The 72089-nt window shown below is 35.4% G+C and overlaps 2 protein-coding genes across 2 annotated transcripts; both read left to right on the top strand.

The window, feature by feature from the left end:
• The first annotated feature begins 9195 nt into the window (after positions 1-9195).
• On the top strand, positions 9196-27740 carry LOC143403772 (hyaluronidase-1-like). Its single transcript, XM_077109942.1, has 4 exons — positions 9196-10116; positions 12185-12274; positions 18477-18839; positions 27687-27740. The coding sequence occupies exons 1-4, from the start codon at positions 9196-9198 to the stop codon at positions 27738-27740; spliced, it is 1428 nt and encodes a 475-aa protein (XP_076966057.1).
• Positions 27741-36863: 9123 nt separating this feature from the next.
• Positions 36864-44505, top strand: LOC143403781 (hyaluronidase-4). The gene is made up of 3 exons (XM_076861970.2): positions 36864-37817; positions 42498-42587; positions 44104-44505. Exons 1-3 carry the CDS (start codon positions 36864-36866, stop codon positions 44503-44505), a joined length of 1446 nt encoding a protein of 481 aa, XP_076718085.2.
• The last annotated feature ends 27584 nt before the right edge of the window (positions 44506-72089 follow it).

The raw sequence follows: 72089 nt of genomic DNA on the forward strand, positions 1-72089 counted from the left end.
TCAGTTCTGGGCCCAATGTGAGGCAGAACGTCATGGCAGAAAGGCGTGCTGGAGGAAAGCAGCACAGGACGTGACAACCAGGAAACAGAGACACAGATTTTTCAATTTCATTACGATGGAGCAATAGTGCATGCACTCAGTAGAAGCCATACTTAGAATTTTGAATTTTGGGCTTTTCCCAGGCTAGCTGTAGGCCATATGAGTCTCTCTTGTCATATTGGGCCGGGGCAGCTAGCCTTTATGCCTGGTCAGCCACACAATCAAAATAGTTAGCAACTGACACTCTGTAAGTGCTTTGGGTTGCTGATCTATGATGTGCGGTGGGTTAGATCTATGGAAATATGGTCAGTGCATTTTCAAATTGGGATATTTCCAATTTACTATGGGTTCACAAGGATGTCAATCTTGAAGAAAGTGTAAAAATAGTCCAGCAGACACTTGAGGGGAGAGCCCTCTGAGCTGAAGTGGACTTGCTAGAGCAGTGATTCTCAATGTTTTGGTCTCTGGAAACTTTTACACTCTTAAAATTTGTTAAAGAACCCAGAGTTGGTTTTAAAACCTTATAAATCTTCTAAAGAGTCCTGGGCCACCTTTGACAATCTCTGAGCTGGAGCAAAGGCTCTGAGGGCAGCACATGCTTAATCATTTGTAGGAACATTAAGGGCAATAATACAACTGGCAGGTGATTCAGGGAGGAGAAATAGGAAGGAAGTCAGAAAGGTAACCATGTCCCATTATGTGAGACCTTGAGAGAAATGGGAAGCCATATGTGAGCTTTGAGCAGAGAAGTCTCATTTTCTGGCTTAAGTTTTCAAGAAGACACAGTACTAGAAACTAGACTAAAGGGAGCTGGAAACACAAACAGGGAGAACCGTAAAAGGTTATACAAAAACTCAGGGGAAGGACTCCATACCTCAGTGTTAACCCTAAATATATCAGTAGACTAATACAGAGTTTGTTAGTATTCAAGCAATGCCATTTCCCTCTGACTGATTCCCATTCAATATAGTTTCCTCTCTTTCTTTTCCTCATTGCTTTACACAAAGACACTATTATTTCTTCATTTAATTTGCTTTTAGTTTTCTTGTTAAAAAGCAATATAGAAAAATATTATTTTCATAGATCCCATTTAGTCAAAATTTTCCAATTCTCTATTTTAGTCTCCCTTTTAATAGAAATTTAAAAAATATAACAATTTGAAGGGCAACCAAAAATCTTTTTGCTAACTTTTTTGTTAAGAGTGTTTCATTTAACCATTTTGACTCCACATTTTTTTTGTTGTTATTTTTGTTCATTTTACCAGATAAATTTTCTACCAAAGGAATGTCTTGCGTTTTAATGTGGATCTATCTTTAACTTCAATACCAAGATAGTTTTTTTTTTCTGAATACATTTTTTTTGGTACACAAATTCATTATAAAATAAAAATAGATGTTGCCTTTCTTTTGGTATTTGAAAAATCAAATAAGTACATCATATGCTATGATTTAATTAGAATACAATCACTCCCTTTCTCTGCATGATTAACAATCCCTCCTGGCATCAGATCCACTTGAAATCTCAATGTTATTTTGAGATAAAATGTTTTGTGCAATATCATCCTTTATGTCTGTTTCATCCAATAGGTTATAAATTCCTAGAGAGTAGATTTCATGAATCTTCCTTTAACCACACCCATTTCCTTGTCCCTCATTGACTGATGGGTATATGATTAATTTAGGCATTTCTCATGTTATTTCTCATTCATTTCTGGTTTCTTTGCTGAAGCACCTAAAGAAATCTTACTAAATATACTAAAAATGTAAAACCTATTATTATTTTTTTAAATTTAAGTGGAAAATTTTGTGAGTCAGAGTGGAATTAGGAATTATTATTATTATTATTATTATTTGGAATTAGGAATTATTAATCTCAAAAAGGAATTTTGGTCTATTTGGTATCCATGTAGTTTACCATCCTCTCAAAAAGAGATTAAGTATTTCAGTGTACTCATTAGCTTGAATCAAAGGTTATCTGAAGCTTTTTCTCTCATGAAGAGAGGAAATGAAAAGGGACACATTGATTGAAGATGATTAACAATTGTACAATTAAATTTATAACTATAAAAACCTATTCTTGTTTCTAAGTGGTTTAAATTAACTCTCATATATGAAGAATGAAGTTAATGAATCAATGTATCATATCTATATGATGTCACTACTTTTAATCATATCTTTTTGATGTCCCCACTTTTATTTGATGTTTGATTTTATAATCTTTGTTCCCCCTCAATATCCCGTTTCTCCATTTTGTAAGCAAAGAAGAAAGTATTGAGATACTTGTATTTTTGGTATCATACTTCTCCTGAGTCTATATAGAGCAATTGGTACCCATATAATTTATTGTCTAAATTGGACAGATTTGAGGGTTTTAAGATGCACTATAAAATATCACAGTAGAGCAATGGATTTAAGTTCTAACTGTCCCTGGTAAGCCAGAATGTCTGGCCACTCTATAGACAGGTGTGATGGGAACACATTTTTTTTTTTTAATCTCATAGTTAAAGGGGAAGGAATTTCCAGGATAGAAAGGAAGGAGCACTTTCATCTGCTATTTATCTCTTCTCTGATTCTTTCTCAGTGGAGAGGAAGTGACTTTGCTGATCAATGAATCTGAGAAGAAACTGAACATAATCTCCAAGTTTGGCACTGCCAAAGCAGCCAATGCGATGCTCGATACTTCTGAAAAGAAAACCTTCCCCAGATGCTTGTTGTAAAAGTTTCCGATATTGTATGTAAAACAGCTTTTGTTGACTTCAGAATTCTAATTTTATATGTCCATATGGACTTTTAGAAAATTAAATTTAAATATATCCTTTCCCTCACCACATTCTCCTTTACTGTATATCTTGCAATAATCTTGGAATAAAATGTTCTTTTTAAAAGAGAGCTTTCTTCTCATTTTTACATATAAAAGAATGCCTTAGTAGTTCTTGAGAATCTTCTGTTTACTTGTTAATAAGTAATCAGATTTAAATTGAACTCATGACTTTTGGAATGTATTAGCAATGTATTTATTAGAAAATAAATCAAGTTCCACCTTCTTTATTTTGTTTATTCTTTACCAATGTTTATTATCAATATAAAATTTAAAAATACAACCAACTTGTATATCCTAAATTGGGAAATATTTTTTTAAATAATTCTTTTAATGACTTCCCTACAAAAGAGTACAGCTTTAAATATATGTTATTTTTGAACACTTTCCTATTATTAAATTTTCATTATAAGGCAGAAACAAAAGATACTAAAGGCAAAACCAAATATTAACAAATATCTATTTTCAATTGCTTGAAAAAAATAAGATAGCTTAATAAATAACTGAAAAATATAGCACCATTCTGAATAAGATATACCTTTTAGATTATGAAACATATGCAATTGTATATCACTGCGTTATTCGGGGTTACCTTACATCTGGCCTTGTTGTTATTTCCAGACTGAAAGACACTAAGCTCCAGGTACCTGGTTATTTACTGTGACTAAATCTGGTGTTGCTCTATTCTGTTAGTACTTCAGGAGTAAATTCAATTGAGCACCTGAAGTTGAGAGGCCTGTCCCATTCTGGCCTGCATTCTTTGGAAGTATTCCTCCCTTTTCTCTAGCTAAAGGATCTCCAGGGAGAGGGATGGAGAGGCTACAGAGCTGCTCTTGAGTGTGAGGAAGAATGCTGCCTTCCTTGGATGGACTTACACTAACTCCCTTTCCTGTTGTAACACTGCTACATTGGAGGTCCTCTTTCTACATCTGCTCACCTTGGCTAAGCTGCCTGTCCTGGTCCTCATCTCCACAGCTTACCTTTCTTAAATGCCCCTTATCTTTAGATTCACTGTACTGTTCTTCACTTTTTTTTTGTACCATTGAATATTTTCCCTTCTTCTTCAACAAAATGTAGGTAATTACTCAAAATCCTATCTATTGGTCTCATTTTTTCTCTGCAAGTATTTTCCTTTATGCCAACCATTACCTCAACCCAAAACTCCATGCTTTAGAAAAATTCCTGAAGACCTACTCCCCATGTCCAGTTGAAGATACATCCACTTCAGAAATCCATGTCTGTTACCACTTGTACATGCACTTTGTCTCTCTTTTTCTACCTCTTTTCTCTTGTTATCCCCTCCTGCTAGAGTACCTTTGAAACATCAACCTGTTCTGATTTCTGCTTATTTATCAAGCCTTAGGTACCACCTCTGGTGAAGCTAGTCTAGATCTTAACTACATCTGATAGCTTCATGATTTGAACTCATTCAGCATCTTAGGGAACTGATTTTATTCCATAGAATATGTAGGTTATTTTTACGATTGTCTTATCTTTGGACTGCATCTTGTAGTTGTCTACCACTATACCACATTTTTATACTAATAAAATGAAGCTTGTTTTCCCTGCCTAACCAAGCTGATTATTCTCACAAACTATCAGCCACCTGATGTGAATAAACACAGTAGCAAATTGCATTTTATAGTGTGACACTGTTGTTTTTGCAAAGAAGTGTATGCCAAGTACGGTTATGCACATATATTTCCTGACTTACCATCTAGGATAAATGATTCTTATATGTAGCAATACTACCAATTCCAGTTTTCACAGACCTAAATTTTTGCCCTGGGAACATCTCCAAGATTTACCTAGAGGAGTATTAAAGGAAGGGAGAGAGAAGTTTCTCATTTAATTAGCAACTTTGCCTCCCTTATGCCCACTGGTTTTACTTTATGTCCTATGATCATAGTTTGCCAAACAATTTTGTCCCAGCCCTTTCCGTGTGACTGCCAACCTACTCCAGTCCATTGAATACTGATCCCCTTTTATCTTCCCAGGTAGCTGGGAAGCTTGAGATTTTTATTAGTTCCATGGGGGAATTGTTGGCTCTCTTTTATCCAGAATATTCAGGCTCTTGAAAGGAGTAGTCAGGGTGGGTCAGGAGATGATCAAGCTCAGTTTCTCACTGTATCTGTACCTGTTCCTTCTGATCTTTGGATACTGGGACCCAACCTACCTATTCTTTGAGTGTACTGCATACCATTTGTATTATCTTCACTACTCTCAGAAGCCTAAATTTCATGTAATAGGTCCTATAAATTTGGAAGCCTATCCACAGGCCAGATTCAGTTTTTCTCTCATCATTCTGGCTCCATGCAGATCAGAAGATGCATCTGTACTTCTGATGATGTTAAGGGGCTGCTCCTCTGGGAGCTCATAGAAAGCCTAGGTGTCTGGACTGATGGACACTACATTTTAACCCAGTAGAGATGCTGATATAACCTAGGAGAATGTGGATTTGTAGGAAGAGAAGTGCCTGTAAGGGTGCCCAGAAAAATTTGTTTTGAGTAATGAGAATATCATTAATCCTGATTTTGTCCTTTTATGTTCTCTATTTAATGCAATGATTATATAATTTACCAACTAGTTTTTGAAAAGAGAAAAATCATCATTCATCCTATTCTTCCAGGTATCCTAAACACAAATCCCTTGCCTCCCTGTTCCTATCTCATGCATGTGCATGTATACAATGTGCATATACATCCCCACATTCCCTCCACATAATAGACTGAATTTCTTAGAGGTAAATGGTTTTGTGTTCATCTTTAGCATTAGACACGGTGTCATCAACTCTCAAATGTTCACCAAGTCAAATCCATGTGTTAGGATCTCTAAGAATCTTGGCTATGAATGAGAAATTATGGATCTCTTTTTTTATCAGTGGACTCTTACTGGGAATTTAAAATATTTTGTCTTAGACATAATCATTTCAATTTATAATTGTAATCACTTCTCATTTTCCATGGTGGAGGTGGGGTCTCCTAAGCAGGATCTCAGACAAGCCCCTCTTAATCTCCAGACTCCTTTCCCTAAGTGTTTAGGAGATGTGGGAACCACGTAGATCAATGCAGGCAGTGCTGCTTGGGAATAGCAAGGGTGGAGAAGGCAGAAGTCCAGCTATTGTGGTCTCCCAAAGTGTATCTTGATACACATTTTGAATCTTCTCTTTCATTTTTCCCTCTTTAATCCTGTTGGTGACTAGAAACATATATGACTTTTATACGTAATTGTATATCTATCTCTCTGTTAGGTTTGCCTATTATTTGAAATTATTTGTTGATACTTTGATTTTCTGTGTAACTAGATCTGAGTTTTCTATATAAGTGGTAATGCTGTTCACAGTGGCACAGTGGCAGCACATCCTTAATCCCGGCAATTTGGGAGGCTGAGGAAGGAGGATAACCAGTTCAAGGCCAGTCTCAGCAATTTAGCAAAACTCTGTCTCAAAAAAAAAAAAAAAAAGGTAATAAAACTAATAATGTTTTAAATCACTGGGGAAATGCTAAGATCTATGATTGGTGTATCCCATGGTAAGAGTATATTTAGTTTCAATGAGAAACTGCCAAACTGTCTTACAAAGTGGTTGTCCCATTTTGTATTCCCATCAGCAATGAATTAGTTTTCTGTTGTTCAATATCTTTGTCAGCATTTGGAGTTGGAATTGTTTTAAAATTTGGTCATTCTAATAGGTTCATAGTGGTATTTCATTGTTTTTTTTTTAGCTTGAAATTCCCTAATGGCCTATGATGTTGAACACTTTTCATCTGCTTATGTATCATTAGTACATTCTCTGGTGAGATGTCTATTCAAGTATTCTTCGCATTTTAAAATCTTATTCTTTGTTTTCTTGTTGAATTTTACATTTTTGATAACAACTCTTTGTTGGATGTGCCTTTTGTAAATGTCTTTTCCCAGTCTGTGGCTTGTCTTGTCATATTTTTAAGGAGCAGACATTTTTAATTTTAATGAAGACCAGTTTATCAACTGTTTCTTCCATGGATCATCCCTTTGATGTTATGTCAGAGAAGTCATTGCCATGCCAAAGGTAATTTAGATTTTTTTTTCTATTTTAACTTACAGTAAGTAGTTTTATAATTTTGTGTTTTACAATCTATAATGTTTTAAGATGTGTAGAATTATGTTGGTTTTACCATGGCATACCTTTACCTACCTGAGTCACTGCCTGAAACGTATCAAATAATCAATAAATTCAAATGTTATGAGTGTGTCTATGTGTTATAAATTGGATTACTTAGATCAGTTTTATACTTTGAATTTCAAAAATGGCTATAAAAGGAATAAAATATCAGTAAATATCAAATATCATATGGAAAGAATTCATTACATTGAAAGACTCATGAAATTCATAACTCATAATTTTATTACTGTAGTAGACATTTGTTATAAAAGGCATAATGGGGACCAAGATAGTACTAAAATAATGTTTAATAAGTTCTCCATGAACTAGTGACAAAGATAGATTGTGTATATTTATATATTCAAATATGAAAAATTAAAAATAAAAAATATAACAGAAGGAAAAAACATGATTAAAATCTGAAAGGAAAATTAAAAATAGATTTTATTAAAGTACATACATTAAACTTTTGTCTACTTGTCTATGAAAAGTTCAATGTGATCTGACATCTAACAAAACTTTCTTTCCAACGTGTCACAGTATATTAGGCATCTATACCAAACATGTGCAGTCATGACAAAAAGGAAGTAATGAATAATATTCATGGAGAGTAGGCACTGTTGCATTCATTCCCCTGAACAACAAAGATAAAGATGAATGTTTACTCTTATTTTTCAGGGAGTCACATTCAGGTCCCATATTTAGAGAAGAATGCAGGCTCTGAAGACATTTCTAGTGAGAGATTCATTTGGTGCCATCATACAAATTCCACACAAAGTCACTGTCTCAATAAAATCCAACCAATTTAAGAGTAAATTATCATTTACATTTGTTGATTTAAAAAAAATCAATATATGGCTGGGAAGAGTGGCAAATACCTGTAATCCCAGTGGCTTGGGAGGCTGAGGCAGGAGGATCACAAGTTCAAAGCCAGCCTTAGCAACTTAGGGAGGCCCTAAGCAACTTGGAAAGACCCTGTCTCAAAATTAAAAATAAAAAGTACTGGGAATATGGCTTAGTAGTGAAGATCCTCTGGGTTCAATCTCCAGTAACTAACTAAATAAAATAAAAAGTCAACATACAGAGATCCTTGAATTTCTTTACAAACTCGGGGTGCTAGGTTTTGTGATTTTGGTTGGTGTCTTTTCCTACACTTAATACATTAAATAATGACAGTAGGAACTACACGAGAAGTAATATTTGACTCTTTCGCTAGAGACGCTGATTTTAATTATTTCAGAAAAAATTCTGTGGTTCCTGTATTTAAAAACTGTATAGTACATTATAAAATAACTTGGAAACATAACCTCAACCATATGCTTTTCAGGTGAGATCTTACTGACAGGAATGTGTCAACTATGAGATAGTCCTTGTATTCTGGGAAGGTTCTTTGGCAGTTTTTGTCCCAACTGACTTGTTAGAGGGGACTAAAGAGCCAAGTTTCATTTGGAATTTAACTGCTGAAAATAGTCCAGTTTCTTCATGGAAAAACAATGGAGTTAAAGAACTGACAGGTTTTTAGACTTATTTGTGTGTTCCAGAGAAGATGCTGGCACCAAAATCCATAATCAACAACAAATAACTAGCATCACTGTTTTCTGTTTTGCCTACGCTGGTTCTAAGGATAACTGCTCTCTGTCTTAAAAACAATTAAAAAAACCTTTGAGGCCAGTTCATTTCAAATTGCATAAAAGATATTCTTTACTTACTGCTTAGAACAGTTTGCTATTTCTTTCTCTTTCATTTAAAATCTGCTAACATGCAATAGTTGTTAATTTTCAACTGGGCATGTCTCTGGAGTCACTTTTCCAGTAATTCGTAAGAAAGTTATGTCAAACCATCCAACTTCCTTTTTCGATTCCTTAACAGCCAAAGTCTTGTCAGTACAGAATGGTCTGGGTTAAATACTCGGTTATAGGAAGTTCAATTCAGAACAAAAAGCAGGTAGAACTTCCTTAGTTGAGGGTTTGTAGGAAGGTTTTTAGAGTTTTTATTCACTGGATCTTTCCCCTTCACATTTCAAGAAAAAAAAAAGTTTCCTTTTTCTTCCCTTATTCAGATGAAAGTATAAATGCAGCCTACATATCACTGAACCTCATCTTTTAAAATATTCAGTTTATTGTGTACCATTTGACTCCATCGTGTATAATTTTCTTCTTCTCATTTTTAAGGGACTGCTGTAATGCTGAGAAGTACGAGCCATGTGTAACCTGGGGGTGACCCGCTCAGGGGTGCTGCTGCTTTTCATCACAGTCACTCAGTCAGCTCTCAAACCAGCAATGCCTCCCGTGATCAAAGACCAACCTTTCAACATTTTCTGGGCAGCTTCGACAGTTTATTGTAAGGATTTCTTCAAGGTGAATATGAACCTTCAATCATTTAACATTATATCAAATCCTTTAGAGACTCACAGTGGATCAACAATTGCCATATTCTATCCAAATGAATTGGGATATTATCCTTTTTTCTCCCAAGATGGAAAATCCTTTAATGGAGGAATACCGCAGAATATGAGCCTTTCTAAACACGTTAAGAAAACGGCCGAAGATATTGCCAAAGCTGTTTCTTGGTGGCAGTCGGAAGGACTTGTTATTATTGACTGGGAAGGTTGGAAGCCCCAGTGGGAGAGGAACTGGGGCAGCAGAATAATATATAAAAAGCACTCCTTAGCCTTCACGAGACAGCATCACCCTGAGTGGCCAGAAGCCAAAGTGAAAACAGTCGCCCAACAGGAATTCGAAAAGGCTGGAAGGAGTTTTATGAATGTCACTCTCACACTGGCTTTAGAAATGAGACCAAAACATTTATGGGGCTTTTATCTCTATCCAGATTGCTACAATTATGATTACAGGATAAACCCAGAGTTCTATACAGGTAATTGCCCAAATGATGAGATTTTCCGCAATGACCAGCTCCTTTGGCTGTGGAACAAAAGCACAGCACTTTTTCCTTCAATATATTTGGATAAAATACTAAAGTCAAGTTTAAATGCATTGAAATTTGTTCATTATCGAATTAGAGAAGCCATGAGAATTGCTGAAATGGCTGGACAAGATTATGCTTTGCCAGTTTTTATTTTTTCCAGACCATTTTATTTGAAAAGTATTGAAGTTCTGTCAGAGGTAAGAAAAGGTACATTTATTCACATTAAAAAAATATAAATTTAGTAGAATGTTTTAAAGTCTAGAAAGAAACATTGTGGGATATTTTCCCCTTGATAATGGAATGCAGTTCTATTATTAGAAGCATGTATTTCTTCAAATGTCAACCCACTGAAACAGAATGATGGCAACTAAAAGCATGCTAGAGATTTTGGATAATGATTCTTATCTGCTTAGGATTCACAATGGTTTCTTGCAGAACAATTTTAAATTTAAAGTTAAATAATGTAACAGATTAATATTAACCAGGGATACATTTCAGAATCAGCTTAATATGAGAGCATACACAGCCGTTCTCCAAGTCAGATTCATACTCAATGGAGCTCTGGGTAAATTCTGAACCAGTTACATTTTTCATCTTATTATATTTTTCTGTTTTAATTTATTAGGTTAACTGAAAAATTAGCATGGATCATGTTGATTATTTCTTTAAGAGTCTACAATGTGAGCTAGTAGTGTCATGGGATTAAAAGTGATTTATACAAATAGATATTGTCTTTAGGCTTAAGCCAAAGCAGGATGCAGAGATGAGGGGATGAACTTGTTTGGAAGATAATGAGTTTGTGGACATTGCAAGTGTTCAAGTGTTCACTGGATCATCACTTTAGGACATTAATGTAAGGTTGCAGTCATTAGATAGGTGGCTACGTAACAAAAACTATTAAATATCCATTCATACCTGAGAACCAACCATTCTATAATTTTAGTACTCTATATAGAACTGTTGAAAATAACACACAGCTCACTTTCTTAGACCATTTATGTTTGAAACAGTAGTAATTCTTCCTAAAAAATATCAAACTTAAAACCATTGACTGAAATATTATTGACTAGGTGTTTTATCATTGTAGGATTTCCAAGTGTTATGCAAATGGAGGGTTGATTTAATAAATTTAGGAGAGAGAGAATCCTAGCATCACGGTGGCATTGTATCTAATCTACCTCCTACTTACACACAGAATCCTTTTTTTTTTTTTTTTGGCCTGGCTTCTGTCTTTGCACTTTTTGGTGGGGTGGTTGCTGTATCAGAAGGAGAACTGCTGTTTGGGGACAATACTAATGCCTAGAAATTTCTTGAGTATGTTGAATTTACTTTGCCTCTAAGTTCAGATCACTGGTTCCCATTTCACCTTCTGGTACAGCATAGGATAAATTAAATCTTTCTTTCAAAAGCCACTCTAAATATTTTAAGACACTTATTAGGCTTACCAAAGTGTTTTCACTAAGGTATTACTCAAGAGGCAGATTTCTCAAATCATGCCACTTTTACAAATCCTTTTGGGAAAAAAGAATAGGTTTATATTTATTCATTTAAAAAAATTTATTGAGTGTCTATAATATATTGGGAATAATGTTACAAACAAGAACAGTAGAATAGAACAGTAATCCATGAAGTCTAATTTGCATTTGGATTCTGCTTATCTACAAGGATTCATACGCTTTCACTTCTCCCCTCAAACACTGTGGTTGACCACAAGGAGTTCCTGGGAGTTCTCTCTGTAGACAGTGCTCTTCTTTGCATATGACCCTCTGTGTCTTCCTTCTGGGCATAAAACTCTTTCTCTCTTTTTTGCCTTGTGAATTCATTCTCATTCTCAAAGACCTACCTGAAATTTCACCTGTTCAAGGAAACCCTCCCAGACTCTTCTATGCAGAATCAAGAATTTATTCTCATTTATATATGCTTTCTGGGTGCTATTAATATAGCTATTAATTTATTACATTTGCAACTACTTGTGTACATGTCTGTCTCAAACATCACTCTAAAGAATTTACTCAAGAATGGGAACTGGAATCTGGTTTACTGCCTAGAATGTTGCCTGGAACATCATAACTATTTGTGGAATAAACTAAGAATACAAGGCAGAATCCTTCTTTCTAGTTCTGCTGTAGTCTTTTGCTTTGGAAACAGAGATGACATTATTAATGTGTTCTTTACCACAGTTGATGGGTTTAGTCTTCTATTATTAAATTATCAATGACTAAATGTGATTTGGCAGAAAATGCTTCTGGTACTTCTCTTTTCCAGGAAGACTTAGTGCACACCATTGGTGAAAGTGCTGCATTGGGGGCAGCAGGAATAATATTGTGGGGAGGAAATGAATATTCTGGTTCAAAGGTAAGCAATTATTTCTGTCAGCCTCTTGAATACACTCTAGAGAGTGGCTTGAAAATATTTCACATCAGGTCCATTGGTGACTGTCTGCTCACCTGACTTAGATGAAGTTCAAAGAGTATAGGATTGACATTGTTTGAGCACCTACTTTATACCAACCACCATAGTTAGCATAGGTGTAGAAAGAGCACCCTCCTCATCAGGCTGCCCAAAGTGAGTGACTGATTATTTCATTCTGCAGGTCTAATTTGGGGCACATTAATTAACCTCTTGGAGTCTCAGCTTCTGCATATAAAAATAGAACTAGAATTGAGCTGAGTATGCAGGAATTTTAGTAAACGAAGTGGCATTATATATTATAATACACTATATATTACGTATGATGCCATTATATATGACATATGACAAAGAAAATATTTGTACAGAGGACAAAGGAAATGATCTAATATTTAAAAAATAAATTTCATCTACACTGAAGGTGGATGCTCCATAAATGATTCTTTATTTTTCTGATTACTGTGACAGAAATATGCATGGGAAGTAAACTATTTTTATGTAAAGGTTTATGGACAGTTTTCTTTTCTCATTTCACAGTAAGAACACTTAACATGAGATCTATCTTAACAAATTTTAGCAAAGTTCAAACACAATACTGTTAACTATCGATATTGTGTCATACAGTACATCTCCAGCACTCGTAACTAAGATGAATGAATCTTTGAATAACAACTCTCCATTTTCTATCCTCTAACCCTTGACCCCTACTATTGTATTCTCTTCTTCCATAAGTTTGACTTTTTAGAACCCTTGTATAAATCATGCAGTATTTGTCCTCCTCTGATTGTCTTATTTAAGTTAGCGTAATGTTTTCTGGATTCACTCTTGTGTTGTCACAAATGGCAAGATTTCCTTCTTATTTTATTTTATTTGGTACCAGGGATTGAACCTAGAGGCATTTAACCACTGGGCCACATCCCCAGGCCTTTTAAATATTTTATTTAGAGACAGGGTCTCACTAAATTGCTTAGGGCCTCACTAAGTTGCTGAGGCTGGCTTTGAACTTTGAACTTTCGAGAGTCCTCCTGAGATGCTGGGATTACAGGCCTGTGCCACCACGCCTGGCAAGATTTCCTTCTTTTTAAGGGTGAATAACATTCCATTGTACATATGTATCACAGTATCTTTCTCCACTCATCTGTTGATAGATACTTGGATTGTTTTCATACTTGGCTATTATGAGTTCTGTAGTGAATATGGTCGTATAGATCTCTTCAAATTCATGACTTCAAGTGTTTTGGATCTGTACCCATAAGTATGTGCAGATATATATTCACAAGAATGTATGTATGTATGCATGCATGTATGTATGAATCATATGGTAGTTCTATTTTTAATCTTTTGAGGAATGCCATAACTCTTCCCATGGCTCCTATACCATTTTACATTCATACCAACAGGGTGAAAGTGTTCCAATTTCTCTACAACCTCAATAACATTTGTTGTTATTATTATTATTATTATTACTAAATTTTGGCTACCCAAACAGGTATGAACTGTTATCTCACTGTCATTTTGATTTACATTTTCCTGATAATTAACAATGCCAAGCATGTTTTTATGTCTGTTGGATATTTGTATGTCTTTTATTTGGGGAAATGTTTGTTAAAGTTCTTTGCCTATTTTTAAAAATTGGGTTATTTGAATATGTGTATGTTTTTGTTTTTCTTTTGCTATTGAGTCATGGTAGGAGTTCCTTACATGTTTTGAAAATTAGCCTCTCATCAGAGATAAGAGTTGGCTTATATTTTCTATCATTGCATGGGCTCTTTTCATTTTGTTAAGTGCTTTGCTCTCTCCCTTTGCTGTGCAGAAGCATTTTAGTTCAATGTTGTCCCACTTGTACATTGCTGCTTTTGTTGCTTGTGCTTGTGCTGTTCTACCCAAGGAATAATTGCGAAAATCTATACCAAAGAGTTTTTACCCTATATTTATTTTTGGGAGTTTTAAATGTCCAATTTTTAATCCATTTTGAACTGATTTGTTTGTATGGTGTGATGCAGAAGTCCAGCTTCATTTAGACCAGTTTTCCCAACTCTATTTGTTGATCTGGTTGTCTTTTCCCTATTGTTTGTTTTTGGCACCCTTTTCAAAGATCAGTTGGCCATGTATATGTGGGCTTATTTCTGGACACTATTCTGTTCCTTTGATCTATATATTCTTTTTAAAATTCCAGTACCATAGTGTTTTAGTTACAGTAGCTTTGTGACATACTTTGCATGGGAAGTGTGAGGCTTCCAGCTTTGTTCTTTCTGAAGAACACTTTGGCTTTTCTGGGTCTTTTGTGGTTCTATAAGGATTTTAGAAAAAAAATTTTGAATTCTAGAAAAAAAATACCATTGATATTTTTATGGGAATAGCATTGAATCTGTAAATCACTTTGAGTAGTATGGGCATTTTAACGACATTATGTCTTCCAATCCATGAACATGGGATGTCTATTTATTTTTGTGTCCTTTAATTTCTTTAATTAATGCATTGTGTTTTTTCAGTGTAAAAATCTTTAACTTCCCTGGTTTATTCCTATTTTATTATTATTTTTTAAAATATTTATTTTTTAGTTGTAGTTGGACACAATTCCCTTATTTGTTTTTATGTGGTGCTGAGGATTGAACCCAAGGCCTTGAGCTTGTTAGGTGAGCACACTACCACTGAGCCACAACGCCAGCCCCCCTATTTTATTCTTTTTGAAGCTATTTCATTTTTAATTGGTTCTTCTCAGTTATACATGTCAGTAGATTCAATTCTGATGAAATTATACAAGCATGGAATATGTCTTATTTTAATTATAATCCTAATCTTATGACTATGCATGATGATGGGATTCACTTAGGTATTTTCATATGTGTATATAGGAAATTATATTAGATTTATTTTACTGTCTTTCCTATTCCTATTTCCTCTAAAATGGATTGATTTCTCAATTTCCTCTTTAGATGATTCATTATGAGTATATAGAAATTGAACTGATTTTTGTATGTTGATTTTGTATGCTGCAACTTTACTGACTTTGTTTATTTCTATCACTACATTTATGTGTGTGTGTGTGTGTGTGTGTGTGTGTGTGTGTGTGGTCTTTTGGGTTTTATACATATAGGATCTTATTATCTACAAACAGGATAATTTTACTTATTCTCTTCCAATTTGGACTCATTTTATTTTATTTTTCTTGCCTAATTATTCTATCTATGACTTCTAGTACTATATTGTCAGAGTAAACATCATTGTCCTTTTCCTTATCTTAGAAGAAAGTCTCCAACCTCCCACAGTTGACTATAATGTTAGTTAAGTTCATTTTTTTCTATAGTTTTCTATTGTTCTTTTTTCCCTTAGTTTGTTGAGAGTTTGTAAATCATAAAAAAGAGTTGAATTAATGGAAACAAATGAATAAGTCAGGCATATTTATTTGGATAAAGATTTAAATTAGAAGTTAAGAACAGATACCCTGAAGTTCAGCAGTGTTTGACATAATGGTGAAATGCCATTTGTTGAGTCCTAGGAAACTGGTGACCAGCTACTGGTAATGAGATGGAGACAGGAAATCCACTCATCCAATGAAACAAGTAGCAAATGCAATGGAGCTTCCAAGAATAGAAAGGTGACTGAGGATGTAGAGAACTGGAGTAACAGGAAGCATGGAGGAAAGCATAGGTAGAAAGAGCACCTCTTAGTGCTCCATCAGTTAGCACTTAACAGGGCTGCACAGCTGAATGGTCTAAGTGAACGGCAGTGCCACAGTGCCTTGTTTCTGAATTGATGACTGAATTGCCTGTTGGCAAAAACATGTATGATTAGGCTTATAATGCAGAAAATTGCTGTGGCTGTATTAGTAAATCTTCAGACATAGTGTTCTAATTGCTATTTTATAATTTGTTTGAAAATATATTTAAAATTTTTTTCTTTGACCAAGGTATTACTTGGGAGAGCATTTTTAATCTGCGCAAAACTAGGAAATTTTGGCTTACCTCATTTATTATTAACTTATATATACTGTGTTTTGAATGGATTGGGAGTGACTAGTTAGGAAGCTATTTCAATAGGTGAGATTCGGTAGTGACCTGAACCAGGGTGGTAGCAATAGTTGAATTCTGGATATGTTTTGAAGGTATACTGAAAAGGATTTGCTGATGGACTAAATGTGAATAGAAAAGCAGTTAAGAATGACTCCAAGGTTTTGCTCCTGAGGCATTGAAAAGAGGAATTTGGCACGTGCAGAGAAAATAAGGCTGCCAGAGTTGTAGGGCGGAAAGTGGGTCAGTGGATTAGATTGAAATACATTAAGTTTGAAATGCTTGTGAGACATCCAGATAAAGATATAAAATAATTTGGTGAGTAAGCAATCAGTTCAGGGATAAGGTCAGGGAGATTATACATTTGGGAATTATACTTAAAGCAATGAATTGGGATGAGTTTATCCAGAGAAAGTGTATAGCTATAGAAGACAAAATGTCCAAGACTTGAGCCTAAGACACTTCAATCAAAACAGAAAAAATGAGCAGAAGCTGCTAAAGAAAGCTAAGAAGAAGCCTTTAGTGGGTTGGCAAAAGAAAAACAGGAGAATGTAATATTCTGGAAGTTAAGTGAGCAAGGTGTTTCCTGGTGTGGGATTGAGAAAGACCAGGGGACACCCAAGTTGTATTTGATTGTACTTGTTTGTGTTTTATGCTCTCTTAATTATAGTTCCCCCAATTCCTTTCTCTCTTTCCCCTCCTTTCCTTCTTTCTTTCTTTACTCTTTCTCTATTTCGCCTCCTCTTCCTTCTTTAGTTTGTTTTCTTGTTTTATTTTATTCCATCATTCTTAGAAACCTCGTCAGATGGCTCAGACAGGGAGCCTTTTCCTAATTAAAAATAACATTTTTTTCCTAAATAAAGTATGAGACTGGATCAGATCAATTGTTTGGAACAAATAATATTACTCACTGTATTTTCAGAACCTGCTATTTTCCCAAATGTTACCTTGTTCAACTACCTGTCATTAAGAGCTTTATTCTGTTTTATGATTCTTCATTTGAATCTCCCAAGCCCTTTATAGATGGATTCATAGTTCTGAGGCCTCCTTTCACTATTCTAAATTACTTGACCTTTAATTATGCATTAGTGTTAATATTGATAGGATGACTAAAATGCTAATGAAAAATTCAATTTATGTTATTAATAAATCTACTAAGTTTTCCCCACAGTTCTTTTTATACATATCAAGGCAGGTGTTTATCAAGATTCTGGAGAGACTCTCTGGGTTAGCTGATGATATCATTTCAAATAGGCTTGGCCATCCAAGCAGCATAGTGACCATCAATAGGTAGAAATGTGCCCTAGCGCTAGAACCTGATGTGCATATATCAATGAAACACCCAGTGGCAGAATTTTGAAATGATAGACTTACTGTCATTTGACCCTGTATCCTAGTAAAAGTGACTTATGCATTTGATTTTAAATAATGATCTTTTGTATTCTACCAGAATGACTGGTACATAAAGTGTAGTATATTTATGCTATGAAATACTGAATAATGGCTACGATGAAAGAAAAATCTGAATTAAATACATCATATTAAAAATTTTTCTTGATTGTTATGTTTTAAAAGTTGCAGAAAAATATACACCACGTAAGGCAAATGTTTAGAAGCAAAAATGTTATGAATTGTTCATAATTACACATATAGGTATACATAAAAATTGTAAAATGTGGATATAAAGACTACCCATCAGGAGAATTATTATCTCTGCAGGGAACAGGACAATTTGGTCGTCTTAGAAAAATCCAACCTAATGTAAATGTATTGAATACCAGCATTGAAAGTGTTTTACAATTGAAGTTAAAATTAAAAAAAAAATTCCATATGAACGATTATTTAAAGAGTTACTGCCAATATCCGTTTACCTCAGGGAATTGTCTCCAGATGGATCTTCATGTTCATCTCCCCCTAGAAATGATACAAAACTTGTTTGGATAAGACTCTTCCCAATCAAAGGCGTGGCTCATCGTTTCTGTGAACATATAAAGCTTATCCTTATTTAAATGATTAATCAATGAAAATACTCTTCTTCTTTCACTTTACCAACTGCAAAACTTCAGGCATTAATTCCACCTGGATTATAGAACCACATTTTGAGAGTGCTTTAAGCAGATTTCTATTTTTTCCTATAGGAGACCTGCTTATCTGTGCAACAATCTATTCAAGGGCCACTGGGACACTATGCTGTTAATGTGACATCTGCAGCCACGCTCTGCAGTCAAAGTCTATGCAACAGTCATGGAAGGTGTGTTCGAAAAACACCTGAATCCTCCTCTTATCTGCATATGCCTGAAAGTAGCAGAAAGAAATATGTCCCACAAAAGAGCTTCAGATTTGTCATTTCTGAAAAGAGCAAACTGCAGACAATAATGGACATGAAGAATAGATTTGTGTGTCACTGCTATTATAGCTGGGGTGGAGAGTCTTGCCATCTTCCCTCCTCAGATTTCTTGAGTTGGAAGAACAAGGCTCCAGATGCTAACTTTAACTTCCCAGTTTTTCTTGGCATAAACTTATCTGTGATTCTGATGAAATTTCTTTCCTCCCAACTACAATGTCAAACTTTTTTCTTTCAATAGTAAAGAGTAGAAAATGTTGACTGACTTTCTTCAACCTCAGACCTCTTCTACAATATTTATTGAATTTAAAATAAAAAATATGTAAAAAGGAATCATTGACTGCATTTATTGATATAGCAAGGACTTCCTGGATGCTTTCTCGGTTCATGATAGTGACAGGGCTAAGGAAATGACTATGCCTGTTCTTTGGGGAGCTTAAATCATTGTGAGAAAATGAATAACAATAAGTAAACATATTTGCCAAATTAGACATTAACATTATTTTAATGAGATTTATTTATTCATTAATTATATGTGTTATATACTCTATGAAATATAAATATTTTCCAAAGTAAAATACAATTAAAAAGAAAATAAATAAATAAATATTTGAAATTTCTTCCAAAAAAAATAATAAGTAAACAATGAATACACTAACACACATAATCCTGATGGTAATAAGTGCTGTGGAGAAAGTAAAGGAAGGTAAAGGAATCAGGAAAATGAGAAAGCACTGGGAATTTATACAGGGTAGTCAAAAAAAGTCTCTCTAAGATGATGCTCAGAAGGTTGGAGGAGCAGGTCAAGAGTATATCTGGGGAAAGCTTTCTTAGAATAGTGAACAGCAAATCAAAAGAAAACAGCTGCTTGCACTTCAGCAATTAGGAATTATTAAGTAATAGAAGTGACCCCAGAATATCAATTGTAAGTGTGAGGGACTCTATGAGTGAATGCTGTAGGATCTAACTTTATTTAAAGTGTCTTAGATATTCATCAGGTAATCATCAATATCAGAAGATAAGCCCTATCAGACTCCCATATTGTGGAATTGATGTGGAAAATTCTTTTATTTGATACTTGGTCTATTAAAGTCTATTGTTCATTACCAATTTATCAATTCTCAATGGATGGTAATTCAATTCACTTGAAAAATTTACCTGGTCTCTTGATTTGATCAAATTGTTATCTGAATAATTTTCTCTCACTAAGACTCCAAAGAGATTATAATAGTCCAAATGTTATTTCCCTCCTCAGGTTAGGAAAGCTATTTTCCTGTCTGGCATTTTCCAAATATCACACTTGTAAAACTGACACAGAGTTTTGACAGGCAAATCACATTTGAATTCTTATTTTATTAGTTCACTCATTAGTTATTCTTTCATTCATTTTGGGGAGAAGTAAAAGTTAAAAGAGGCAGTGAAATATACTAAGCTAAATTTGGAGCTATTTGATAAATTCTCATGTCTTGTTGATATCCTATTGCAACAAGGCTGCAATTCTAAGAATTAGATTCCTATACGCAAGCATGACATATGTAAGTTGGTACGAAGCCATTATAAGTAAAAAAGAATTGGTTTTTCTATCCTTCCAGTGAAAATTTTTTGACAACTATTAGATAAGGGTTTGTATAGTAAACATATTCCAATGAAGCAGGATAAGGCAAATATTATTAAATATTATCACTATTTTGAAGATGAAACAAATACTATTTTCCACTCACATGGAACCTGTGGCATAGTCAATTTTGTCCAACCATCAGTGAATATATCAAAGGTAGAATACACATCAGTCCATTGTTTTATCTTACAGTGCAGCCACAATAATCAGGGTATTGGAAGGGTCGAGGTAGGGAATGAAAAGGGTAAATAATAAATACATAAAAGAAAATAGGAAATATCCCAGTTCTACCACCTACATATAATCATTTAACTTTTTTTCTAAGAAAATAATATTAGATTTTATTTTACTCAGATTAATAGGCAGTAAAAGAAACTAAAGTGGAAAGAACTGCTGCCACATTCCAGCTGCAGCAAAATAACCAGGGGGTGATGAGCAACTTGTGTACATTGATACAGCAGGAGTGGGAGCCGTTTATTGTAGGACAGGAGGGGTATATATACATTCCATACAGCTTATCTTAATTAACATAAACTAGATACAGCAGTCAACCAATAAGGAATCTCCACACTTAATGGCTTGCTGGCGTTACTTCACAAACCACTTACTCTGGCATTTTGCCAGGCGCTATCCTGACTTGTTTACAGACTCTAACATTTCCCCCTTTTGTTTAATTTAAATAACGACTATAGTGGTTTTTACACAAACACCATAAATAATCTGCTACAAGCAGAAGGGGAGGATACAAAATGCCACAATACCAAGCCAATTGATGGCTCCATGCAAGAAGCCCTTGGAAAAATTATACCAGCAATGACACCGTTAGCAAAGATACTGAGTTACAATTTGTTGTAGATTACAGTTTGTTGTCTCAGTCCAGGTAAAGCAGTGTCTCAATAGATTAACTCACAGTCCAGGTAAATCACAGTCCAGGTGGGTTCTGTAGGCAGCTAGCTTAAATCACAGTCCAGGTAAGGTCTGCAAGCAGCTAGCTTAAATCACAGTCCAGGTAAATTCTGTAGGCAGCTAGCTTGATCTGAAGTCTCGTCCGGTTCTCAGGAACACTGGAAATTCTTCCACCCTCGTTTTCACTGGCACTGGGATGAAGGCAGGAACTCCAGCAATGATGCTAAAGAAAATCCTGTAGTATTCCACTAAGAAAACAACCTTCTGAACAATTTAGAATAATGAAAAACATTCAGTTTTGTTGTGATTTATTTTGACTTGCATAAGTTTAGTAAATGAAGCATCTCTTCTAAGATGTTAAGTAAAATCTGTTAGAAACCTGAAGAGGGCTTGTCTCAGTCTTGAATTACCTAAAGACAATTTGCCTGAATCCAGGGCAGCATTGTTTTTTTACCTTTTCATTAATTGTTAAAACATCATAGTACCTTTTGTTCAAACACAAAACTTTTTGATCAGATACCCATTTTTCCCAATTGTGAAAATGTGATTGGTCCACATGAGTCATTGCTTTAATTAAAAGGAATGTATATCTTCATCTCACAAGCAGAATGTGATAATCATACAGTTTCTTCCTTTTTACAATTTGTGTCATGTTGATTTTTATATTGAAGACATTCTTTACAAAGCTTTTTGGTGTTCTAATTTAAATTCTCATCCTTAACTGAGGATAATTTTCTTTCAGTATTTTTCAGAGAATTTTATTTCTTCAATTTTTCTGTTCATTTATGAAATTACTTGGTCCTTCTACATGAGCACTCTGTGTTCCTTTCCTCTCAACTATTCTGCCTTTGTCTGTTTTTTTTTTATTTTGAATTTGTTAATTTTACTTTTAGAATACAAGTCTAGTCTCCACTATATTTTGATACTCATTATTAATTATAAGGAACTCTTTTTCCAGGGACTACTGTAATTACTCTTTTCTTGCAGTAACCTTGTTTTGGCTTATAGATTCAACAGCTTATTAAATTTCTTTGAAAATACAAATTAGATTTTTTTAAAAAAAATTGTTGCTATGACATACATTTTAGCCTGTCTCATTTTCTTTGGAATAGCTGTTCTTTTGTTAATTTATTTTCTTTCACATTGTTGGTCAGTGTTAAATGTCTGGAAATCTTTCATCATCATTTTACTGAAAGACTAGAGAGATTGACAAATCTACCATGGGGATTCCTCCCTTCCCACATGTGTTTGAGAATAGTTACTTATCAGATTTCTTGTGTGGCATGGAGGAGGCCCTCTGAGAAAGGGGTTCGGGCACATTGATGAGTAAGATCCCTTCTGGGGCACGTGAGTGGAAAATAGGCAGGTTGCTAGGAACCGCCATAATTATCAAAGCAAAGAGAAAATTATCATGGGAAAGGAGTATAATTCCCTTATGAGTTGAACTGCCTTTTTCACTTTTATCTCATATGCTCAGCAGAGACTCAGCTATATCCATTTTAGCTCTGCTTTTGGATTTGGTCCAATGTACAAACTGAACTCCGTATAGGAAGGGATATTTAAAATATCCTGAGGTCAAATGTCTTTGCTACTTGCCATTGTATGTACTCCTGAGAGGTTGCATGCTCTGACTTGTTCTGCCATATTAGAAACAATATTTTAATTGATTGCTCCAATAAATTGTCTCTCCATCCACTTTCATTATTGGTGTCTAAAGATTTATCTTTCAATGGAACATGTCATACCTCTAAAATAACTTTCTACTATGGTCTTTTTCCCCCTCAACTTAAAAAATTTTTTAGCTTTTCCAATTTCATCTGTTTTATTGTTTGAGTCATGTCACCCCCTTCTTGTTTTCAGCTTTTTATTGTATTTTGTCTAATGACATGTGCTGAAAACGACTCAGTAAACAAACACATGTGGTTGGCTCACCATCTTGAGCCATTAGTTCTAGTAAATTCACATTGTATTTTCTCAGAATGACAACACCCCACTAAGTCAATATTCTGTTCCCATTAAGACTAGTACATTAGAATCTATTCTTAATACATATTGTAATACATAAAGCACTTGACTCCTTTTTTTCTCTTAAATCTGCAAATCTTAAATATATGGTTTTCTTTGCTTTCCTATCATCCAACTAAAGTTTCAATCAGTGTTTAGTTTTTCTTCTTATGCCAGTGAATTTAAATTGGGTATTTTCAGAAAGCAATGGTCACTTATATCAAGACACTTCTAAGAGAGTCTGATTTCAGTTATAAAGAGATTTAATGCAGGCCTACAGTTTAACTTGGAGGACTGAGTCACCCCTGTAATGACATGTTTCTCTGAACCGGCCAGGCATCTTTTGCACTCAACCTCTGCTGTGCCCCAGGTGACTAGAGGAACAGCAGCAAACAAAAGCAAAGGTAAAAACATACTTTTTTTTTCTGTTCAAAAACCTTTAAAGATTGTTTTAGAAATATTTTGTCCTAAAGCAGTTAGAAAAAAAAAATCATTTTCTTGGGCTATTTCTATTTCTCTTTAAGTCTAACTTTATTTACTATGCAAATGTATCACCTTTCAAAATGAGAGTTTGATTTTATGAACCCAGAACTCTAAAACACACACACACACACACACACACACACACACACACACACAATTTGTTTAAATTAAATTTTAGTTAATTTTAAAATCTATTATAAATTTATATTTATAAATGTTCTCACTTTAATGATTATTCTAGGCTTGTTTTCTCTTCTACATGTGCAGTCTAACCTGAAATATAGATTTTTGTAGTATGTTGGGTTATCCTAGCCTAATACTTAACTGGTGATAGTGTCACAATGTATAAGCAAAGCAGGTTAATAAACTAACTGCAAATAAGTCACAGGGACACAGGGCTTTATGATACAGCCAAACTTTAATGTTTTTATTATGACTGTTATCTGTGAAGAATTCCTTAAGCTAACATTATAGACACAATTGTGTTCTATTAGACTAGAATGCATTTATCTGATAAAGATTGTATGCTTTTGAACAATTTTTAATTAAGTACGGTTTTCACAATTCATTCCATAATTCTTATACTCATCATGAGTATAAGAGGACTCTTATTTAGAACAAATATTGTAGTTTTAAGGAAATATGCAATATCTAAAAGGGTTTAGAAAATAGATATATTTTGGTCAGAAAAATGTTTTAAATTTTCTTTCCAAATATTAATAAGGTGACTCAATATTTAGAGATGATAGTCAATATGCACTTTTCAGAAGAAAAATCACTTTGTAATTGGTAGGAGGATAAATACATATACATACATATAAATAGATAGGTTTTTCCTGAAAAGAAAAACTGAACATTTTCTCATACTGAAACAGTATGAGAAAGATAAATCTTAAATTCATTTAATCCACTGGAGAGAGAAAAATCTTAATAAGAAACTAATGATGGGGGAAAAGCTGTTTATTTCAATGACTACATATATCAAAAATAACAATTTGAAAAAATATTAACTGAACAAGATAGTTTAACAATAAAACTTGGAATCTCTAACTCCTTCATTCCCACATCGTTAGTAACTACTCTGCAGACTTTCCTTTCCCCAGACACCTCACATTAAAACAAAACAAAGCAGAAACCTTCTAAGAGAAAACCATTGTGTCTGCATAGGGGCTTATATTGACTCGAATTACCTTATGATCATTTTATTCTTCATTTCTCCCTTACATACAACCTTCCTTTCTATATCTCTCTCCTGGGTTTTCTCTTTCTGAGTAGCCTGCAACTAACTCTCTTACATAATCAGGTAGCAGAGTGACATTGGGTTGATCTCTTTGTCTCAAGGCTTTGGAATTCCTCCATTAGATGTGACAGGTGTTAGAGTCATTGTTACTTAAGAAAGTCGTTGATGAATATGGTGCTCCTAAAAATCTGAGCCACATGATTTATTTCAGTCTTACTCGTAAATTAGAATTCAGCTGGAGGATGGGAAGAAGATTTCTTACTGATATACTCATATTCTTTTTTTTAATTTGTTCTTTCTAGATATACATGGCAGTAGAGTGTTTTGACATATAATACATACCCTGAATAAGTATAACTTGTTCCAGTTAGAATCCCATTAATGTGGTTGTATATTTTATGGAGTTACATTGGTGGTGTATTCATATAGAAGGATAGGAAAGATATTTCCGTTTCATTTTACTGTCTTTTCTATTTCCATCCCCCTTCCCTTCCCTTTATTCTCCTTTGTCTAGATCAATGAACTTCTAATCTTCCCCTCCCTTGTTGTGGATTAGCATCTGCAACTCAGAGAGAACATTCTTACCTTTGGTTTTTGGGACTGGCTTATTTCACTTAGCATGATAGTCTCCAGTTCCATCCATTTACCTGCAAATACCATAATTTCATTTTTCTTTATGGCCGAGTAATATTCCATTATGTATATATACCACATTTTCTTTATCTAGTCATCTGTTGTAGGGCACTTAGATTAGTTCCAAGGCTTGGCTATTGTGAGTTGAACTGCTATAAATATTGAAGTGGCTTTGTCACTGTAATATGCTAATTTTAAGTCCTTTGGGTATAAACTGAGGAGTGGGATAACTGGCAATATGGTTGTTCCATTCCAAGTTTTCTAAGGAATCTCCATACTGTTTTCCATAGTGGTAGCACCAATTTGCAGTCCCACCAGCAATGTATAAGTTAACCTTTTCCTTCACATAGTTTTTACTTGTATTTTTGATAATTGCCATTCTGACTGGGGTGAGATGGACTCTATGTAGTTTTGATTTGCATTTTTCTAATTGCTAAAGATGTTGAACATTTTTTTTCATATATTTTTTGACAATTCATATTTCTTCTTCTGTGAAATTCCTGTCCAGTTCTTAGTCTAATTTGTTGATTGGGTTTTTGTTGTTTGTTTGTTTTTTTCTGTGTTAAGTTTTTTGAGTTCTTAATATATCCTGGACATTAATGCTCTATTTGAGATGCTGGTGGTAAAGATTTTCTCCCATTCTGTAGGCTTTCCGTTCACATTCTTGGTTGTTTCCTTTGCAGTTAAGAAACTTTTTTTGGTTGATACTGTCCCATTTGTTGACTCTTGATTTTACTTCTTGAACTTTAGGAGTCTTATTGAGGAAGTCGGTTCCTAAGCCGACATGGTAGAGATTGGGGCCTACTTTTTCTCTTAGTAGGCACAGAGTTTCTCCTACTCAGATTCTTAATGGCAAATAGTCATGAGAAAAGAGTTAAAAAATTGAGAATTGGAGAAAGTTAAGAAAACTTAAAAAATAAGTTATAAAAATTATGTGTAGGGATTCAGGGATCATTCTTTCTGTCTTTTTTTTTTTTTTTTAATCAATACCTAGCATTTTCTTAAATAATAAACTGAGTCTGTATTTTCTTAGGAAATCCTTTAACATATCCAGTAAAGTTATATTTATACTTATATCATCATTTATGGTTACTCTATTTAAGTCTTAGTCTCCTTAGTTTACCACATTCTTTGAAATTTTCTACATTTAATTGAATTGCAGATGCTGTGAATTTCTTACGGGAATCACCTCTAGTTGTCTTTTTCAGAGAATAAAACCTCTTACTTAAGCACTAAGCACAGGTCTAATGCTCATCATAGATCCAAATGAATGAATCCCATGTTTCCTCTTATCTCATATATTTGAAAAACAATAACAAAAACGCATCCCATTCTTTAGACAGCAGTATTTCTTTAACATGATTTATTGGGTGTTCATGAACTGGCTGTTATTCTAAGCTGAAACTGTTTCCTCCTTTGACATAGCCATCTCAAAGAGCAAACTTATTCCATCTGTAATCCAACCCAGAATTTGAGTTTTGAACATCTTTTGAATTTCTTAACTGTATTAGGAGGCTCTCTCAATATTATAGTTAGAAATTAAAATCTATAAGTGTTTTCAAGTGTTTCATAGAGATTTTGTAATTAGACTGCATCAATTAGCAGTCATGGACAAATAAAAGTATTTTTTAAAAATTAGATATCATTTTTATGAAAAAAGTATTTTTGCTTTGTATTTTTGGTTAGTACATGTTGCTATAACTAAAGCAGAAGTCCAACTCTATTTACTAATATCTAAGGGCAGACCTCAAATGCTATGAGTGGGCAACCAAAGTGGAGACCAATTTCTCTAAAAATGTATACAAATCAATGGTTGGTTAACTACTATATATGACATTTCAACAAAGTTTATTTTTTTATAGAAACAAAGCAAAATTCACTTGATTATAATATAAAGTACTTGTTCCCGAAACTTGGTGATAACCAGGCTGACCAGCACCTTCAATGGCAACATTAAGAACTTCACATTCCACACAGAGGGCATACCTGAAGTGAAAGCCCAGGGCTATAGGTAGAGCGATGAAGTATCTGTGTAGTAATCATACAAGATCTAACCTAAAAAGTGAATAAATATACATTATTTCATCATCTCTTTTCTAATGTGCTGAAATCTTTTTCAGATTGCTGAATTTGAAAGGGTTCAGCAGCTTATAGACAAGTTTACTGAAGGCTGACAGGGATATCTCAAGAAGGAAACGTTAATAACAATGTCAAAGGGCATTGCAGACTCAGGCCTAAATTAAATACACGAGTCACAGAATGGTTGTAAAATGTCCATAGAGCAATCTAATTCAGGGGATTGCCATCTATTCTGTGTGAGAATGTCCAACCAAAGATTGCAGAGTTTCAGGAGCACAGAGGGAAGAGTGGTAGAAAGACCATCCCATATTCACAAGTTTAGAAGTTAATACTTAAGTTCCAGTTCATAAGTATCATTTTTAAAAGTTGAGATTTCATTTGATAAGCAGGGAATAGATGTCAGTATATGTTCGGATATATAAAAGGCTATCAATTTTTATAATTGCAACCCACCCTTCTCTGCAAAACCCAGTATTTTGTGATATGCTGAAAAGGTAAATTAAAACAATAGAAAAACTTGAATGGATAAGATAATGAAACTTCTTCTAGTGTGTTAATAGTGGCAACTGGATCCAGAGTACAAAATTTTAATCTCTATTCTCTGCTGGCTTTCTGTATACTGCAGAGATTTTTCTCATTTTGTGTGATAAACACACCAGCATAGTTGGATAGAATTAAAAACCTGCCATCAGAGTTGAGACAGGATTTATAAGAGGAAAGTGTGAAAAAGAATACAAATTTTAAAATAATTTCATGCACATTGAAAAATAAAGAATGAGGTCAGAAGTTAAACTTCATCAAAAAATATAATTAGATGATATAATGGAATTGAGGTACTTTAGGAAATCTAAGAAAAATGATCTGAAATTGAAAAGATGGTAATATAGCTTCTCAAGACATTTAAAATTATTTTAAGTAAATCACAAAAAGTTTTATACAATCCAAGAAATGAGAAGAAAGTAGAAAATCTTTTTTTCCATATTTAGTTTATCCAACTACTTTTGTTTGTAAGTTAGAGTTTTGCCATGTTTACAGCATATTTTTTCTATTGTAATGAATAATATACTGGTGTTGTGTACTACATTTTCCCATGCCCATCATAAATATTCCTAGTGAATATCCACAAACCCATTAACTACTGCTAGCTTTCCTGTACCATAGGTATCATCAAAAGCCAGTGGTATCCCTCTATCTGAACAAATTTTTAGAACTATTATGCTATCTTTTTCCATATTTTTATTGGTGCATTTTACATAATAATGGGATTCATTGTTAAATACTCATGCATGTATAGATTATAACAACATAATTTGATCAACATTGTTTCCAGTATTTCCACTTTCCTTTCCCTCCACTCCCTTTCTCCCTCCACTTTCCTCTACTCTACAGGTCTCCTTTTTATTTTCATGAATCCCTCCTCCATATTTTGTTCCCCCTTTTTCCTCTATAGCTTCCACATATGACCCTTGAATTTGGCTTATTACACTGAACATAATGCTATGTACTTCCTTATAGTTTCCTGCAAATGACATAATTTCATTATTCTTTATGTCTGAATTAAACTTCATTGTGCAAGTATGCCACATTTTTCTTATCCTTTCATATGTTGATGGACATCTATGCTGGTTCCATCATTTGGCTATTGTGAATTGTGTTGCTACATACATGGTCTGCATGAATCATTATAATATGCTGACTTTAACTCTTTAGGATAAAAATCTAGGAGTGGTTATAACTGGGTCATATGGTGGTTCCATTCCTAGTCTTTTGAGGAAACTTCATAATAATTTCCACAGAGGAAACTTCATAATAATTTCCACTATAATTTATGGTCCCACCAACTGTGTAAACATGTTATTTTTTTTCTGAATTCTTTCCAACATTTATTGATGCTTATATTCTTGATGGTTGCCATTCTAGCAGAATAGATAAAATCTCAATGCAGTTTTCATTTGCATTTTCCTAATTGGTAAAGATATTGAACATTTTTTCATATGTTTATTGGCATTTTGTATTTATTCTCTTGAGAAGTGTCTGTTTAGTTTATTTGATTGGATTATTTGTGGGGTTTTTTTTGTGGTAAGTTTTTTGTGTTTTAAATTCTAGATATTAATCCTCTGTCAGAAGAGTAGCTGCAAAGATTTTCTTCCATTCTGTAGGTTTTTTTCTTCACATTTCCTTTGGGATGCAGAAGCTTTTTAGTCGATGCCATCCAAATTATTAATCTTTGGTATTATTTTCTGAGCTTTAGGTATCCTATTGGGGAAGTTGTTGTCTGCACCTGTATGCTGGAGTGTTGACCCTACATTTTCTTCTAGCAGTTGCCAAGTTTCTGGCCTAACACTTAGGTCTTTGATCCATTTTGAGTTGATTTTTGTGCAAGTTGAGAGATAGGGATCTAGTTTCATTCTCGGCACATGGATAATCAGTTTTCCCAGCACCATTTATTAAAAAAGCTGTTTATTCTCCCATGTGTGTTTTTGGCACCTTTGTCAATAATCAGATAGCTGTAAACATGTGGACTTATTTCTGTGTCTTCTATTGTATTGGTGTATGTGTCTGTTTTTACACCAGTACCATACAGGTTTTTTTTTTTGTTGTTGTTGTTGTTGTTGTTTGGTATGAGAATTGAATTCAGGAGCATTGGACCACTAAGCCACATCTCTAGCCATATTTTGTATTTTATTTAGATGAGTTGTTTAGGGCCTTGATAAGTTGCTGAGGCTGGCTTTGAACTCTCAATCTTCTGCCTTGGTCTCCTGAGCTTCTGGGATTACAGATGTGCACCACCATGCCTGGCAACATGCAGTTTTTGTTTCTATAATTCTGTTATATAGTTAGAAATTGGATATTGTGGGGCCTCTGGCACTGTGAGTTTTTTGTTTTTTCTTAGAATTGCTTTCGGTATTATGAATCTTCTATTATTTTGTATAAATTTTAAGACAGTTTTTATTTCTAGTTCTGTGAAAAATGTCATTGGTATTTTGATGGGGATTACATTGAATATGTATATTGTTTTTGGTAATATGGTAATTTGAACGAGAATAATTCTGCCTTTCCATGAACATGAGAGTTCTCTCTATCTTGTAGTATCTTCTTCAATTTCTTTCTTAAGTGTTCTACAATTTTCATTGTAGAGGTCTTTCACCTTGTTGGTTAGATATATTCCTAGCTTTTTCTTTTCTTTTTTAAAAAACACTCACTTAATTTTTTTTTTAGTTGTAGATGAACACAATATCTTTATTTTTATTTATTATTTTTTATGTGGTGCTGAGGATCGGACCCAGGGCCTCATGCATGGGAGGCAAGCACTCTACCACTGAGCTACAACCCCAGCCCTCTTTTCTTTTCCTTTCCTTTTTTTTTAAGCTATTGTGAACAGGATTTTTTCCTGTTCTTTTTTTTTTTTCCAGAAAATTCATTATTGGTGTATATAAAAGTTATGGTATCATTATGCTATTTTTAACTGTACAAAATTGCTTCCTTTCCTGTTTTCTTAAAAATAAGCTTAAGTTTTAAAAATATACAAAAATGAATATTTCAATGACATTTGTATTAATAAATTAAATTTAATGTGAAAGGCCAAATCCAGAAGATTTTACATTTTAAAGAAATAAAATCTGGAAGAGAATATAATTGTCTTAGTATAAAATTATATACTTAGTCATTGTCAAAAAGTATTTCTTTTACTTTAGGACTTGGAATTTCTTGCAGCCAAGATCAACAGCTTTCTTGGAAAAGCACACATAGTCTTAGGACCACATTTTGAATAAAATGTTCCCTCTGTCAACCTGTTTTTAACTAAGCTCCTTAAAATAACATTAAGTTGATTTGAATCTTCAGCTTTCTAATTAAAGCTTTTGAACTCAAAAACAATCTAGTGGTCTGTGAAATGTTACTCAAGTATATTCTTTGATAATGACATGAAATAGAGGTATAATAAAATTCAGTGCCTAATGGGAATTATGGGCCTTAAAGAGATACCATCACAAAGTAGATTATATCAGAAACTGATAGGTACTGAGTTTTTTAGAGGAAAAAAATATGGAAAAACTTAATTAAGATATCTCTACCATTGACATATTTAGTTTCTTCTGGAATATTTAGCATTGGCTGATAGAATACTGACATTGTAAAAGAGAAAGAAAATCCATCAGAGGAAAAAAAATGGATATCTATTTTGGCTGTTGTTTTAATGAGTTTTTATTAGAAAACAGGTTAACAATTAGTTCTGCAGGATTGAGTATACTGCTTTTACCTCAGTGACTCTGGTCTGCCTTCCATTCTGATAAATATTTATGAGCATATTTTGTATTATTGACAATAAAATATCATTTGGGTCAGTACTTTCTCGGAAGGGTTGGAAATAAAAGATTGCATTTATTGAATTCCTTAGGGACCATGACTTTCAGTACACCTCTTTAAACCCTTATGAATTTAGGTGCCTTCAACTTGACATCTTACAGTTTTTAAAAACAGAATCCCAATATCATGAAAAAGAAATGGAGGAATAGCAAATTTGGAAAATCAATTCTTTCTGATAATATGTCGGCATTAGGGATGTGGGGCTGTGTGCTTTTCAAAGCTTTTCCAGAGTTTTGGATGTCTATGCTTCAAGAATACAAAACATTACACAGTGTGCATGAAAAGAGAGTTTTAGGGTTGTGGTCAAAATTAAAACATAATTAGCAGGAGATGTACTGATTTATGATATAGTTTTTCCGTGTAGTGAGTTTTAAAAACATATGAAGATGCTCTAAATAACTCATTTGAGCTGTTCTTGTTCTGTCCTAGGTTATTCCTCAACAGTCTTCCTGTGGCTTCTCTCTTCTGCCTTTTCCTTTCAGCCTGGCCTAACACAGCCACCCCAGGAATCCAGTTAAGCCTAAGAGAGATCATCTCACTCCTTTTAGACTCCTCCAAAAATTTCCCATCTCACTTAAAGCCAGAGTTCCTCCAAGTCCCAACAGGATTTTTTCTTTTTTTCTTACCTCTCTGGCTTCCTTTAGTAACCAATCTCTTTTAAGCTCCCTAAACCATGATAGGGATGTTCCTTCTTCAGGGCCTTATGTTTCCTCAGATATCCTCCAGGCTCACACCTCTTAAACCTTTGTTTTCCTCATCCCATTTTCTGTATATTTTATTTATTTATCTTGTTTATTATCCCTCTTCCCCACGAGAATTTAAGCTCTGTGAGGCTCTTGTCTGTTTTGTTCACTATTGTATTTCCAGTGCTTAGAATGTGAGCCCAGTCCACGGAACCAGGCTCATCTTAGCTCATTAAAAATTCTCTCACTAGATGCAGTAGCACATGCCTGCAAGTCCAGCTACTCAGGAGGCTGAGGCAGGAGGACTGCAAGTTCGAGGACAGCCTTGGCAATTTAGCAAGACTCTGTCTCAAAATAAAAATTTTTAAATGGATTGTGGATTTAGCTCAGTGATATATTGTTTGCTTAGCATGTCTAAGGCCCTGAATTTAATCCCCAGTACTAGGAAAAAAAATCCGAACTTATGTATGAATGAATAGGAAGAGCCTCTGCCTCCACTCAGGTGTCAGTGCCCCAGAGAGCAGCAGGAGTACTCCTGCACTAAATGAGTGGGCTCATCACTTGTTGCATCAAGGGAGAATGCACTGGTACCTCTAGGAACCTTGGGATTTGCAGTGAGAGGGTGTTGGAAAGAACCTATTGTAGGATTTAGGCTTTGGTTGGGTGATAAGAGGGAGGGTGTGAGGAGAACAGAATGCTGTCAGAAGGCAGAAGCATTTGGATGTTTGAGTAACGAACAGCCATCATTCATTTGTCATTCATTTTGGGTTTAGAATTAAAAGGTGGCCTTTTTTTGTTGTTTTATTTTATTGTGGTGTGACAATGAATCTGCCTCGGTTTGTCTTCTGTGAGGTTGTCTATGTCTGACAGGGAGCCACTAAGCAAGTGTAGGAAAGGGGTGAGAGAGGAAATAGGAATAAGTAGGAGTGAAAGGCTTCTTTGTAGACTCTTAAATTTGGACATGGAAGGCTTGTCTCCCTGTGGGGATCCCCTTGCCCACCCTCTTCACTTTCCTTCACTGTCAGTCATGAGGTGAGGTCCCATCTTCCTGTTCCCGTGTCCCATTTCCCCCTCAGTGGGGCAAGATCTGAGCTGGGAAGCAGAGGACGGTGTTCCAGCAGCTATGTGTCCCCATTGTGGCTGGCTCTTCTCTCAGGGGAGGGTCTGGAGAAAGCTCCTTCCCTTCCCTTCACCCTGTGGCTTTCATCCAGGTTGGTTTCACTGGCAATCACTTATCCAGGGGACTTCAAAGGGTCCTCACAGAAGATTCCCTATGGAAGGAAGGGAGCTGGTTCTTCATGTATGTTCCCTAACAAAACTTCCTCCTAAGAAGAGAAATGCGTGTGATGAAATTTAGGGGACAAGTGAGGATTAGACATCCCACTCATCCCTGCCCTCAGTGTCTTGCCAGCCCCTCCTTGGTTCTACCAATTAGAGATTTGCTTAAAGGAGCAAACCTTCCTGGGATGATTTGAGGAGGCTGTGAGAAAGCAAAGGTAGTGTGGGCAATGAGGCAGGCTACACCATGCTATAGGCTATACCATGCTACAGGCTATACCATGCTACACCAACCAGACCAGATACACTCGGGCCATCACTGGGGCTGTGATGGCATGGTGGGGTGTGGGGAAGGGCCTTGAGGAATTCTGAAGCAAAGAGTGTGGTGTGGGGAGGTTCCCTGGAAAAGGAAGGGGAGGTGGAGAAACAGAGAGTTTGACTGCTGGTGGAGACAGGGGGCTGAAGCAAGTGTTGAGGAGGGACCAACAGGAGGGACCATGTCCCAGCAAGCTATGCTTCTTTTGGATGGTAACAGGGTGCACCAGAAATCTGATACATCACAAACAGAAGAGCTTACTTATTTAAATTTGCCTGTATTCATTTTATCAGGAGCTATGCCTGCCATTGTTCATGTAGTTTGCACCCCTGTTGAAAAGGATTAAGAAGAAGAAGAATATTCCAGGATATACAAAGAGACTCTTGTAATTTTGTAATAAAAGCTTATAGATGTTCTGTGGCAAAGATGAAGGGCAAAAAAAAAAAAAAAAAAAGAAAGAAAGAAAAAGAGTCAGTGGTAAGCTTTGTTTTGACTAAATATGAAAGCAGAAGGCAGTAAAAAAAAAAAAAAAAGCAGTTTGGGGAGAATAGAATATATATGTGTACAACATCTTTGTTGTATGTATATGTAGTCTTCTCAAACAGACCCAAATATGAAGTTTAAAGAAAAGTACCTCCCCAGTTAATGAACCTATATGCGGATCCATATTTTTTTTTTACCCTAACGTAGAATTAAAAAAAAAAAAAGAATCAAAGAGAGTAGACAGTTTTGAATTCCACAGTGATTTTTAGAGTCATAAAATTAGATTCCTTTCAAAACAGGTTTCCTTCAAACCATAATTTGGATCTTCAAAATAGTATATTTCACATTAGTAAATTAGGTAATCTTACTGATCTTTGCATTATAGAGGAATATAGACATCTATTCAATGAATAAAAATTTCTATTTCTAAAGTCCTTAAAAAATGGTATTTTGTATATGTCAGTTCACTTATAACTTCTTAAATGTCTTCAAATAATTTCATAAATTACAATTTTGGTTCACCTCATCAGTGTCCTAGGCCTGAGAAATACTGTGAGGTTTGGCTGCTGACCCCTTGTGGTTAGAAATGATAATTACATACAACACAGGCACAGGGTTTTTGTTGGAGGAAACAGCCAGAAACCAAAGCTTCCAGGGTTCAAGCAGAGTTCCTGGTTGTAAGCAATCAAAACAAAGCCCAGCTGCTTTAACAGTAAATTGCTGTCCCGTGAGGACAATGACGTCGCTTAACAGTAACCATGGACATCAGGTTCTGAGTGTCCCTCAGGCTAGCTGATTCTGGACACTGGAATTTCTTTCACCACTAGCAACAACACCTCTTTGAATCCCAACATTCCAATCTAAAGTCTAGAATAGGATACATCTAATTGGCCAGGCTGATGTCCACCTCATCCCTTCAGCTGAAAGGAAGGCCTGCAAACATTTAGTGAAATGTTTTGAATGAAACTTACTTAGTGAAATCCGGCCTCTGCCACCCACTGACACAGGTTCAATGCAGAATTCACTACAAAGGAAGAGACTCCACGTCCTTAGCATTTAGTCAAAGGACACATGTCTACTATCAACCCTGATATCTCTGTGCTAGGCATAACCACAATGCATTTTCATCCTTTTTTTTTTTTTGTAGAAGAATGCAAAGTTTTTATTATCAAACACTTTGATGAGTTCTTTAAAAAATAATCCTTACGTAGTTGTTTTATAAACAGATAACTAAGAAGGAAATTTGAGAAGATAGTTGCTCTTCTTTCCCTCTCTTACCATCCAAGGTGCTGCCTCTCATGTCCATTTACGTTGAGTTCAACGTCTCTGGAGCATTTCTTGTCTTTCTTCCTATCTGCTCCCTATCCCCAAGATGAAGTACTTGCTCTAACAAATTAACATTAACATGTTCTACTTGTTTGATTATTACAATTTTACATTGCCTTATCTTTCATGCAATGTGATTATTAGTCAAGCATTTTCATCTTCCCAGGCTTCAATTCCTCATTTGTAACATGCAAATGCAATTATAAACCTTACGTAGTTGTTACAACACTTAATGAGATACTATTTGTGAAGCACTTAAGCCCAGTGCCTGATATTCTGTGGGCTTTCCAAAATGATGTAAAATATTATTTTACATTTTTTTTGGTCATGACTTTCTGGAAGGCAAGAGATATATCTCATCCATTTTTTTTTAATTACAGTGTCTGCTGCTCCATGAATGTTTGTTAAATTGCATTGTTTGTTGCTGAACAGAAGCCTGATCACTATATTAGCTTCTATATTTGAATTTATTTATGGTTATCTTCAAGACTTTTATTCTGGGGAATGATATTGGCCAAATTATTTTGTTATATTGTATACATGTATGAATATGTAACAAAGAATCCCACAATTATGTATAATGTATTAATAAAAATATTTAAAAGGCCTTAAATAAAAGTGTACTTTAAAAAATATGAAAATATAATAATAATGTGAGTTCATTATTTGAGTCTTTTTATCAAAATAATCACTACAGAAAATTAAATCTCTCCATAGGCCTTCTGGAGTACATTAAAGCAGAAGATAGCATAAGTTTTTATCTCAACATGAAACTATTATTTGAAGGACAATTAAGGCTTTGTGTTGTTCAGTCAATACATCTGACAACATGGGTACTCATATTTTTTATTCTGAAGTCTATCTCTTCTCTAAAACCCGCCCGACTCCCAATTTATCAAAGGAAACCTTTTATAGCTGCTTGGAATGCTCCAACAGATCAGTGTTTGATAAAGTATAATTTAAGACTGAATTTGAAAATGTTTCAGGTGATTGGAAGCCCACTGGCCAAGGCCAGGGGTCAAAATGTCACCATATTTTATGTCAACAGACTGGGATATTATCCATGGTATACATCACAGGGAGTCCCCATTAACGGGGGTCTCCCCCAGAACATAAGCTTGCAAGTGCATCTGGAAAAAGCTGACCAAGACATTAATTATTACATCCCCGCTGAAGACTTCAGTGGACTTGCTGTTATAGACTGGGAATATTGGCGACCCCAGTGGGACCGAAACTGGAACACAAAAGATGTCTACAGACAGAAGTCAAGAAAGCTTGTTTCTGATACACAAGGGAATGTATCAGCTACTGATATTGAGTATTTAGCCAAAGTGACCTTTGAAGAGAGTGCAAAAGCTTTCATGAAGGAGACCATCAAATTGGGAATTAAGAGTCGACCCAAGGGCCTTTGGGGTTATTATTTATATCCTGATTGCCACAATTATAATGTTTATGCCCCAAACTACACCGGGTCATGCCCAAAAGAGGAAGTCCTGAGGAACAATGAGCTCTCCTGGCTTTGGAATAGCAGTGCTGCTTTATATCCTTCTATTGGTGTCAGGAAATCCTTTGGAGACAGTGGAAATATTTTGCGCTTCTCACAATTTCGAGTGCACGAATCCATGAGGGTCTCCACCATGACATCCCATGATTATGCTCTGCCTGTATTTGTCTACACAAGACTGGGGTACAGAGATGAACCTTTGTTTTTTCTTTCTAAGGTAAGAAATTCCTTGCCCAGTGGTAGGGAATTTTCTCCTCATCTCTAAAAGAAACATTTCTTTGATAATTATGAGAACACCTCACTAATGGGCTGTAAGAGCATCATTCTACCTGGTATGTTGACTCACTTGGACTTTTCATTTATGCAAGCTGAATTTTGATGATCTTATCTATTATTATTCTTTTAGTGAATTTAGTATGGCAGGAAGCTGCTATGCTTCCTGAGAGCTGGCTTTGACTGTACTCCCTTATGACTAGCCCTTATGGAAAATTGCTGAGATGGTTGGTGGAGAATAGTTCTGAAAATTGGAGAGGGTGTTTTAAAGTGGAGGAGTTTGCTCATGCACGTACGAGTGGAATGAAAGACATTTCTGCTTCTGTCCTCATCATTGCACATATCAAGAGAAGAAAAAAGCATTTTCTTTTAAAGGCATAATACCAGCTTTAATAAAAGGTATAAGGGAGGGACAACAACGTCAATGTATTTAATGCTTCTAAACTGTACATTTTAAGTGACTAACAGTAAATCTCAGGTTATGAATTTCTATCATAATTTAATTGCTTCTTTAATTTTAAAAAGGTATGAAGGAATTGCAGATCTGCTAAATGTAGGGGAGTCTACAGATTTAGCCATCTGGGTTACTGTTGCCTTTAAAATCACAACTAATAGAAAGTTGGTAGAGTGTGTGGGTTTCTAAATTCAATATTTAAATCACTAGTTGATAGTTTTGAAACCTCGGTTAAAACTTAACAGAAGTTTTCTTCTGTTTCCCATACATACCACGAGGGTAATGTTTAAAACAGGTAGACTTTTGCCCAGACTTTCTCTCCCCTTACAACTCCAGTTATTTAAACAGAAACATCTAGGAAAAATAGAGAAAGTTCTGATCTTTGGATTTGAATAATTATGTGCAAACATTCCACAAATTGAAAAAACTTGGGACTCGTTCAGGACTGCCAATTTGTGATGCAGTGATGTTTTGATATATCTTACCAGAGGCACTTCTTTTTTTCTCCAGTATTAAAAATTCCAGCTTACTGGCCTGTGTTAAAATATAAACATCTCCTCGGTGTTAGGCATCCTAAGGAGGAGGCTCAGAAAACACCCTGTGTGGGCTTGACCCTGGCCTGTGGTTATCTGTGGAGTATATATGAGTCAACTATATTCATCAGAAGGAGAAATGGTGCATAGGTATGAAATATGAAAAAAATGCTATGCCTCTGGCACTACTCATGAAAATGAGGAAAGAAAATCTTTCCATTGTGAACTAATATTCATGCTACCCAGAAAAATCATCCATACACAATTGAATAAGGAATAATAAGAGGCCAGGGTGGTGGTGCACACCTATAGTCCCAGAAGCTCAGGAAGCTGAGGCAGGAGGATTGAGAGTTCAAAGCCAGCCTCAGCAACTTATCGAGGGCCTAAGCAACTCAGTGAGACCCTGTCTCTAAATAAAATATAAAAAAGGGCTGGGGATGTGGCTCAGTGGTAAAGCTGCAAATGCCCCTGGGTTCAATCCCTGGTATCAAAAAAATTTTAAAAAATAAAGATAAAAAGAATGATAAGAGTTCAGTCCTGTTTGAAAGGTTTAAAAAAGTTATCTCAATTTTTAGAAAGTAATCTTGACTCTAGCATTGAAAGCTCAATAGAAACTTCTGTGAAGCTTTTCAATGTTTAGTTCCAGCAAGTTCCTTTCTTTAGTGATAATAAATTTACTTTTGGAAGAAACAATAAACATTAAAGTACAAAGTGTTCCTTTCAAAAACATAGTTCAGACTACTTGTACATTCTGCACATTCTGCCAGCCTTAGGTAAACTTCTTTCTTTAGTAGCAATAACTTCAGAAATGCTGCTGCTCTCTTTCACAGGAAAGAAGAAATAGCAGTTTGGGTCTCATCTCATTCTGCACTCTCTTCTGTTCTGAAAGTCAGGCTATTTTCCAAGTATTTTAAACCATAAGCATACCCACCTTTGTACTCTAGCCACCATAAAAATCTGCCCACAAAATTTTAAAAATCTGAAATTCATTTGTATCAAACCCCAAATGACCATTAAGTGCTCCCATTTCTGACTTTCCTATAGATGTCGGCTTTTTAGAACACACACACACACACACACACACACACACACACATATACAGGTAAGGTTAGAAACAGGATTTACCAGTAAGCAGCAAATCTCTTCATCTTTCTGAACCTCAGTGCCTCAGTGTCTTAGTGTCAAAAACAGGACACTATCTCCCACCCTATTTGCCTAGCATAAGTCCAGTGGAAATCAAATGCAAAAGAGTATATGGAAAATTGAAGCACTACAGAAATACATATCACTTTTTAACAGGCATCAAAGCCTTAAACTTAACCATGGGATATCTGAGGGAACAGCTTGAGGGAATAACAGTATCACCTTGTTTCCCGCAGAAGTTTACCTGCTCTACCTAAAAATAAATGCAACCTTTATATTAACTGATGGTGCAATTTACAAAAATAGTGACAGGAATTTCTTTGGCTATAGGTTTAAAGATGATTATCCCTGAAATTAATTAGTGTTTCTTTGTTAATGGGAACTCATTAGTAAGGCTCCAGCTCCCCACAGTGGGCACTTACTTACATGCATTCTGGTAAGCATCAGAGATTGAAACCCTCTGGAGTCCTCTGGGTGTCCCTACCTTACATTTCTGAAGCTTTGATTTGAGCCCAAGAATCAAGGGGAGGGGCAAGGCAGCCCTATGCCACACTGGGACCCAGGAGGTTCATTTTGACTACCTGGGTTTTGTTCTTTTACTTCTCTTTCATGTGACAACATAGTGTAGCTCATGTACTTAGGTGGTCCCTCCAAAGGCATTTTTTTTTTTTCTGTGACTTTCCTAGCAGGGTAGTGCTCTTGCTTTACTGACTTCAAAGCACAGCTGCTCTGTGATTTATTTAGTATCCTGCTCTCTGCCAGTGACAGTGCAATAATTCGGTAAGAAATTCTCAGTCATATCTGCTGTCTTCTGCTTATCTTGGTCAATGTGTGCTTGAACACGTTGCCATTTGTAATCAGTCTCAATAAACTGTTTCTGATAATGACCCTCCCGAAGGACACATTGAGAAGAAACCAACATCAACTCAGATGGCATGGCTGTCACCACACACAGCCATCATTTCCATATGGATCAATTACCCATAAATACAAAATGTTTGACGACAGTGCTTTTACCTGAAGGAAAGCTGTGGGGACATCTGCCCCTCTGATCACACCATGTGATTATCACCCTGCATGCTCAGGGATGTTTCTGTGTGAGTAAGAAGTTCTGCTAACTTGTGTCTGCTAGAACCCCAGAAGATAAGACAGGCCCTGCAAAGTCTGTGGTCTGGGTGCTGCATGGCTGGCTTCCCTCTGCTCCTCTTCACCGGATCACTGACAGTTTTCAAAACCCTTGCTTTTGCATGACCTCACTTGAGCGTTCCCACACATCTTCCCTTTCCTTCCATGCTGGCTCTCACCTGTTCAGAGGACAAGGTAGTCTGAGGAATAGAAATGGATGTGAACCTAAAAGGAAAATTACTTTAAAGCAAAATTTCTTCCCTTTTGAAAATGATCAAAACACTTTCCAGAAAAACAAAGTTAAAAGACCAACAATAGAAAACTTTCCATCTGATGGGTAGGCTGTGAAATGTCAGAGAGAATCATCTCTCAAGTATTGGTATCATAATAGACTGGTCAAAGCAAAATAAAATTTAAAGGTTTTGTTTTTGTTTTCCACCAAATGACCATTTTCTATCATTTAATCAGTGGAAATTCATCTTTGGAGTAAAAGATCAATGTTTGGTATTCTAAAGAATAGGAGAATGTATTATAATTTAATAAAGTAAGAAAACTACTATATATATTCAATTCTTATTATCCCACCTCCTCAAATGCTCTAGATCCACTTAAACAATAATCTTTCAAGATGACAAAAATCAGCATTTTTCTTGCTAGAATTTTGTTTTTATCTCTCTCAAATATACTTGGAAAAATCCTGGTGACTTTGCCATTGCTACATGAGTCATAAATCAAGCCCAATAAGTCAAATACTTTGAAATTAAACATAGATAATTTCAATGCCCAGATGCAAAGGATGGACAAAATCAAAATCCAGGATCCTTAACACTGTCCCTTTCTCTGTTTTTAGAATTGAGATTGAAACCCATCTGAGTCACTGTGGAGGTAAATTTCCACAGGGGCAAAATGGAGAACAGAACTTGCTAAGAGAATTATATTCAAAGAAGGAAAACTTTGGACTCTGTCTATGTATCATATACATATAGCTAGTTTGTGGGTATATGTCCCTAATCAACTTCAAATAAACAACTCTTGATGACTATTTACAGTCTACATGTCCACAAAACAATAACCTGCTACAAAAATGTAAGTTTTTCTTTAAAAAATGTTTATAAGCTGTTTCAATGATTATAGAGTATGATTTTGAGCATGTGTGATTATAGCTAATAACACTATGTTTATTCCTTTTAGTGATTTTGAAATGTGGTTCATTCCACATTTGTGTTACTCAACAAATGTGAAGAATACTTTCTACAGAGTTTATGGGTTCAGTCCCAGCTCTGTTATATTGAACACAGACTCTAATCCTTATCCCTGGTGGGTTGCTTTACATTCAAATTAATAATGAACTCTACTCTCTTCAATCTAGCAAGATCTAATTAGTACCATAGGAGAAAGTGCTGCCTTGGGAGCTGCAGGCATTGTGATTTGGGGAGACATGAATTTAACCTCATCTGAGGTAAGTAAGTACCTTGAGGGTGTATATTAAGAATTTGTTCTGTTTTCCTATAGAGCTTGTTATGACCAAAGCTCTTATGATCCCCAGGATAAACCTGTTTTAGAATAAAAGTCCAAATTAGTATCTGGTACATAATTAGGGCTCAGTAAATATTATTAGCTTTTGTAAAGATAGTAATCATGACACTGACATTTGTTGAATATTTGCTATATTCTAAGGGTGTAACTAAGAGATTTGTGTTTTATTTGGTTTTGGGTTTGCCCACTTACTGGTCACCTGAGGTACTGCATATCATCTTCCTTTATAGATGAGAAGGTGAGAGAAAACTGAACTAGTTAACAGCTAGTTAGACTAATTAGTGGTGGGGCTGACATTAACTGCAGTTGGTTTGATGCTGGAGGCCTTGCTTTTAGCCAGGTGAAACACTATCCTATTTTGGGATGTTGAAACAGATGGTAACTTTTTAATCTCCACATTGAAGTTATTTTTTCTCTATAGTGAAATCAGCTGAAAATTAATAGTACTTAAAATAAGATATAAATGTCTTCTCAAATTTCTCCCAGGTGAGATACTATTTACTCCAAGAAATCTTTCTAGGTTTCTCCATTCCCCATTAATTGCAATCTCTTCTGTATTTCCAGATGTCGTTTGTTTATATCTCTATAGAATAATACATGTTGCCTAGAATTATAATACTAATTGATTTTTTTTTTGCAATTTCATGATGATCTGATATCATTCTTAGAATTTTACTGGCTAAATTTATTGCTTATTGAGACATGGTACATGAAACTGTTTATAACTGTGTCCCTCTATGAGATACAAACTGAATGCTCAATTCCTGACTTTTCTGGCTTGATACTTCCATTCCAGCCACCATGTGGCTCCTGAGAAGAGCTTCATCAGGAAATTGTGTGCACCACTCACATGGCCTCTGTTTAGAACACATAATAGGAACACAGGCACACGAATTACTTAGGCAGTCTCACAGGCTCTCCTGTGTTTGAGTTGTGCATAGAAGCATAGAACCCAGAACAATCAATGTCGAAGCATAATTAACAGGAAAATCCAGAATGTTCTACTATAATTCAGTGGAGCTCTAATGATGGAGTTTAGAATCTCAATCACATAGAAAGGAACCACATACCTGAGGACAGCAGCTCCATATGATTTCTAATTTGGGTTTGTTCTTTCCTTTTGGCAGCCATTAACTTGGGAGCTAGAAGGAGAGAAAAGGGGTGTTAACTGGAGGAAGGCAAGGTCCCCTTGTACTCTGGGGCCCATTTTCAAGTTCAGTTGCTTTGCTCAACTAGAGCATATTCTTCATCTTCTGTTCCTTAGACCTATCCCCTTTCTGATCTGAGCCCCCAGTGTTATTGTGCCCAGGAGCCTAGGAGTCCACCAGCTGGAACTGTGCCACCAGGTCAAGTCCAGAGAGGTGCCTTGTGGGTCTCGAAGCTCTAATCCTATCAGTACTGGGAGATACACTAAAACCCATTTGTTTCTACATCTCCAGGGCAACTGTACAAAGGTGAAGCAGTTTGTGAGTTCTGATTTAGGGAGCTACATAGTCAACGTGACCAGAGCGGCCGAAGTGTGCAGCCTTCACCTCTGCAGGAGTAATGGGAGGTGCATAAGGAAGACTTGGAAAGCTCCCGATTACCTCCACTTGAACCCTGCAAGTTACCACATAGAGGCCTCTGAGGATGGGGAATTTACTGTGAAGGGAAAAGCATCTGATACGGACCTGACAGTGCTGGCAGAGAAATTTTCCTGTCATTGTTATCAGGGATACAAAGGGGCTGATTGCCGAGAAATGAAGGAGGCTGATGGCTGCTCTGGGGTTTCCCCTTTTCCTGGCTGGCTAATAACACTATGTTTACTCCTTTTAGCAGGTTATCAAAGCATTCAGCTGTGAAGTAATTGAGCTTAAGGGGAATTGTGTGACCTCTAGAGTAAACCCTTAGGGAAGAAATGAATCCGATGATAATTTTTTCTTTCATAATTTCCTTTAAGAGCTATTTTAAGCAGACATTAGGTATGTTCCTTAAGAAAAATAGAAACATATTATTTTATTTGTGCCTGATTTAGTTGGAAACCAGATCCAAGAGTACAAATCGGTGCCCTCCTCTCCTTAATGCTTAAATCGTATTTAAATTAAAGCTAATATATTCTAGACTTTTCATGAATGTATGTACATGAAAGCATGCATATAAATATTAAATTATTGATTTCAAAGACTATTTTTCTAGCTAGCAATTTATTTAAGGATAGATGACTAAGTAATCATCTGATTCAACTCAGGGGTCACCACCTCAAGGCATGACCTAGTCAACTGATCCATCAAAGAAGATCAAATGCAGAATTTCCCATTCCAGCCTCCAGTCCACCCTAGGCTTCTGCTTCCCACCTAGACTCATGGAGTTACAGAATCACTCTTGAGATGGATTGTCCTGGGAAGGTGGGAACTGAGGCAAGGGGAGTTGCCCTCAGCTCATTGCAAAGGTTATCTATTCAATCTGGTGCCTCTCTCCCTCATGGGAGTCCTTCTCTCACAGATCCTGACAGAATACTGTGAAAGATTTTGGAAACATATTCTTGCTTGCCTAGACTGGTGATGCTGTAGATTCAAAAGTTGAAGCTGTGTGAATAAAAATGCATTTGGTAACTTTTTCAAGCAAAAATCATTATTAAAAAGAGATTTAATAAATGACATTTAAGGGACCCAGAAGTGCTGTTGAAATGAAGGCATATGAAAATATTAAAATACTTTTTCTTGGCATGCTTTCATCTCCCAATATATATGAGTTCAGAGTAGGGGATTTGGAGTCTCTTTGAATCTAATTTGAATCATGGCTTCACTACCTATCTGGTTATATGATTTGGGGCAAGTTATTTATGTTCCCATTTTCTTTCATCTGAAATTTGGAAATATAATTCCTACCTTGGTAAGTTTTTCTGAAGAGTGAATGCAATAATACATCCCTTGCATGCTTGGACTTTTAGCTGTTAGTACATGTTGCTGATTCACAAGGATCTCTTGATTGACAAGGTAATGGAAAAGCTCAGAATAAAACAGAGTCTTGAACAATTTCCTGTTTCTGATTCTGTGTTCTGTTTATAATCACTTGTGATTTGTGTTGTGCTTGTGGGAGACACCTTCAATGTTTTCAGGATTTCCTTTCCTGAAGACAATCTAATGGGAAGATAAACTTTTTGAGATTTCACTAGTCGCCTCATGAGAAAAGACTTACCAGGTCACTCCTACTTCATTTATTCATTCATCCACCAATTCCTTCATTAATCAATTTATTGAGCATAGCCATTTTCTAGGCTTTGGCATACATACTTGGAAAAAACAGACAAAGGGTCCTTGTCTTCTTTTAACTTACATTCTAGCTGAGACAGACAGACATTAATTACACAGGTAAGTGATTTATATCATATGTTAGAAGGGGGTGAGATCTATGAGAAAGAAAATATATCAGAGAGCAGGGTGGCAGTGGGTCCTCATCAAGGAGAAAGTTAGCCCAGAGGATACTTGGGGGAAGGATGTTTCTGGGAGATGGGACAGCCTGTGCAAATTTGGTATGGGCCTGGTGTATTCAAGAAAGATCACTGAGGCCACCAGGACTGGAGTATTTCCCTTCACCATCAATTTCCATTTGCTTGCTCTTTGGTCCACTGCACTATTGCCATGTGACACAGAATATATTACATATGTGTTTATTTTCTGTTTTTGCTAGGCCTGGCGTGGTGGTGCATGCCTGTAATCCCAGTGGCTAGGGAGGCAGAGGCAGGAGGATTGCCAGTTCAAAGCCAGCCTCAGCAACTTAGTGAGGCCCTAAGCACCTCAGCAAGACGCTATCTCAAAATAAAATTTAAAAATGTGGCCTAGTGGTTGAGAACCCTGGGTTTAATCTCCGGTACCAAAACAAAACAAATTTGTGAAATATTTTCTGTTTTTGCTCACTAGAATGTAAACTAGGAAAGTGAGCTTCATTGTGTTCACTGCTAGAACACTATTTGCTATTGCTTGGCTGCCTGGCACATACTCAGTGTTTAGGAAGCATTGATAAGTGGAGCAATCAATGCAGAAACCTGAGTCAGTGGAACCTATAAATGTACAATGATTTTAACAGAATTCCCTATACTGCATATCAATAGTGAGTTATTGTCATTCTCAAGCATTACTGTTTTACTCCTATTCTAGCACATAAACCTACGAAATCACTCTAACTAGCCTGTGAAAAGTTCAGACTTGGAGAGAATAAGTCACATGGCAAACTCAGGCAACCAGTACAGAGCCCAATCTGGAATCCCAGTTGCTAAGTTTTCCTTCCATTATAACTTTGTATTCCTTGTCATGTAATTAAATCCAAAACATTTGTTTGGTTTCAACTATGAATTTAATGCATTTTAATTTTTCTTAATTTAGGCCACTCCTACTGGTTATGTTCAATCCATTTCTGGATCTTTCAGCTGTAGATTCTCTGTGGATTTAATGTGGTTCATTGCTTCTGGATAGGAAATCCACCTTTAAGGCTGCTTAATGACCTTAGCTTCTTAGGAGCATTATAACTTCCCTTTATAGAAACAACAAGGTATTTACTCAGTCTCTCCACTCTTTGGTGGTTTAAAAAAAAAAAAAAAAAATATATATATATATATATATATATATATATATATATATATGATAATAATGATATCTTTTGTCTTTTTATGCATGTTTAATGACATAAACTAGGAAACAGTATAAAAAAACAACATATAAAATCCCTATTTCAAATGTTAGGTATTATCAAGTGCTTTGAATATTGGTCCTCATCAAAGCTGTGATATTATCTTTATTTGGAAGTATATAAAATTACATATGACTCAAGAGGAGTGGAATCACCTACATAATATCACACAGGAGTACCCAGTTCTTGAATCTTTTCTTTTGAAACTTAAACTAGTTATCTTTCCATCATATCTCAGCATAAAATGTAAAGGATGTATTTGTACTCATTCAATCCTTTAACCAAATTACAGAGAAATATGATCCACAAATACACTGTATTATCAGGTATTCGGGATTTTTTTTTCCTTTGGAAGAAAAATTCTTAAATTAACCAATGTACTGGCAATGTATCCATTTGATATACTCTAAATATCATTTACTGATAATGTAAAGCAGGTATCTTAGAAAGATGACCAGTTCCAGTCCTAGGACTTTAAATGTACATGATGAATTGAAATATCATTATAATATAAGGTAAGACCACACCAGTGATCAGAAGGGTTATATGAAAAGTACTCAGGAATCAACTTAAAGAGTCTTCCACTGCCTAAGGTGGGAAGACAGCTAAAGAAATCTGAAGACACCTAAAGAAATAATTGCAATGGGACAATATAGTCCTATTCTTAGAAGATCCAAAATGCTCCACCAGAAGACTTCTAGAGGTGATAACAAATTCAGTGAAGTGTAAGGGAATGAAATCAACATTAAAAAAATCAATAGCTTTTCTAGACTCAAAAACAAATCTGATAAAAAAGAAATCAGGAGAACAATTCTGTTCACAATAACCTGTTAAAAATGAAAAATATAGCAACCTAGGAATAAATCTAACAAAAGAAGTGAAAGACCTCTAAAACAAAAATTACAGAATAATGAAAACAGAAATTTAAAAAGACACTAGAAGATGGAAAGACTATCCATGTTCATGAATAGTCAGAAGTAATATCATTAAAATGACAATATTACCCATAGTGAAAATTCTATTGGCATTTTGGTGATCTCAACCAAAATACTAATGGCATTTTTTATGGAGCTAGGAAAAAAAAACAGTCCTAAAATTCATACAGAAGAATAAAAGACTCAGAATATCCAAAGCAATCCTAAACAAAAAGAGTAATAATACTGGGTTTATCAGAGTATCCATTTCAATTTATGCTACAGAGCTCTAGTAACAAAAACTGCATGGCACTGGCATAATAGACACAGACCAAAGAACCAGAATAGAAGACACAGAGACAAACCTACATAGATACAGTTTTCTGATATCTGACAAAGACACCAAAAACACATGTTGAAGAAAAGACAGCCCTCTTAACAAATGCTGCTGGGAAAACTGGATATATTTATGTAGAAAATAAAAGTAGATCCCTATCTCTTACCCTATGAAAGTCAAGTCAAAATAGATCACAGACCTAGAAATCAAATCAGAAACTTTATAATTGTTACCTAGGGATAGCCCTCCAACACATAGATGCAGGCACAAAGATCCAACACAAAAATCTCAACAGGACTCTTATGGCTTAAGAAATAATACCAATAATTAATAAATTAGATGATATCAATGTTAACCCTTCTTTATAGGAAAGGACATGATTAATAACAAGAAGAGAGCCTGCAGACAGAGAGAAAATTTGCAAGATACTCTTCTAACAGAGGATTAATATCTGGAATATATGAAGAACTAAAACCAAAACAAAACAAGACCCTTAACACCAGAAAACAAAAAATCAAATCAGTAAATTGACCAAAGAACTAAATAGACATTTTGAGAAGGAAGAAAGGATTTCAAATGGCCAACATCTTTAGTAATCAGGGAAATGAAAATAAAAACTAGACTGAGATGTTTTCTCACTCCAGTTAGGAGGACAATCATCAATAACACAAATAATAAAAAATGCTGGCATGGATGTGGAGAAAAAGGAGCACTTATACATTGTTGGTGGAATTGCAAATTAGTTCAACCACTATGAAAATCAGTATAGCGATTCCTCAAAAGACTGGAATAAAATCACCATATGACCCAGCTATACCACTCCTCAGCCTTTACACAAAAGAAATTAAGTCAGCATACTACAGCTGTATATACATTCTTCTTTATGGCAGTGCATTCATGATAGCCAAATTAGGCAACCAGTTTAGGTGTCCATCAACAGATGAGTAGATAAAGAAAATGTGGTACATAGACATCATTTTAGTCAGTTTTGCATCACTGTGACCAAAAGACCTAACAAGAAGAATTTAAAGGAGGAAAAGTTTATTTTGTTTCATGATTTCAGTGGTTTGGTCTGTGACCATGGAGCCACTTACTCAATGGCTGTGGGCCCAAGATGAGGCAGAACAACATAGTGGAAAGGCATGACCAAGGAAAGCAGCTCAGGATGTGACAGGCAGAAAAGGGGGGGGGGAGAGGTATCAGCTAACCAGGGACAAAATATAAACTTCAAAGTTATACCTCTAATAAACCTACCTCCTCAAGCCACATCCCACCTCCCTATAGTTACCATCCAGTTAATGTATATCAGTGGATTCATCCACTGATAATGTCATAACATCTCTTAATCCAATCATTTCGCCTCTGAACATTCTTGCATTGTCTCAGGCATGAGTTTTTTATGGATACCTCAAATCCAAACCATAGCATACACAACAGAGTTTTATTTGTTCTCGAATTAGAACAAAATTATGCAATTTGCAGGAAAACAGATGGAATGAGAAAGAACCATGTTAAATGAAATAAGCCAGACTTAGAAGGTCAAGGGTTGTATATTTTCCCTCACATGTGAAAACTAAAAAGGAAAAAAGTAAAAATAGGGACCTCATAAAAATAGAAGGGAGGCCAGAAGAGTAGAGGAACAGGATCTAGGTGAGGTAGGAGGAGAAAAAAAAAAGAGGTACTGGGGATGATATTGATAAAATTATGTTACATGTATGTAACAATATGTCACAATGAATGCCACCATTATGTATAATCATAGTGCATCAACAAAAATGGGAAGAAAGAAAGAAAGAAATATCTACAGAGTTGAAATATATCAGGTATATTTAAGATTATATTATTTAAAAAAACTTGAAAAAATTAAAAGTTATAGAAAATTCATATGTGAACTGGACACACTGTTCCCTTCTTCTAGTATCACTTTCTGCAAACTTAAAATGGGGGTTTGATCTCTGTGACTGGAAAGTAAAAGCTCTTTGGTTATCATTGGGACTACTTATTGCCTTCTGCCCCCACTAAAATACCTAGTAATCGTGATTCCTTTGATGAATCAGCTTGACTGAGTCATGGGATGCATATAATTTGGTTAAACATTATTCTGGATGCATCTGCAAGGGTGTTTCTGGATGAGATTGACATTTGAATGGTAGGATAAGTAAAGAAGATTGTCCTTCCTAATATGGATAGGCCTCATCCAATCTATTAAAGACCTGAGTATAAAAAAAGGGCAGAGTAAGGGAGAATTCAACTGTCTTTGTCCTGGGACATTGATTTTCTCCTGCCTTCAGATTTGGAGTCAACTAGAACTATATCAATACATCTCCTGGTTCTTAGACCTTTAGACTCAGACTGGAATGATTACCATCAGCTCTCTTGGGTCTCTACCTTGTTGCCTGCAGCTCATAGGGCTTCTCCGTCTCAATAATTGTGAACACTTAATTATAATATGTCAATCTCAGTCTATCTTACAAATGTGTCCCCTATCGGTTCCACTTTTTCTATAGAATGGAAACTAATATATTGAGAAAAGCTCTCAAATATATTGTTACTTCCAAAAGAAAAGCATTAGCAAGGATGCAGAGAAATTGGAACCCTTACTCACTGTTGATGGAAATAAGAAATGGTGTAGCTACTATAGAAAACAGCATGGAAGTTTCTTAAAAATTAAAAATAGGATTATCTTACTACCCAGCAGTATTACTTTGGGGTATTCATTCAAAAGAGTTGAAATCAAAGGGCTGGGGCATAGCTCAGTAGTACAACAATTGCTCAGCATGCTCAAGGCCCTGGATTTGATCTCTAGCAACACATACACACACACACACACACACACAAACATACACACAGAGAATTGAAATAAAAATCTTAAAGAGATACTAGCCCTCCCATGTTTAGTGAAGCACTATTTACAACAGACAATATATTGAAATGCCAGAAAGATTTATCAACAGACAAATGGATAAAGTATATAGTGAATGTTGTATTTCTAATGTATTACTTGTTACATTGCACCTAAGAACAACAGGGTGCTAGGTCCCTCCACTAAAGAACAAAAAGTTTTCTAATTTTAATTTGTGTGTATTCTTGCCATTTATATAGTTAAGAAATTTATCTTTACTTCCTTTTCTACTTAAGAAGGGAACAAGATAGGAAAAAATTATCTTTTTTTTTTTTGCCACCACTGTATCCTGCACAAAGGGCACGTTCTCATATCTGTATTATCCCAGTCACTGAAACTTCCTCAAGGGTGGCGACTGTCTTGTTCACTCCTATCCTCCAAGGCCAAGCTCAGATTAGGTGCACAGAAGCTGTTTTAAAAATGTTTGTTGGATAAAACAGAACATAATGATTCAGTCATTCCTGATCCATGATGCAAAAAAAAAAACTTGGAGAGTTGTCACAATGTTGTCACAACATTCCTGGGCCTACAACCTATATTCAAAAAGATTTCTAATTCACTATATTATGAATTTCTACAAAAACATGCACATTAAAATAAATAACAAGAAAAGAAGAAGTAAGGAAGAGCAGTAATTGGAGTTCTGGTCCATATCTTCAATAGTAGCAGTAGAAACAACTAGATTGTCCTCAGGAGTCATGAGAATCATAACAAGATCTTAATCTTTCTTTCTTTCCTCTTTTTCCTCCTCTATCCACTCTACCTTCATTATTTCTCCACTCCTTCCAGTTAAATTGCATTTCTGTTCCATATTTTGGCCTCCCAAATTAAACATTTATTGTATGAAATTTATTTAGATTTACAAGCATAAATCTTTTGCTTTTTATTTCCTCATTCTACCTTTTTCCTTTTATATATCAAAATGTCTTTCTAGCTTATTTTTCCTTTTTTAAAAAAATATTTTTAGTTGTTAATGGACCTTTATTTTATTTATTTGTATGTGGTGCTGAGAATCGAACCCAGTACCTCATGCATGCTAGGCAAGCACTTTACCACTGAGCCACAACCCCAGTCCCCCCCGTTTTTTTTTTGTTGTTGTTGTTTTTGTTACTGGGGATTGAACCCACAGTCCCTTTACCACTAAACTACACCTCCATTTCTTTTCATTTTTTATTTTGAAGTAGGGTCTTGCTAAATTGCTGAGGCTGGCCTGAAACTTGTGAAACCCAGCTTCAGCCTGCTGGGTTGCTGGGATTACAGGCATCCACCATTACACCTGACACTTTCCTTCTTACGGAAGGTCATCTTTTAGAGTTCCATTACAACAATACATTTTTAGAGCATTTTCATCAACCCCTAAAAACCCTTGGGCCCATTAGTGGTTAGTATGCATTTTCTCACATCTCTCAAAAATTTTATAGAAATACTAAGCTACTATGTCTCTGCAGATTTGCCTATTCTTGATATTTCATACAAATAAAGTCAGAAAATATGTGACTTTCTTTAACTGGCTTCTTTCACTTAGCATAATGTCTTCGGATTTCACTCATTTTTGTACCATATATTTATACTTAATTTCTTTTTATTGGGTTATTTTTATTTTTTGGCCATGTTTTGTTTTCTTTTTGAGATGGGATCTCAGTATGTTTCTTAGGCTGGGCTCAACCACCTAGATTCAAATGATTCTTCTGGCTCAGCCTTTGTAGTAACTGAGACTACAGGTAGACAGATATACTAATGTACCTGGCTTATCTTTTATTAATAATGCTACAAGAATTTGTGTGTGTGTGTGTGTGTGTGCGTGTGTGTTTATGTGTGTATATTTGTGTTTGAATGTGTGTTATATTCCATACCTAGAAATAGAATTGCTAGGTCATATGTAATTTTGTGTTTAACTGTTTTTCAGAGTAGTTTCACCATATTGCATTCCTCTATGTATGAAAGTTTGGATTTCTCCTCATTCTCACCAACAGCAGTTATTATATTACTAGTTATTTCATTATAGATATCCTAGTGGGTATGAAATGGCACTTAATTTGGTTTTTATTTGCATTTCCTTAACCACTATTAATGTTGAGCATCTCTTCAAGTGTGTTATGGGTAGAATTGCTCACCTTCCTTCATGTATTATGTCCTAACCCTCAGTACCTCAGAATGCAGCTGTTTCTGGAGATGAATTCTCTAAAAGGGTAGTTATAGTTAAATGATGTCATTAACTTGGCCCTAATTCAATATGACCAGTGTCCATATAAGGAATGGAGATGAAGACGCAGACATTCACAGTGGGAAGGCCATGTGAATATAGAAGGAGAAGATGGGCATCTATAAGATAAGGACAGAGTCACTCAGGAGAAACCAATGCTGTCATCATCTTGGACTTCTAGCCCCCACAATGGTGAGGAAACAAACTTTTGTTGTTTGATCCACTTAATATTTAATAGTTTGTTATAGTAGCCCTAGAAAACTAATACAGTGAGGTTTTCTTTACCATTTGTATATATCTTTTTTTAAACTGTCTATTTATATTCTTTGCTTATTTTAAAAGTTTCTTTTAAAACTATTGTGTTGCAAGCATTATTTATGTATTCTAAATAAAAGTCCCTTATCAAATATATGATTTGCAAAATTTTTCTCCCATTCTCTGGGCTTTCTTTTTGCTATGATATGCTTTGGAGCACAAAAGTTTTAAATTCTCAACTTTCAACTTACCTAATCCTTTAATCTAATTCAGCATTTTTTTTCTTTCCTTTTGCCTTTTTTTTTCCTTGTGCTTTTACTTATGTCCTCTAGAGAGCATCTGCATTCATGTCATCTGTGAGATATAGATGCTGGTAGGGGAGCCACTTTGGTTTCCTTTGAGAGCCCCAAGTTTTGTGAGAATTATGAGGATTGGATGAGAGATTGCTAAAGGTCTCAGTTCCACTGTAACAGCATCCAGATAGGCTAAGGTTTATCTTTTGAAGTCAGCAGTGATATTAATATGTGCCCTCAAGAAATCCTGTCAAGAGTATTTTTTTGCTTTTTGAACTCACACTTCCTAGTTCAGTCTGAGTCAGTCTTCTGGGGCAAAGGATTGTAGATTTCCCCATCTTTCCTGTAAAACCAGCATTGCATTAAAGCATGTTTTATCTAAAATCTAATAGCTTTGTAGCACAAGGGTCTTTGAGAATATCTAGTTATCATCATATTACCATACATAGTTATCCTGAGTCAGTGTTTTCTGAATGCTAAATATTGTGCTCGTTCTGTACAAAACTACACATAGTATTCTGTGAAGCACCACAGAGTCTTGTAAAACTACAAGTCGACTATGGAAATACTCAAATTTTAAATGTTAGCATTCTTGTTAATATGTCTATGATTTTGAGTTTTTAACTCTAATCAAAGGTGGAATCAATAACTTTTTGTATGTTTACCAAGATAAAAGGATTTCTTAAGTTGTATAAGAGAACTTATCTCTCAATCAAGTTACTGTGGTAGGTCAAGCGTGCAAGCTTTTTTTTTTTTTTTTTTCCCAACTAAAAAGAATAAGATCAAAAAAAGGATGGTTCTGAAACTTTTCTTTAGGCCCAGAATTTCACAAAATAGTTCTGGTTGAATGTTAGTGTATATATAAATATTTGAATGTATATTTCTCTATTTCATTTTGGGTATATTTTACTCTTAACAATGAGTTAACTCTTAGTTATCTAGATCTTTACATAATATGTCAAGTAAGCACATGTACAAAATGTTAAACGTGTCCTGGTAAATGTTGCATAAATTAAAGAACTCCTAAGAACTCCTGTCTTGTCTTCTGACTGTGACTAGTGTTCTAGTCTTTCAGCAGCCTACCTGAGTGTACTTCTAAAAGTGTCTACACTTAATGGCAATAACATTAATATCTTATGAGTTTAATTTAAAGTGGATCTTTTAGTCATCTATGAAGAATGATCATGCATAAACACAAAATACTAAAAAATCTAAAGTCAAGAACTTCCTTAGAAATATTCTTTTAAAAGAAGAGGTAAATAAAACCAAAAAGATTAAGGGATTTCTCAATTTTACAAATACAGTTATTATTGGAACTAAGATGCTAGTTCTGGTCTCTTGATTACTAGTCCAGTGTTTTCCCCAATGTGTCCAAGTCTGCAAAGAAAGTAGGTGATGTACAAATGCAAAAAAAATACTAAATAAAATTAATTAAAACAAATTTAAGCTAGTAAAATTGGGGTGAAATACTCACATGCCAAAATGTGGAAAAGACTCATTATGACATTTAAAAATTAGTGTAAATTGAAAATGTATAATTGTATATATTGATGGTGTACAAAGTGATGTTATAACTTATAAATACAATGAAGTCAAAGTAATTAACATAGCCATCACTTAAAATACTTTTTATGGTGAAACCATTTGAAATTTACATTCAATGATTTTGAAATTTAAAATAAACTATTATTCACTTTATTTATTAACTGTTCAATAGAGTAAGAAAAGCTTATTACTCCTGAATGAGACTTTATGTCCTTTGATCACCAGTTCCCCATATTCCTCACCCCTTTGGTCTCTGTAACCACCCCTCTACTCTCTGCTTCTATGTTTCTTAGATTCCCAGTATAAGTGAGAACATGAGTTATTAGTCTTTCTATTCCTAGCTTATTTCACTTGGCATAATGTTCTCCAGTTCTACCCATGGTGTCACAAATGATAGCATTCTATTCTTGTTTAAGGCTGAATAGTTTGCCATTAGGTAAATAGATCACATTTTCTTTATCCACTTACCTGTTGGTGGACATTAGGTTAGTTCCATGATCTGATTATTGTTTACAGTGCTTCAATGAACATGAGAGTGCAGACATCTGTCCAAAAAAATCATTTCAAATCATTTGGACAAGTAACCAGAAATGGGAATAATGGATCATACGGTAATTGTATTTTGAATTTTTTAAGGAATCGCCATACAGTTTTCCATAATGAATGTACTAATTTACACTCTTATCAACAGTGGATAAAGTTTTCTTTTCCTCCACATCTTTGTCAACACTTGTTATCTTTTGTCTTTAATAATACCCATTCTGATAAGTGAGAGGTGATATTTCATTTTGGTTTTAATTTGAATGTTCTTAAGAATTAACTTCATTGAGCAATTTTTATGTATTTGTTGGCAATTTTTTTGTCTTTTTTTCAGAAATATCTGAGTATAGTGTTGCATACTTGTAATCACAGAAATTTGGGAGTCTGAGACAGGAGAATCACAAGTTTGAGACACCCTGGGAAACTTAGCAAGAGTCTGTCTTGAAATTAAAAAAAAAAAAAAAAAGAATTTAGGGTGTAGCTTACTGCCAGAGTGAGTGCCCCTGGGTTCAATTCCCCATACCAAGAAAGAAAGGGGAAAGAAATAAAGATAGATAGAAATGTCTACAGAGGTTCCCTGTAAATTTGTTAGTGGGTTGTTTTCTTGTTATCATGCTGTTTGAATTTTCCTTATGTATTTTGGTATTAACCTTTTTCAAATGTGCAACTTGTAAATATTTTCTTCCAATCTTCAAGTTGTCTCTTTAAAGTCTTAATTGTTTCCTCTGTAGCACAGAAGCTTTTTAATTTGGTTTTATAGCATTTGTCTATTTTCTATTTGTTGCCCATGCTTTGGGAGTCATATTAAAACAGTCATTGCTCAGAATGATATTGTATAGCTTTCCTGTTTTCTCCTAGCAGTTTTACAGTTTCACGTCTTAAGTTTAAGTCTTTAATCCACTTTGAGTTGAATGGTGTACATTGTATTAGATCAGGGTGTAATTTCACTCTTCTGCATGTGGATATCCTGTTTTCCCAACACCATTTATTGAATAATTTTTTTCCCATTGTGTATTCTTTGTACTTTTGCCAACGCTCAACTGACCACACATGAGTAGGCTCATTTCTAGACTGTTTTTAAACTAATTAATCCATTAGTTAATATGTTCATTTTTCATGCCAGTGGATTTTTAATATCTATAGGTATGTAGGATACTTTGAAATCTGTATGATGCCTCCAGTTTTGTTCCTTTTGCTCACAATCATCTTGGGTATTTGGGATGTTTTGTGTTCCCCTATGAATTAACTATTTCAATAAAATACAATATTGTAATTTTGATAGAGATTGTATTAAATGGGTATAAAACTTTGGGTACTATGGAATATTTAACAATATTAATTCTTCTACATACGTGTAATATCGTTCCACCTATTTGTGTCTTTCTCAGTTTATTTCATCAGAATTTTAATTTTTTTAATGTACAGTTCTTTCACTTCCTTGGCTATATTTATTTCTAAGTATTTTTTGTAGTTATTATAAATGGGATTGTTGATATGATTTCTTTTTCAGTTATTTCATTATTAGTGTTTAGAAACTCTATTTATTGCATGTTAATTTCATATTCTACAAATTTGCATTATTTATTTATTCTTACAGCTCTTCAATGGAGTCTTGAGAGTGCTCTATACACAAGGTTATGTTGACAATATACTTAATCTTTTCCTATAGGGATGCCTTTTATTTCTTTGTCTAATTGCTTTGGCAAAGACTTCTAATATTTATTGAACAGAAATGATTACAGTAGGCCTTGTCTTATTCCAGATCTTAGGAAAGTCTTTCCACTTTCCCCATTAAATATAATGTTAGTTGAGGGCTTATCATATTGCCTATACTATGGTGGCATACTTTTCTACTGACACAGAACTTGGTGGTTCACTTGCTACCTTAGCCCTCCAAGGCATCTGGCTCTTAGGTACACAGACTAAAAATCTCGAGAACAAATATACATATGTGGCAGCTTGCATTCTATACAAATTTGGTCGGGGAAAATTCTTGGCTGGGCTTTGACATTTGCCACTCCTATCCCCAAGGTGAATGAACTAAATTGAACTCCGGAACTAAAAACCTCTGGAAAGAATATACACATGGCATGGCCAGCTTTCTACCTTGACTCAATTAGTCAGAAATGCCTGACAGAGTATATGCATTCCCTCCTAACTCATTTGGCAGAACCTGAAGGGAATTTCAACAAGCAGCACCCTGGACCATTGCCTCCTTTCCCTGCCATATCTGGAAGATTTTAACCTTAGAATATCTGGAGAGAAGATTAGGTTGGCATAGCCTGCTATCATCCACCCCTTCTTATATTTCTTGGCTTGGATGGATATTTGACTCTTTTTTTCCCTCCATCTATTCTACCTGCCTTCTGCTTTTTAATTTTTTTAATTCAAAAATTTCCTCTTATTTTTTTCTATTTCTAGTTTTACTGTTTTCATCCCTTTTTTCTCTTCCTCCCTCCCTCTCTCCTTCTCTCCCTCCCTTTTCCCCAGTGTTGGAGTTGAGCCTAGGGCCTTGAATACTTTGGGAAGATGCTTTGTCTCTGAGCTACAGCCCCAATTCAGCTGAGAGGAATTCAAACCAGCTCTGGACACACCTCCGTCTTTCTCAGATGCTGATGAACACTTCTACTTCAATAAAAGTGGAGACATAAGCTCCCAAATGTCAACCTATTACTAGGAGTGCACAACTAGCAGGAGGTTGAGGTTCTTCTCTTGTGCAGATACCCCACAGTAACTGCAGAAAGTAAATAACACAAAGGTTGCTGATCGCACATCTTGGGTCCTCTACAGTGATCACAGCTATACTTGGTAAGATTGTGTAGGGCTGGTAAGAATGAAGGTGTCACAGAGAGAAAACTGGGATTCAAGCTCCACTCCTCCCCACATACCACCTAAATCTTCAGTTTCCAAAGGACAAGAGCTTCACACAACTCAGGCAACCAGCATGACAATCACTTTTAAACATCAGAGCTACTATCAAGTGCCTGGGGAAAGCCCCAACTCTTGGCTACCACACTTACAGTAGGAGTAACCACAGAGAGCACATTCCACATACTCTGATGCCTAGGTCACGTCTCCATGAAGTACGGGTGTTCCCACTCTTACAAGACTTGCAAAAATATTAGGTATCTCCAATTCTGTTACAATGCACTCTGTGCCCCAAACCATGAATCACAACCAGAGAAGTTACAAGGAGGTACTTTGGAGTCCAGTTGGAATGAACTCAACATTACACAACAAATTGATACCCAAGCAGAAGAAAGCTGTGTACTGAGAAGGCCATCACATAAAAGTATAAGAGATATGCACCCCATTAAATGTATAAACCTTAATATGGAAACTCAAGAAATATGAAAAAATCTTAATATCTGACCTCCTACAGTTCATAACTTTGTGACTACAGTTTCCAAAGATATAAAAGTAGATGAAATGCTAGCCACAAAATTCAAAAGAATGATTGTTGAAAAGCTCAGTGAGGTCCAAGAAAATGTAAACAAACGGATGAATTAAAAACTTCATCTGATTCAGAATATTTATTTTATAAAATGATTTGTAAATCCAACATTCATTACTGAATTATGCTTAAAGTTTAGAAAAACTGGATAATTGAGTCAGGTACATGATCACGCATTTACTTTGTCTATTTTTGTAACAGACAGTTCTGGTCCTCGTGATATGTCATTTTTTTTTTTTTTTTTTTAAAGTACAAAACTTGGGGCTGGGGATGTGGCTCTAGCGGTAGCGCGCTTGCCTAGCATGCGTGCGGCCCGGGTTCGATCCTCAGCACCACATACCAACAAAGATGTTGTGTCCGCCAAATACTAAAAAATAAATATTAAAATTCTCTCTCTCTCTCCCTCTCTCTCACTCTCTCTTTAAAAAAAAAAAGTACAAAACTTTATCTAATGGCATAACATCACCAGAGGCCTATTTTTTCCTAAATAAATTTATATATGCTAACCTGCACTCCCATCTAATAAGATATTAATGTATCACTGATACAAACAGAAAAACCAGACTCATATATTATTAAAAATATTGAAATATGTGGTCCAAAAGATCTGACTTTATTGCTTCTCATATTCAAGATCAAAGTGTGAGTTTATTTTGGGGTTTTCTTTGTGGTATCGAAAGGATTATTCATCTTTTATAATGGTTTCAGTTTCAAAGAATGTTGCATGTTTGAGTGAAAATAAGATTTTACTGCCTCTACATTAAGTAAGAAAAAATGGCAAATGACACATTTAGAACAAGATAGAGGTCATTGAGAACACTTTGAATTTTTAAACATTTTTACAGTGCTAACAACATGTACCCGCGTGTTAAAGAGATGATTTTGAGGAGCTACTACAGGTTAGGTCCCTGGTTCTCTGTAACCTGGTTTGTGAATACTTTCTCAATAGTAATGGTCCTTTACTTTGGATGCATATTGGCATGACAGTGTAAGGAGCTCCAAAGGCTATTCTCATGAATATTACAAAGAAAAAAAAAATTTAACTCCCTGGTAATAGGGCACCAGAAGAACCATTTATTCAAGAAAATCTACCAAGACACAGTAAGAAAATCTGCTAACAGTTGGTTATAGCTTAGGAAGTGTCATTCAGTAAGACAGAAACTCCATTCCTGATTGGGATAACACAGGACCTCTCTTCATGCAACTTCCAGTTGGAGGGATTTATTCTTAGGAGGAACACAATGCCAGTATTTATCATCCTACTCCCAGCTGTTGTTGAAGCTAAGTTCTAAGCAATAATATTCAATAAATGGGGAATACCATCTTCTTCCCAGCTCTCACTTTTGACTTGAAAATGCAATCTTGGGAGCAGCACCAGTGAAATCCTGGGGCCCCATTGCTCTTGCCCTGGCTCATCAGGTGGACCTGAAAGAGATAAGCCCTGAAAAGCTGAGGCTACTCTCATCTCCACTGAATGCTCAGGTCCTAAAGCAGGAGCTGTCTATCATTCAGGAATAAGAAACCATTGTCCCCACTTAAGTTCCAGAGTTTAGGCCCAGGGAGGATCTCCAGGCAAAAAGTGGGCTACAGAAAAGTCAGCTCCAAATGCTTTCCCAAAGAAACTGACTTAATTTGTAATGGAGTATGGAGAGGTCCAAGCCCAAGGATGCTCTAAACACAGTAGAGGTTGTGATGAAAGTCACTTGGGAGAAGGTTGATTAATTGATTAGAAGGTGGATTTAATTATAAGTTGGCAAATTTTCTGGAGAGAATCTGAGACATATAGAATTTGAAGGCCTAAGGAAAAGAAAAATTAAGACACTAGCATTAGGAACTGCTTCTTCAAAGGAGATGGATTTTTTTGTATAAATCTATGGAGAAATATATTCGTCAAGGAATTCCTCTGTTGTTGAAAACAATAGAGCAATCAGTACTTTACTAATAGAGCTAAACAACTGGGTGTAGCAGGGAAGGAAGTAAAGAAAGCCCTGATAGCACCATGGTAAACTAAGGCATATAAAAGGCTACCATTCTAAGGAACAGCATCAGGGACTTTACATTGCTGGAGAGATAAATATCACTACTAGAATAATCCAGCCAGTTGCTAAACTAGTAAACTAACAAATAACAACAAGCCCTGGGGTAGTTATATGGGATAAGGACCCAAAGTTGCCACAATGTATTATCTAAAATATCCCAACAAAAATTTATGGGATGTGCAAAGCAATAGAAAAAAACCCTGTACGTACTTTGGGGGAAAAAAAGAAGGAACAAACAAGCAAAAAGTCTTTCTGTGATATCTGGTCCTATAAGTGATCAATTGTCATAATTCAAAGTATCCATTGCAAATATTCAAAGAACTAAAGTCATGCTTAAAGAAGTAAAGGAAGTAAAGGTGACCTTATGTCTCAACAAATAGAAAGTATCAGTAGACATAGAAATTATTTTAAAAAGAAATAAATGGAGATTCTACAGTTGAAAATGTAATAACTGAAATAAAAAAAAAATCATTAGATTCAATAGTAGAGGGAACACAGCAGGAGAAATATAAGCACATTAAATAATTAATAATCAACAGAGTTTAAGCAATATTAAGATAACAAAGAAAAAAGAATGATGGAAAATTAAAGAGCCTCAGAGAAATGTTGGACCATTATGTGAAACAACATGTAACAGCAAAAACAAGAGGCCCAGAATAGCCAAAGCAATTCTTAGTTTGAAAAGTGGTGCAAGAGGAATCACAATACCAGACTCCAAAACAACAGCATGACATTAGCACCAAAATAGACCTGAAGGCCAATGGAACAGAATAGAAGATACACACCTACATAAATACAGTTATCTTAGCCTAGACAAAGGCACCATAAACATACATTAGGGAAAAGATAACCTCTTCAACAAATGGTGCTGGGAAAACTGGAAATCTATATGTAATAAGATGAAATTGTACCCCTATATCTTACCCTGCCCCAAACTCAACTCTAAGTGGATCAAAGACCTAGGCATTAGACCAGAGACCCTGCACTTACTAAAAGAAAAAGTAGGCCCAACTCTCAAACATGTCAGATTGGGAACCGAATTCCTCAACAAGAAATCTAAAGAACAAGAAGTAAAATCAAGAATCAGTAAATGGGACAGTATCAAAATAAAAAAAACTTCTTTAAACCAAAGGAAACAATCAATAATGTGAACAGAGAGCCTATAGATTGGGAGAAAATCTTTGCTACCAGTCCCTCAAATAAGGCTTTAATTTCCAAGATATACGAAGAACTCAAAAAACTTAACACCAAAAAAATAAATAACCCAGTCATTAAATGCTCAAAGGAACTGAACAAATACTTCACAAAAAAGAAATATGAATGGTCAAAAATATATGAAAAAATGTTCAACATCTCCAGCAATTAGAGAAATGCAAATCAAAACTACACTGAGATTTCATCCACTCCTGTCAGAATGGCAATTATAAAGAATACAAGTAACAATAAATGTTGGCCGGGATATGGGGAGAAAGGTATTCTCATACATTGCTGGTAGGACTGTAAATTGGTACAACTACTATGGAAAGCAGTATGGAGAGTCCTTAGAAAATTTGGAATGGAACTACCATATGATCCAATTATCCCACTCCTTGGTCTATACCCAAGAGACTTAAACATACTAGAGTGATGCAGCCACATCCATGTTTATAGCAGCTTGACTCACAGTAGCCAAGCTATGGAAACAACCTAGGTGTCCTTCAATGGATGAATGGATAAACAGAATGTTCTATATATACACAATATAATATTATTCAGCCATAAAGAAGAATGAAATTATGGCATTTGCCCTTGGATATAACTGGAGAAAATCATGCTAAGTAAAATAAGCCAAGCCCCCCCCCCCCAAAAAAAAAACAAAGGCTGAATGTTCTCTCTGATTTGTGGATGCTAACCCAAAACAAGGGGGGTTGGGGAGGAATAATGGAAACAGACAAAGGATAAGGAAGAAAAAGCAGGCAGGAAGGGAATAGGAAAGACAGTAGAATTAATTAATTGTAACTCTCCTAGCCTTGTATTCCTATATATGACCAGGGTAATTCCACATCATGTATGACCACAAGAGTGGGAACCTAATAGAATAAGTTATACTTTATATAGGCATATTCTGCCAAATATATTCTACTGTCATGCATAACTAAAAAAATATGTAACAGCAATCATAATTTCATTTTGTTTTATGCAACCTATTTTAAATTAGCTTACTTTTCCAAGTTGTCCTTCATAAAATTAATTTTTGTTTTTTTCTTTCCCCAACATTTTAACTTTTAAAAGAAAAAATCCTTTAAACGACTGAAATTATAACTACCAGAGTAAACTCCCGCCAGCTGGCTGGGCTGACAAGATGAGCTGGGTTCAAAGTTGCTGGCTGCAACAACAAAGAAAATGGCAAAGAAACCACGGAACACAGGGTCGTAAGTTTCAAGGATAGGACTATTCTTTGACCCCAGGGTCAGCTCCGTGCTGGACAGAGCTGGAAAGAGCAAAAGAGAGAGTGCACCCAGGACCCCCCTAATTAGTGGGAAGAAGACATTCAATAGAATATTCCACCCAAATAAGGCAAGAGACAAGGTTTCGAAAGGTGGAGTCTTGCTTGGTGATGTCTTGTGGTCAGTAGATTGATTGATTGACATCTTGGCAATCACACCCATCTCAGGTGCAGTGTGGGATCACAGGCAGAATGAGAGGAAAGGCACACTTGCATGGCACAGCCCAATCAGCATGCAGAGCCAGACCAGTCACCTCATGTACTCAAAAGTGATAGCTCACACACACAGCCCATGGGTGGCTTGTGACAGTAAACTATTCAAGGAAAGGGGGCGAGGGGGATAAATACTGGTCACCAATCTTAGGGGATCACCATTTCAATGTGATTGTACTATCTGAGAAAACATCCTTGTCATTTACTGAGTCATTTCTGAAACCTTCTCCATAAGGAAGATTGCTAAAAACCACAAGAACATATATAAGCTTCAATTTAGAAAAGCAAGAACCCAAAAGTGATTGGCAGGCTACCTTTAGATCTCATGATGTCAAAAGCTGGTGAATATGATCCCAGCACTTTCATTTTCTTGATCAAAACTGAGCAAACCAAGTCAAAGCATAAAAAATAACATCATTGCTATGCTAAAATTTCTAATCACTTGGTGGTAAATGAACAACAAAAATTGCTGGGTAAAAATTAAGATGAGGCAGTTACTTTTAAAGGAGGTATCTAAATTGAAAACAGGCAAATGTTTTAAAGGAAAGTGCTCTGTACTGGGGTCTAATTAATGTATACCTTTGAAGATATTTAGACTGAATTTTAATTCCTTTTTGTTTTTCAAGTGATGTTGATTCTAATACCTAAGTGTAATGGTTAACTATGCAGCAGAAAGATTTCTATCACATATTGTATGGGACAATTAAAATATTCAGTCTTCCTTCTCTTGATAATATTCTGTTTGCTCTTATTTTTATCTCTGTAATAATGACAGTGACTCAGTTACTAAGAGTAGCTAGAATTGGGTTTTCTAGCTATGAATTGGGGGAAAATTACTGAATTTTTTCTAATGTTTATTTCCTCATTTGGAAAATGAAGATAATTTTTTATCCCAGAGTTTTAGTGCAATATTTAAATGCAATAATTAAATGTTTACTGTACTAGAACTTAGATGGTTTCATAATCAAATGTGGACTGTCAGATTTTAAAATTTGGTAGAAATTGCTTTGTAGTTAACAATGTCTCGATGGAAATTCAATGAAAGAATTGCTGTATTTATTTTAACATTCAAAATTATATCAGATAACACATGATTGAAATAGTTTAGAGCATTGGTTAATGTTACATATAGATTACATTTTTAAAACTACAGCTATTTCATGTTAAGAATTAAAAGCAAAAAAACAAGCCACACACTACTGAATTACAAGAATATATATTTTTTTGTCAACCATAAACATCTATTAAGTAGCTAAAGTACTAATTAGATGCAACTACAGGATAATCACTGCCCTGTAATTATATTTACAATTGAGCATGTGCCTTTTGAAGTTTCTTCTTAACCTTTGAAGTTATCTTGCTAGCTATCCATTCTGGGGCTTTTATTTCTATTTTTGTTTTTAAACAAAGGAGTAGGTTTTCCAAAGATCTTGTCTCCATTTTCCAACCTCAAACTTGGTTCAAACTCTTCAAAAATTCCAAAGCAGAAGAGTTCCCAAACCTAACAATATTCTCCTGCATATTTTCACAGCTGATTTCCCAGATCCTCTCAGAGTTCCTTCCTTTTCTGTGCCTTCTCCCAGTTGGTGAGTCTCAGGGACACTCCCATCCTGTCATTAACTAGGCAGATTCTTGGTTGCCTGTTGCTCTAGCAGGAGATCCTGTTTCTCTTGTCTCAGGTGAGAATCATAGGGAGCTCCTGTCATCCTCTGTTCTTGGGGAGGAGACAAACACTACTGTCTGCTCTTCTCATTCCTATGGGTAAATGTCTGCACATATTTATGGAGTAGTGCAAAGGGACAGAGATAACTATGAGTAAAACATTGAGTTGCAGATAATTTTTGTCATACATTTCCCCTGAATGCTACATGCTAAATGTATTGATTATTTTAATAAACGAAAACAATAATGATTATTGATGATTACTCATAGATGTAAAAAACATGCTAATAGCCAGAGTTAAGTTGGTTTGAGTTTAATATTGAGAAATAATACTAACTTTTGCTTCTTTGATTTTTTCATAGCTTCTCTGCCCCCTCTTGTGAAATAGAAGCACAAACGGCCTGGTTGGTGATACTATATTATACAACCACCAAACACTGTAAAAATATCTGAATTCTATATCAATAATATGTTTTGCCGCTATTTGCTTTAAATGCCACCTTACTTCAATGTTGTTTATTCCACAAAAACAATTTAAAAGACTAAAAACTTTCCAGATAAGTTGCAGTTTAAATGTCAGAAAAATAATTGAATTGGGCTGAGGAAAGGCAGTTTGAAGTTCGAGCTTAAAGAGGGTGTTTTCTTAGTAGACTCCTCTCAACGATGCAAAGAGACAGTCAAATTAATGCAGTTCACACAGAGGCGCAAGTCAGTCTATCTGCTGATAGATTCATGATCCGTGAAGACCCCTCCTGCAGGTTGCCTCTCAGGAACACACTGTGTGCCAAAGCTCATATAGGGCCATGGTCAGATGTGGCTCCACGGCAGTATGAATTTGCTGAGTATTTCATTTCTACAAGCGCAATTTGTTAATGGCTCACATATTGAGATTAAGTTTTTTTTTTTTTAATTCCTAGGGAAGTATTTATGCTACCAGGTCTATATGAATCATTAAATCGTCTTGGGCTTTGTGTAATTTTTGCAAGTATGGTACTACTTTACATATAGAATAGGGTGGGGGCAAGGGATAATAATATTAATAAAGATTAATATTTTTTGGGTGCTTTCTGTTTGCCAGTTGTAAGGAAGAAAAAACAATTTTCCTCTACTCTTAAAATCTATGGTGAGGGTCTATGCATCCAATTGACAAAAGTCAGATTAGCAAGAGAAAAGCATGTGAATTTATTTAACATTTTTATATACCATGAAATTCTTCATAGGAATAATGAAGACCCAAGGAAGCATTTAATGTTAAGAGTTTGTATAAATTTTTAACAACAAAATAATAAATTACATAGAAGTAACAGAGGAAAAGTGATATAAGTTTCTAGGGCAATTATTTTTTGGAAGGGCTTAGGAGTTATTTGGGAGAAACAATGAAAGATAAAAGTTATATTTGTATTGATCCCTTTCAGCATCCACTGTCTTCAATGATATGAAGATTCTCTTTTTCTTAGTACCGAGGTGGTACCCTGTACATGAGAAAATTTATGGCTAGTCAAGGTCAAAGAGACCTTCCTGCATCTGCTGTTTCTGTCATCTTTAGTTCAAAGGCTAACCAAAAAAGCAAAGTGGCATATTTTAGGATGGCATGTTGTGATGACTTGTATAATTTTCCCTGCCTGAAACGGTCATATAATTTTTCTCACAATAAATGCTGAATTAGTGGCTGTAGCTGAGTGTTAAGAGATATGTAAAGGCAGAGAAGAATGCATATTAGAAGGAAAATAGTTCACAGAAAAGAATAATTCAAAGCACATTTCTTCATATTCTGTTTTCCCCTATATCTCCCAAATCTGGGAATGGGTCAGCTCAATAAAATGGCTGAGTCTCACTAGTTTGATGGATGGTGTTAATCTTCTCTGTTCAAAGGTAAAATATTAGTCACATTGTCTTACATGGTTCACATAGAAGCAGCATTTCCCACCAGTGATTACATAAACTTCTTGTTGGGCAGTCATGTATCTAGGATGCAAAAATTTTGGAGCTCAACAGAGGCTAAACTATTAAATTCTGATTGGTGTGCTTCCTGCCTTTTCATAGTGGTACTGAACTGTCAGATTCCAAAACTTGGAAATATGATCTTCAATACTGAAAATAACTTGGAGAAGCAACATACAAGTAAGTCTCAATGTAGTCTCATCTGTTTATGTTCCACGACTTTCTGAATGAAAGTTCCTGAGTTGGAATATCTGGCGACAGAAGGAATTAGGTATCTGAGTCCCCATTGCCCCAACAACTCAGGTAGGAACACTTCATATAGCTTATTGCCACTTGGTAAAAATGTCAGAGTTATTCCTGGGCATGGCGAGGGAGGAGCCTGTAGTTCCCTGGGTCCAGTCTCATGAACTTTGTCATCAGTCGTGTTGGTATCTTCACACCTCCATGTGCCTGGTACGTCGGTAAGAGCAGTACCTGTTGTGAAATATTTGACACCAGACGCCTGAAGTCTGTTCTTGACTACGGTAAGACTTGGTTTTGTCACCTGGCTAAGTTAGTCCAGATTTGTGTTCTACCAATGTAAAAATTTTAAATTCTGGAGCATAATCAGGGGAGCAGCAGAGCGTAAGAGTGGTCTGTGAACCAGACAAAACATTTGGAGACTTGGTAAAAGTTTTTACCATCCAACAAGGTCTGGAAGCATTTGTGACCTCCGAGAATGGTTTGAGGTGCAGTCATAGCATTTGATTGCAATAATGTCTTGGTTTATTAATTAGGAAGAATCCAGTATCATATTTGTGTTCAATACAAAGGGAAGAATTCTCTTCCAGTGTTTTCATCAGGCTAAGGGGCAACCTTGAATGTTCATAAAGGTCTTTCTTGGCCTGATGACCTCTCCAGAAGCACAAGCCGAGTGATGTTTTTCTGGCCATGTATACCCTACATGTGTCCATCTTCTCAGTGGTTCCACCACATGCTGTCACTGGCAGAAATCACAACGTTCTCAGGTGTTTCTAATCTATTAATATGTTGACATCTCCAGTTGTCAGATTGAGTAGGTAACAAGGCTACAGTTTAGAAAACTGGTGTAAGGGGCAGTGTCAGGTTTGTGCTTGACTTGCTAAGAAAACAGTAAGGCTGATAGGAGGCAGACAAGTTTGAGAGCCCACAGTGGAGGATCACAGGGAGACAGGTTAGATTGAGACAAGCAAACTCCAGTCAACTTTTCAGTAAGCAGGTCGGGGGGGAATGAAAGGTTTTTTTTAAAAAGGCTTCCCCCTCTTTTTTTTTTCCAGGAAATAAAAGAGACTTAAAAGGGGAAAAAAGATAGAAGCAAAGTTTCTTGATCTGTGATCTTGAGAAAGCTGTCTACTTTGTGATGTCATCTGATTCCAGAGCCTTGGAATTGGCTTGGAAATCTATACTATGAGGTGGCTGTAGGGACGGTGTTCTAGTTATCCTTTAAGGGACGATCTGAGTCTAGCTTGGTGTGGATCACATGAGTCCAGAGGATTTTTCTTCCATTTTGATGGCAGTATAGGTGGTTAACGGTACTTCATAAGGTTCTTCCTAGCAAGGTAACAGTATATACTTTCCTCTAAAAATCTTGGTGGATACTTGACCTCTTAGTTGAAAGTGATGGCAAGGTTTGCTAGTCAGTGGAGGCCATTGCTTTTTGATTTAATGAGAGACCACAAGTATAAAAGTTAGTTCTCATGTATAGCAAATCATCACATCACATCACTCAACTCAAGTCCCCCTAACATTCACTCTATACAGAAATGAGAGGATTAGAGATGCTGATTGATTCAAGATCACACAAACTATTTCAAAAGGGGTTAATTTATGTCTCCTAATTGAAGAAATCTGGATTTTTATAAGGTCCAAAGGTAATGCTCTGAACCATTTAAGTCTTATTTCTTGTCAAATATTTTCCCCCCAAATCCTTTTTGTTCAGAGTTTTACATTCTCCTTTGCCCTGATGATAAGGATGACATAAGGTATGAAATTTTAAAGAGTGCCATAGAATTTTTGTGAGCAAGTGGTTTAGTTTTGCTGAAAAAATGAGTTCTTTAGTCTGCTTCCATTTGTAAAAGAATGCTAAACTGAGAAATAATCTCAGTTGTTAATTTCTTTGCCATTGTCATGGTGTCAACATCTAGTTGGATAGCATTCAGTTCATCTACCAGACATGTGGACATCTTCCATTATTGGGAGCAGCCTAAGCCTTGTGGTAAAGCTAGAAAATCCACACAGAGTATCATAAGGGAAGTATGGGCCATGGAGGATTCCTACGGGTATGTTAATCACTTCTAGAAGTTTGGCAAAATTTATAAAGAGTGCATCGGGAAATAATTTGGCCAAAAATTCTGTGAAAAATAGGGCAGAACCGTTCATCTTTAGTTCCTAACTCTCCCTGAACCACATGTATGTCTCATCTGATGGCAGATAAGAGCAAGCTCAAAGATCACAAGAAAGTAGATTACAGGAAATCTGTTTGGCCACCATATAAACATTCTGGTAATTATTTGAAAGTCTAATGTGTTCAGTTTTTTTTCAGACTGCCAGCTGATCAATAATATCAGGAATAAAAGAAATCTATGAACTGGGTGGAGAAAGAAAGGAAAGGTGCCCATTTTCCACCACATATTTCTAGCTTGTCAGCCCTTTTGTTCTCAAGAGACATATTATCAGTGTCCTTGGTATGAGCCAGACAGTGAACAAATAGCAATTTTAGCTGGAAGATGAACAGTTTGTAAAAGGGTAGCCATTATATGCCCAAAGGCAATTGGAGTATCAGAAGAGACTAAGAATCCAGAGGATTTCCAGATGATGTCATTGGCATGACAAAATCCAAAAGCATATCTAGAGTAGTATTAGTAGGGAAAGTTTTCCTTCTGGTCAGTATGTACACTACAGAAGGAGAATAGGTTCACTAGAATAGTAAGGTTCACAATAGGTTCACTTCAGGCTGAGATTCTGGAGGCTGATGTAAGAATTTCACTATTTGAAGGCTCTTGTCAGATGTCCCCCATATCTCAGCTGTAGCCTGTGGAGTAAGCAGGGTATCCCAGGCAGTAATGCCTTATTCTTACTTTCAAAACTGAAGGAGCAAAAGATGAATCTTCTGTTGCTGTCCACGGTTCTGTAGCTGGAGCCTATGAATTGAACTGACAAAAGATAGATAAGCAGGAAGAAACCAAACAAATTTTATTTGGTATTTTTACATGTACCAGGAGCCTTCATAGGGAAACAGCAAACGAAGACCCAGAAAAGCTTTTAGGACCAATAGCTTATAACTTATTTAAAAAACAAAACAAAAAACAAAGAAAAAAGAGGTTTAATCTTTTAGAGGGAACAATTTGTGGGGAAGTGACTAGGAGATATGTGGGGAAAACGAGAGGAAAAAAGGGCTATTTTAGTAGGTTTGTTTATATCAATTCATTTAAGCATGGACTCCCAATGTCCAGTGGTAAGAATGTTCTTTTTGTAGTACAGAGAGGGTACTCTGTACATGAGAAATGTCTTGGAGAAGGTCAAAGACCCATTCCTGCAACTACTGTTGCTATATCATCTTTAGTTCAAAATAAACAATACGCCACAGTAGCATGTTTTAGGGTGGCATTTTCTGAACCCCTTCACATGTATTGTGCTGTTTCCTGAACTTTTAAAATAATTTTATAATTGATTTATATAGTTGCTTTATTTTCCACAATTTACAGTTAAAAAGCATACAAGTAAAACAAAACAAAACAAAAATAGCAACACAAATAAAAATCTCAAAGCATAAAGTACAGTAACGAAGTCAAGTCAAACAGTTCTGGAAAAGGTAAGTTTTAGATTGACCCAGATACTATGCCATTTGGTTCTAATCTAGAAGATCAAATTATCTAGTTCAGTAGTTTATACACTTATAGACATTACTTAAGGAATCCTCAGGCAGATAAGAATTCTCTTTTGATTGTTGAAGAGATTAA

This window comes from Callospermophilus lateralis, chromosome 1 (genome assembly GCF_048772815.1).
Source record: "Callospermophilus lateralis isolate mCalLat2 chromosome 1, mCalLat2.hap1, whole genome shotgun sequence".
Classification (NCBI taxonomy): Eukaryota; Metazoa; Chordata; class Mammalia; order Rodentia; family Sciuridae; genus Callospermophilus; species Callospermophilus lateralis.

Coding starts and splice junctions, on each gene's coding strand:
- LOC143403772 (XM_077109942.1), top strand. CDS start 9,196: ATGTGTAACCTGGGGGTGACCCGCTCAGGGGTGCTGCTGCTTTTCATC. Junction 12,275..18,476: donor ATGAATATTCTGGTTCAAAG/GTAAGCAATTAT, acceptor TTTTTCCTATAG/GAGACCTGCTTATCTGTGCA. Junction 18,840..27,686: donor ATGCTAACTTTAACTTCCCA/GTTTTTCTTGGC, acceptor AATCTTTTTCAG/ATTGCTGAATTTGAAAGGGT.
- LOC143403781 (XM_076861970.2), top strand. CDS start 36,864: ATGAAACTATTATTTGAAGGACAATTAAGGCTTTGTGTTGTTCAGTCA. Junction 37,818..42,497: donor CTTTGTTTTTTCTTTCTAAG/GTAAGAAATTCC, acceptor TCTTCAATCTAG/CAAGATCTAATTAGTACCAT. Junction 42,588..44,103: donor TGAATTTAACCTCATCTGAG/GTAAGTAAGTAC, acceptor CTACATCTCCAG/GGCAACTGTACAAAGGTGAA.